The 60948-nt window shown below is 39.9% G+C and overlaps 3 protein-coding genes across 3 annotated transcripts; 1 reads left to right on the top strand and 2 right to left on the bottom strand.

Annotated features, from left to right (window-relative positions):
* Positions 1 to 3500: 3500 nt before the first annotated feature.
* On the bottom strand, positions 3501 to 20915 carry LOC139442705 (neuroglobin-like). Its single transcript, XM_071223586.1, has 3 exons — positions 20746 to 20915; positions 8492 to 8723; positions 3501 to 3702 (listed from the first exon to the last, which is right to left on the bottom strand). The coding sequence occupies exons 1-3, from the start codon at positions 20913 to 20915 to the stop codon at positions 3526 to 3528; spliced, it is 579 nt and encodes a 192-aa protein (XP_071079687.1). The 3' UTR covers positions 3501 to 3525.
* Positions 20916 to 22800: 1885 nt separating this feature from the next.
* Positions 22801 to 24432, top strand: LOC139443667 (sialidase-like). Its single transcript, XM_071224610.1, has 2 exons — positions 22801 to 23366; positions 23664 to 24432. Exons 1-2 carry the CDS (start codon positions 22801 to 22803, stop codon positions 24430 to 24432), a joined length of 1335 nt encoding a protein of 444 aa, XP_071080711.1.
* Positions 24433 to 29055: 4623 nt separating this feature from the next.
* On the bottom strand, positions 29056 to 34921 carry LOC139444097 (papilin-like). Its single transcript, XM_071225003.1, has 7 exons — positions 34808 to 34921; positions 34062 to 34158; positions 31828 to 31913; positions 31481 to 31574; positions 30599 to 30823; positions 29620 to 29775; positions 29056 to 29345 (listed from the first exon to the last, which is right to left on the bottom strand). The coding sequence occupies exons 2-7, from the start codon at positions 34144 to 34146 to the stop codon at positions 29173 to 29175; spliced, it is 819 nt and encodes a 272-aa protein (XP_071081104.1). The 5' UTR covers positions 34147 to 34158; positions 34808 to 34921; the 3' UTR covers positions 29056 to 29172.
* Positions 34922 to 60948: the final 26027 nt, after the last annotated feature.

The following is a 60948-nucleotide window of genomic DNA, read 5'->3' as shown; positions in this document are numbered from 1 at the left end:
GGTTGTTGTAAGTTCGTGTTTGATCGACATATAAACTGTTGGGAATATGAAGTGTATGCTTGAAAAACGGGATTTGACCATAAAGTTACAAACTTTACCCGAACGTTACTAAGATGAAAACAGTCGCCGAGACACTGCCAACCTAAGGCTCAAGACCCAACGATGACGCCCGTATAAATGAAATCATTTGAAATTTTTAACCACCATCAAACAGGCTGTATACTTTCTTTTGCCCGGCACTTTAGTTTGAAGTCATAACTACATATACAGACTTGCATCCTCGTCATCACTTTTCCTTAAACATTTGTTTGTACTTTGCGTCACATACTGTACTTGCTTTGTATCCATAGCTGGACTTCAAGATGAAATAGTTCGCGATATGAGATATGATACGCAGTACTGTTAATGTAACCTTGTCGTAAGAGGTGACTAACGGGATCGGGTAGTCAGACTCGCTGATTTGGTTGATGCATGTCATCGTATCCCAATTGCGTGGATCGATGATCATGATGTCAATGACTGGATGGTCTGGAAGTGCCGTCATATAGCTGGAATATTGCTGAGTGCGGCGTTAAACAACAAACAAGCAAGCAAGCAGATCTTTGACGTATCATGTTAAATGATTGACCTGAGGTATATTCTATACCATGTCCCTCTATGTCAACGGGACATTAACGGCAATGCTTGGTATAACGAAGTTATGTTTTATGCATTAATTGGTTAAAGACATAAATGACTACATGGTAACATAACCACGGAGAAGGGTAATAATAACACAGAGCATGGATAACATTATGTTTGTTTGTTTATGTTTTGTCATAGTTTGTTTAATTTACAGAGAAACCATGCCTGCTTCCCCTGGACTTTGGTATTTGCAGAGCCATCCTACGCAACTACTTCTACAACCCTCCATCCGGGCAGTGCGAGGAGTTCTACTACGGAGGATGCGGAGGGAACGAGAACAACTGGAAGTCACTTGAAGAATGCCAGCAAAGATGCATGTCTGCGTGAAGACCACGTTGATCAGAAGAACGTTCTTGCCTGCGTCATGTGGCATCGTGATCATGTCTCTAGTCCTGGGTTGAACAGATATTGGTGCCAAAGGAACCAGGTGTTCTGAAATAAGACTATTGTCTGTCAGTTTAAAGCTTGTACGTATATTTCATGTTTCTTGTTTTACGCCGTAGTATTCCATCTATGTGACGGCGGTCTGTAAATAATCGAGTCTGGACCAGTCAAATCAATGATTGATATCATGAGCATTGATCCACGCAATTGGGATACGATGACATGAATCAAACAGGTCAGCGAGCCTCTTACGACAAGCATGGGTTGCTAAGATGAGATTATGTGTGTTTCTGCTTGTGCAAGTCCGGTCTAATGCCGTTTGTAGAGAGCTAATCCACTGAGATGCCATGCCGAAGTTACACATGGATACTTCAGTGACTGGCCCACACAGACACAATATACTGACTCAGAGCAGACCAGTCCTTGTTTTATCCACTTAATGCCTAGCGCCAGGTCGGGAAACAACAAGTACCATATTTTAACGTCTTTTGTTATGACACGGCCGGGAAACAAACAACCGACCTTCCACTCTCACTCCTAGCAAACGGTCTATCCACTTGACCACGGAGGCGCTGTACATCATACAGTATAACATGAGGTTTGGAGACTTTATAGATTCAAATCAAAACGTTGACCTGCACAGACATGATGTCTACCCCAGGATGCGATAAGTTATATATCATGCGATGTGGTGCAACAAGGCATCGGTGGGTCAATATTAGTTCTAATAATTCTTAGTTACATCCATGCATATATACGCTAAACCCTATATCACACCATCTCCTTAATTTGCCATTGTAGGGCCTTGACCTAAACGTAATGTGTTTTTTGGAGTTATAGTATACTGTTAGTTGTAAATAAAAAAAAGGTATAATCTGCTTTTTGACTTAGATGACGGTGTGAATAAAAGCGAGAAAAGCCTTTCCATAACCCTAAGAAGTCAATTGTACGATTCCGACTGTATATCATGACATACAAAAGCATAAGAGGAATTGCGAAATGAAGTTGACAGTTAGCCTCATCATGTAAGAACAATAGGGGGAAGACCATGGTATGTTTCCGTCGAGGCTTCAGCAGGAAAACACAATTAACAGTAAAGTTGATCGTGTGGAAAGGAAGGAGTTTTAAAAATAACAAGTTACTTCCTACAAAAACACGAAAAGGCACTAGATAGGATATGTTTTGTGCATGTGAACTGTTACATTATGAAATATGTGGTATATAATACGTAGTAAAAACATTAAAAAAAATATACATTATGGATATTTGTTCCGCCCATTTATTTTCAGGAACGCATCGGAAAATCTTCATATACATATAGTTGTTCTTGATTTAAATATTGACTGCGTAAAATACAAGGGTTCTTTACCATTTGTGATTCTTTATTAAAATGTAATTTGTAACATGTTACGTTGGCCCTTATCAAGTATGTATATGTTTGCATGTGTTTGTGAAGGGTGCAGTCGCTGGGGCAGGATACGCTCGCCTTGTCACGTACACCTGGTATCATCGCTATTTGATGGTGATTCAGATCCTGGTGATACTGTCGGAATCGTACAGTGGTCTCACAACAATAAGGTTTTAGGGTTCCCGTACTCTGCTTGTCCACTGATGGATGGAGGAGGGTGGTCATGACACCTCATTATCTGTCATTAAGAAAAGGGCATGTAAATGCAGCAACGCATGGGAGAGACTGTGTAATGAGTATTTTAGGATTCTTTTGAAAGCAATTTCTGAAGCATAATATCGACAGTCAATAAGAGGGACGAGTGTAAAGGTATTGTCTTTGTTATTATGTCTTACAGGGTAATGTATTCTCTGTGTCACCAGAATATATGATGGATGCATAGGGCTATTAGTTTAACAGTCCGAACGATGGTCCCGTTCTCAGGCGTGAGCCAGCATCAAGACTCGATACAGAAAATATAACCAGGTGCAACGTTCCTACATCCTTGATATTCATATATTACTTAACAAGATGAATTGGCACGCTTTGGTATGTTTAGTAGCCCTGCACATAATTGAGGAATATCTGCCTCTTAATTGAATCAAACTCGATCTATTTTATAAAAACTTAAGCTGGATACAGTCTGAACGATGGTCCCGTTCTCAGGCGTGAGCCAGCATCAAGACTCGATACAGAAAATATAACCAGGTGCAACGTTCCTACATCCTTGATATTCATATATTACTTAACAAGATGAATTGGCACGCTTTGGTATGTTTAGTAGCCCTGCACATAATTGAGGAATATCTGCCTCTTAATTGAATCAAACTCGATCTATTTTATAAAAACTTAAGCTGGATATAATCAACATTATAAAGCAACAGACCAAGAGTATTGGGTAAAAAAGGGAGTTGATAAGCTTTTAGTATAGGGTGTTGGCTGATAGTGTCAGTTTACAGCGATGTTCTGAGATGAACTTGGAGACGCTGCGTACATCAGGAGCAGCGGTGTCAGTCACTCAGTTTTCTGTCCCTTCTTGACACATCTCTCATCTCCGCTTCATTCATCCCAATCTTCATCACATTGACCATGTAGTGAAAGAAGAAATGCCAGGCCTTCCGTGCTTCTCTCGAGTAAGTATCTCTTAACGTTGCTGTAAAACTCCCATCGAGCGCAGGCCACAATTTCTGGAAAAATCAAAAACAATTATGTTGCAATAAAACTTCTAAAAAAAACCACTTTTGCTCTTACAGAGCATATTGGTCTTGTCGAGGTCCGGCGTTTTAGTGGTTCCAATGAGAATTTAGCCTTGAATTCGTCACGTTGTTCAATTTACTTAGTGTGCTCCTTTGGGAAGAATACATTGTACATCTCTGCTACCGTGGAGGCAGTGATTGGATTTAGCATTGTGGTACGATGCGGAGAAGGCATTATGGCCGTACATGTCAGATTCGTGTTACTGTTGGAGTTTTATTGACCTCAACTAGTGATAGACAAAGTAGCACGGCCGTAGCTTACTATTTGATTGTGCTTCTGTTAATGGTTTTCAACTAGAAAACATGTTAATGTTTTATTAAGGCGAAATGAAGAGATCTATTTTTATTATAGATATACTTCCGTGTGAAAGACTGAGATTTCTGAAGTTGTTAAAAGTGATAGTTTCACTGCAGTGAACATAAGACTTGATATTTTACAGCAGTGAACATAACACTTGATATTTCACTGCATTGATCGAAACATTTGGACGGAACTATTGTCATAGTTAAATAGATCTAGAATTGCGGGATTTACCACCGTAAATGTCTAGCTCCTTCACAAACTGTTCACTTCCTTTTCACATTAGTTCCACATTGACAAGGCAAACTAATGAGAGATTGTTGAAGTCGCTGCCGTTTGTTATTCTGTTGAAAATGTTTCGTTATAAACTGTTAGTTAAGGAGATATTTCACTCGACACAGGAAATATCCTCTATATATGATTTTATCAAATGATAGGCACAGACTTAACAGAAAAAAGTCAATCTCTTAGACATTATCTGTTTTTTACATCTGTTGAATAACTATAATCAGAAACAGTTATCTTGCAAATATACACTGATGTCCATTGTAAATAACCTTAGAATTGTGCATGCTATGTCATGATTTTCATGCATTAATGATATGTATGAATATTTGCCATGTTTCGCCAAACTGTGCCATACAACTGTCCTATTTGTGTACCCTGTCCGGACAGAGCGTTTCTGCACAATAACATTCTTGGAACTTACAAGACTTACAAACAAAATTGTGTGGGTGAAGTTGGTCAGATGTCTGTTTCTATGAATATCTAAGCAATTATGCACACATAATATCTACGAATAAATAATCATCAATAGTATACTTAAACGTTCTGCAGTGTCATGTCAGCTCATGAGATCAACCCATGACGTCCATGGATTCATGATATTTACACGCTCATTACTTAGCTGTCCCTTTATGTCGAGAATATTCCCAAAGCTCCAGCCTTTGGTGTGTACATTTTACAACTTTTGAGTTACAATGAAGTATGATTTTTCACAAAGATTTCAAAGAGCATCATCACACGAGACGGACATCGGATGCATCAGTGATTAAAATGATGTCCGATGAATGTTTCTATTTTGAACTTGATGTATTATGTTGCCGTGTTTCTTCAGTAAACTTGCCTTTGCATGTGTTTGTGACGGCTTCTACCGGTAGGGCAGGATACGCCCACCTTTAGCGAATACCTGGCATCATCACTATTTGTTTGTTATATATAAATATATGCGTATGATATAGTCAGAATCAATAATGGACTCTTATGAATATGGAACTGATTTTGTCGCTACGTTCAGGTGAACAAGATTAACAACACAGATGATATATTTTCTGCAAAATTAAATAGTTACATTATCGCATCAAAGATTTAATAACATCTGCAAAACAGCAACTTCTTCTGGGGAAACAAAATGGCGACGCTTTTAACTTATAATCCCCATAGCCTCCGTGAACATTAATACTGCCCATGGGGCGAAATTCCACCATTCATAGAGATATTGAGAAATTAAAGATAACGCTCATTTCTCCTTCGGTGTTCTCTGATATATTTCAAAAAGTAATAAAAATGTTCTACCATTATAGCCTGTAAGAACACACACGTACACACGAAATAATTATCACTCTTCCAAGGTTCCACCACGGTAACAATCATCATCATCATCATTATTATTATTATTATTATTATTATTATTATTATTATTATTATGTCCTTTCTTGTTATATTTTAAGTTTAAAATTTTAGCTGTTTCGTACGCGGCCCTCAGTGGGTGTACATGTACAATAGATATAATCTTATCCTATCTCACCTCATATTATGTAAATGTGATGCTAGAAGACCTCCAGTCTCCCGGTGGGATGTTCTGTATGAAGTAATTGGTAAGGATGGTTATATAATGAACGATGCTTGGATTGTTATTGGTAAAGGCGTAATCCAAGTACTCACGTTGTTATGCATAGACCCAGTGTTAATAACGACTTGGTTCTATGGATCAGTCGGTTCTTAACGATGTTACGGACCATGCAATTTCGAATTCAAAGAACTTAAGTCGATGGCTGCAGTTTTCATTGCAGACAAGAAGTCGCTCGTGAGGTTCAATATTTGAGTCATGAATCTGATGTCTTTATGACGATGTTCGTGAGTCCGTGGATGTTTCCGCATCGGGTTTTTTCTCAGTTGTATATTGTAGGAATTATAGCTACGATGTAAGATTAAGAAAGAACAATGAATAAAAAAACGCGATAACTATGTGCTTGATAGTTCTGTGTGATTTCGCCACTGTTCAATCGACGTTGCATTCAACCTCATTTTTACGACATCAATACTAAGCAAGGTGTTGAGTCGCCTTAATGGCAGCCACTCATAATTTGATAAACTTCAAGTTCAAAGCCGTACCGAAACCGGCGAATGACGTCGCTACCGCGTTGGGAAAAAGCTCATGTTTGATGTCCGCCCTTCGCGTTGCAATCAATGGGTTATTTATGGGCTTGTGCAAATCCTAACTGTTTAAGGACACCGTCAGCTATATTCATTACAATTCTCTTTGTCAGTCCTAAGTTACGACCTCAAAGTAAATTATCAGAAACGTTGAAATACATTTATAGGTGAAAAACGTGCTCAGGTGGTGAGTAGTCGGGTTTCAAGAGACGGCGACATTATTCTGACGACTACCAGCGTTCCTTCTGCCATCAACCTTAATCGAGTATCTACCACTGAATATTGGCATCCTTCATCTAATGGTCTACCTTGTTATATCCGTCGCCATGCTTCAGTTTAATGGAGGTAGTATGGCATTACCATTATCTACTGTAGATCTTTATTACGAGATTACCGTTCTCAATTCTATGCTCCAAGAGCCGTGACGGATATACTTAACCGTAAGTACCCCGTGAAATATTTATTGAAGTGTATATACGGATTTGCAGGAATCGCTCATATTTAGAGAAAACAATTTATTTAGAAGAAGTTCAATTGGTAAATATTACACCCTTTCGTATATCGTTCTTTCGCCGTTTGTGTTAAACTTTCTGATACGTATTTTTCGCCATGTCTGATACCGTTATTAGGCCATTTCTGACAACGATATTACGCCAATTCTGACATCGTTATAACGCCATGTCTGATTTCTTTATTACGCCACTTCTGATAACTTTGTTTTGATGTTATTACAGTAAGTCTGATAACTGTATTACGACTTTACTGAAACATAAAACGGATTACGGAATATATCATAGAAATAGATGAGGGCGTTGATCGTCGCGCACAACATCATTCACTGTATTTTCTGGACCAGACTCGATTACTTACAGGCCACCACTATATAGCTGGACTACTGTTGAGTGCGGCCTGAAGCTACAAACAAACAAAGTAATGTTGACTAAAATTCATAAACATTTACGCTTAATCCAATATGTGTTAAGTGCTTGAAAACGTTATGCTAAAAAAGATAGAGTGGTGCCTCAGGCCACTCCATTTACCGCTAACCTACATTTCTTTCATAAATTGGGATACTTGTCGGAATTCATTTACCTTTTTTGAACTCGCTCGCATAATGTTTTATATTGAACTTTCTATTTCATACGACATACCCAGGTTGTGAATTACTAACAAATCGGCATCTGGCATATGAGTCAGTCATTATGGAGGTATTCAAGCAAGCACTGTTTCCTGGCCGCTTCACATCAGACCTATGCGTGAACTCTCTGCCTGGCGCTTCTGCAACCAATTACATACATCCGCATCGCAGTCAGTCATTGCTTGCCGTTGTGGCCTCTGTATTTTTATCACAATATGAGTTAATAGAACGGCAAAGAAATATCGATTTCAGTTTTGTTTTTTCGAAATGAAGGAATCTGCGTTCACATGTCTGGAAAACCTGGACTCCATGCTTCTTGCCGCGTTATTCTTTCTGGAGAGAAGCTGCCAGACCAGCACGAAGACCTGTATTTTGTTACCTCATGTCATCGCTGACAAGAACGAAGTTCAGGGACATTATATTGGCATATCTTTTATCAGCAAACTTCCGCACATTATGAGGATATAATATTATATTTCTTTGCTATAATGCGTTGTCTGTATGTCGGAGTCGTTATATTTGACTTGATCTCACATCATCGTATCATTTGTGCATTATCATAGCTCCTTACCCATTTACGCATCTGGCCCAAAACACGTAATGTCTGCATTCGATGTATTTTAGCGCAGTGAAGTGAGAAAAGAATATTTGGCATGTTACAAAACAAACAAACAAATGAATCCTAATCCATTCCTACTTTACCACATTTGGCTGGTACAAATTCGTTAAACCTTTGACTGAGGGTCATCAGGTTTTCACTGCTAAACAAATAGCATCATATTGAATATAATGTTCTAACACACAAAACACGTATGAGTTTGGAAGATCTGTTGTTGCTATCATACCTTCAACACGCGCTCGGGAACCCGAGACTCGTAATGACGTTTACCGACCATTTTCAGAAAGTGGTCCAGTTTCCCAACGTCGTCGAGGCATTCGACAGCAAAGCCGATGCCGTCCATCACAAGCAGTGCATGACGTCGGAGATGTTCTTCGTCTACAGTGAAGCGTTCGACGTTGTCATAGCAAACGATCTTTGGAAACAGCTTCCTCAGCTCTCTTTCTGACTCCAATAGCCTTGTGATAAGAAATAAACACATCAGTTAAATGTCATTTCGTCGGTGAGAGGATCGGATGAAGACTCGATGACATTTCATATTTTATTATAGCTGGTCAATCAGGCCATCATGTGCTTCAATAACTACGTTTTACTCTGCTTTCGTGACTCGCCTCTTGTTTCTTCCACATGAACTTGTATCTTTCAAGAACACGTATTGTTATAATGTCGGAACAAATATTTTTACAAATTAAAGACAGGTTGGGTTAGAAGAAGAATCTGAGCAACAATCCTAGTAATTCAAAGTGGATGTTTCCAAGATGAGACCTGGGTTTGTGTTGATCATATCATGGTTAAATTTCCAATGAGTGGGATAGGATTTGATTGTCACCACTTCAGAATCGTGAAAGGTAATTCTGTTGCATCTGGAGTGGGTAAACAATCCTAAACAACACCATTCCAATCCCTCATGATATCATCACATGGGAAGGGACTCATCCCAAGTGATACACCTTCATCCTTGGTTCATGGTTAAAGTTTCCAGTTAACAGCCTTGATTCAATAAACGTGATATCAAACGTAAATGATAAGACTGTGCGAACACTCGTCGGACAAAGATAAGACGAGAAGAATGATGAACCTAAATCAATTACACAAGCACATGATCAGGATCAAAGTGCCCGAAGACGGAATGGGAAGCCAAGAGTCAATCGCCTCCCAATTATGTACTGAACTATCATTATCTACAAATAGCTTTCAACGCCGGGTATGTCTATCCACGAGAAATGAAATGAGCATTCCTTGGATTGATAATGATACATAAATCCAGCTGATTGACAGGATGGGCAGTAAAGGATGGAAATAGCCCGGTACACATGATTGAGTGACATGAGTTGCAGCATTTTTGTAACTAACAATGATTGAAGTGGAATATTAATAATACACTCATCTTTGAAGGAATTGCTGATACGTTCCAGACTGCCTCTCTGGTCTCAATCTGCACTGCATGGAATTAGCTTTTGTCTTTGCCGAAGTGGCTAATAAACCGGAAATAGTACAGTTGCTGCTTGTTTCTATGGTAACGAACGACAACAAAATCGTAACGTATATGAGAATGGACACATGTGCCATAATCCAAATATCAAAAGAAGCAGGATATCAACCGAAAATATGTATTTTATAGCATGCGATAAATAATATGGCGGTTTCATATCTCGGAATTTTAATGTCAAGATGTGTTCTCTTATTCAGGCCTTCTCCTCCAATTTTTGTCATGAAATGTTTAGAATGCATCATCACCCAAAAGGATTACGACACGAGTTTCATTAGCATCTCGACATATCTTTTATTTAATCAGAGAAGAAATACTTGTAACAATATTGGAAATGTATAAAAGTTGTATCCTAAAACCACGACGATTATGAGGTCAACTGTTACAATTTGGGTGTACGTGACTGGCCAGTGATGTCGTGGGATAGTTATTGGAAATAATATTTTCTAATTAAACATTCATTCACTTCTTGCAAACAGTGGTCGAGTGACTGCAAACAGTGGTGTGACTCTCCTTCTCCCCCGAGGACTGCCAGTGGTGAGAAGGCCATAAATGGCTCATCGACAGGGAACCGCTTTCTATTAAACCACTCCCGGAGCTCCTGCCTCATGTCACAGCACCAAACACGCGCCTTAACTTTCTCACATTGCCGCTCTCATATCTCCACCATCTACTATATTTATACAGGGTAAACATCTTTCCGTGTGATACGAAGGCGAGGGGTTGTTAGTTTATTGACATCCTTTCATAAGTTATTTTCACGTTCTGGTGACAAGATAACACCTATTGACAGTGATGGTTACCCAGGCACAGTGGGGATGGCGAGAAATTATATAAGTAAATATACACTCAGCTCTGCTCAGCGCCACTATCGTTATCTATGACAATGTAAATAACAGGCACGGTACTCTGGATGTGAATGTAGTGCAGTCTGCAGTGCCTTAACTGCCTCGTACTTCCCAACCAGGCAGTAGGGTAAACATAAGGAACTATTGCAGATGGAAGTCTTGAGTTAAATTTGAATCTAGCCTTGTATGTGTAATATATCAAATTCACGCGTCATTGCAGGCAGGTCTTGTTAAGTAAATACGTACTACTACGCCAATACTGGACACAGTTAGTGGACCGACCATTTAGTAGTGGTGGGGATGGGGGTTAGGGTTGGTTGGGGTGTGGTTGTAAGTAGTGGTCAGGGTGACGGGGTAGTGCTGGGATATGTTTGAAAAAGATAATTTGTTCCTCAAAAACGTGGATAATCGTTCCCCCTTTTTACCACAAAAATATGATTATAGGCTAGGCATACATCATATCCTGAAAGATCATATGTGTGTAAAAAAATGGTCTCTTCCTTAACAGAAACAAATTGTGTTTTGAAGCAGTGACAAAAATATACATTATCATGACTCTGTTGTTAAACATGAGACTATTAAGAGTACATAGAATAGAAACTCGGTGTCTGCTTCGTGCTCAAACCTTGGGACATTGAGATAGATTCTTCGTATCGATGCGTATGGATGAGATTCTGTGTTGTTTCACGGCATGTGGAACCCTGCCACTTCCATAAGTTATAATTGGTAAAGCTTTAGGAGTCTCCTGAAATCAGAAATGGGATATAATGGGTCCTGCGTGTGTGTGGAACATTTATTCGGCCAGATTCCATATATCCTGGATCCATTTCCACAAAGCGATATCGTTAGTTTGTGTTGAAGTATTGGAGTAGCGCTAAGATTGCTTTGTGTACGTGGACCTAGTTCAGTAAAACAACGTGTGATACTGCTGTTTATTTCTGTGAGTCAGTGAGTGAGGTGGTTTAACGCCGCTTCGAACATATGATGTCATTTATATCACATGCCAGCGCAATGGACGACGCATATCCTAGATGTTTACTGGCTACCAATGACCACGGTGCAGACATACCAACAGTAATTCGGGAGAACCTTGAATTCGAACACACATTAATAGGATTTGGCAACGTCCAAGGGACGCAACACTGCACCACGACATGTGGCGTCTTGGACAACTCAACAACCTTGCTTCCATTACGTCCAATAGAATCAATAATGTTCATTAAATATATCCGAATACACTGAAGACTAACAAATCCTTCCCTACCCACTGTCCTACCCTACTGTCCTTCTACTGTCCTACCTGCTGTCCTAACACTGTCCCACTTACAGTTGAACCACTGTCCTACCACTGCCCTACCTACTGTCCTACCACTGTCCTACCTACTGTCCTACCATCTATCCTAACACTGTCCTACCCTACTGTCCTACCCTACTGTCCTACCCACTGTCCTACCTACTGTCGTACCATCTATCCTAACACTGTCCTACCCTACTGTCCTTCTACTGTCCTACCTGCTGTCCTAACACTGTCCCACTTACAGTTGAACCACTGTCCTACCACTGCCCTACCTACTGTCCTACCACTGTCCTACCTACTGTCCTACCATCTATCCTAACACTGTCCTACCCTACTGTCCTACCCTACTGTCCTACCCACTGTCCTACCTACTGTCCTACCATCTATCCTAACACTGTCCTACCCTACTGTCCTTCTGCTGTCCTACCTGCTGCGTACCATCTATCCTAACACTGTCCTACCCTACTGTCCTTCTACTGTCCTACCTGCTGTCCTAACACTGTCCCACTTACAGTTGAACCACTGTCCTACAACTGCCCTACCTACTGTCAAACCACTGTCCTACCTACTGTCCTACCACTGTCCTACCACTGTCCCACTTTCAGTCCAACCACTGTCCTACCTACTGTCCTACCACTGTCTTACCTACTGTCCCACCACTGTCCCACCACTGTCCTACCTACTGTCCTGCCTACTGTCCTACCACTGTCCCACCACTGTCCTACCTACTGTCCTACCTACTGTCCTACCTACTGTCCTACCTACTGTCCCACCACTGTCCCACCACTGTCCTACCTACTGTCCTACCACTGTCCTACCCACTGCCTTACCTATTGTTCTACCAACCACCCTCCAATGCTGTCTCGTAGACTTCCCAGGTTCAAATTCATTATCAGTCCCCATAACTCTAGTAAATGTACTTTAGGCTTCAAGATAACAAAAACCCGAAACTAATGAATATTCATCATTCAAGCGAAACCGTGGGCCCACTGGGACTGAACACACGATTGCCTCAACGTCATAAATCCCTAAATGAGCTTACGTTTTAACGTCAAAGCAGAACTGCTATTTCAAATTGTATCTTTTCCATGTTGAACAGAATCCTACCATGACTTAAGTCGCAAGAATCCAATACCACACACAATCACCTTGCTGACAGTGAACAGGCCACCATTTCCGCCCTCCGTAGAGCCATCGTTTGTCAAGGTATGCGTTATTTTGCAATGGACACGGCAATGCTTCGGTCTTTCAATTGGTAGTTTATTCAAAGAATCACTGGCTCTGGACGTTTCTGTGACTCGTCTGCAAGATGTTCATCTGGCTTTAATGAAGCGCAGACACTCTGCTAAGCACTAAATTACGTGCACACATGCATGCTGAAAAACTGGCTCTACTAATAAAGATGTAAAGCATCTGGTTGCGGTTGTGGCTGCAGTAGTTGTAACTGTGTTTGTGCTGGTATTTCTGTAATTAAGGCCGAAGTTAGGGATCTGTTATGGCTGGTGTTAAAGTTATGTGTGAAACTGACACGGCTGTAATTGTGGTTGTAGTTGTGAGTGAGTATAGTTTTACGCCGCTTTTAGCAATATTCCAGCAATATCACGGCGGGAGACACCAGAAATAAGCTTCAATCATTGTACCCATGTCGGGAATCGAACCCGGGTCTTCGGCGTGACGATCGAACGCTTTAACCACGAGGCTACCCGACCGACCCGGTTGTAGTTGTGACACTGCATACGACAACAACCGCAATTGTACATATACATATACATATACATATACATATACATATACATATACATAGATATGTGACATTTGACATTTGACACGCCAAAACAAGAAGCCCCAATCGTCTATAATACACAATCTAAACATGCCAAAATACAAGTTAAAACAAAATTAAACTTGCCAAACTTCTTAAAAATACAACACAAGGAACTAAATCGATTTATCCGATTAGTTTAGATTATTGATATCGATTCCACGGGACCATAATGCGATATATCGAATTAATTGATTTCGTGCTATGATGTTTACCTATAAGCCTTCTTCATGTGTTCGCATTGATTTCAACGTATTATATTTTTAAATCTACAATGGAGATCTCCAATCACTCGAAATGAATTTAAATAATGAATTTTAGAACGTTTCTGTAAAACAAAATAAGAAATTGAGACGAATAACATTGTGTTAATATCCATCTATAGGTACCACGCGGTACCTATTTATGAGATCTGATCAAGTATACCCACACTGTTTGTTCGTATCCTGGTACCAAGAATAGCCTTAACATATGACATTACACCGAAGAATACGCTGACTGCAGAGTAAAGAAAAGGGCAGCTGACAGCGTATAAATCTTCGCCAATATTCAATAAATATAACCTCTTTTGATGAAGGGCTTTTATTTCTAGCTGAAATGAGTGCTTAATAGACGAAATCTAATAACGGCTTCTGCGTATCGTCATTCAAGAATGGTTCGCATATCATATACAGCGCTATAGCAATGTCTTATTTATATCATATGATCCTCTTCATTAGAAATAAGACACATAGCATTCTCCTCATTAAGGTGAAAAGCCATATAGATCGGATATTTAGAGATTGGGAGATTCACGTGTCACTCGCGAGTGATTGTCAGCCGGAAATGCATATGTCACGGACCAAAAAATGTCCTTTTTAAAGACATGATCCGTTGATGGTGGCATTGAATACGCGGAAATGTGAATTGCGCCGCCTGGAGACTATAGAACCACATGGCTTTTAATCAAATGAAACCTGTGAATGACAGCCATGTTCATACACTATATTCCTGGTGCTGATCCAACCGACGGATGTTAATAAAATCAATCTTTTGTTCTGTTCGTGAGTTATTTTTTTTCAAAATGTCATCTAGATTACGATTGTAACATTTCTTTGAAACTACTCGATGAATCCCTTGGGTATGATTATGAATGATGGGGGAAAAAACTTGATATTCACATCATTTCTTTGACAATATACAAAATTGGTATTTCAATCTGATCTATACATGTTGGACCAGGTATTGTTTTACAAAATCGTTGCATCGGCTTGGAGATTGAGTTTGCAACCATCTGGAAGCGTTACAAGCTTGGTGAGCGTCTGAGTAGGCTAGAAGATCCTGTTGCTCTTCTCGACAAAGATATCAGGGTTCGATTCCAATCGTGGCTACTGAGTGACAAGCATTTATATAGTCTTGGTGTTCCCTGACGCGATATTCCTCGGATATTGCGAAAAAAGGTATTAAAGCCATAACACTCGATTGTGATGTGGCAGATTTTTAAGGATATGATTTCATTTGGTTTAATAGTTAGGATAAAACAACTGTCAGCATTCCTTTTCCCAAAGTTTTCATGAAACACATGATCATTTCTTCGACTTTAAAAAAAATCATCCAGGGTTTAAAATTCCCTGCATAGCCTATGCTTGATTCGTTGAAGTTTTAAATATATAAATATGTCAGCAAGATCGTGAGTGAGTGAAGGGAATTTTGCCCTGAAGCTTATTCACAGATTTCTGAAGGAGTTACAGTAACGATTAAGAAAAAATCACATTAATACATTTCAAGTTGCAATATATATTTATTAAAACAAAAATACAAAACGAGACTAATCAACAAATCAACTACTCATTTCATTTTCGATATTTAAAAATATCTTGACAGATATCCCTACATGAACGTTTCGTCTGAACACTTTTTCTTAAAAGTCATCAACTATCAAACATATTTGAATCCTACCCACCTATATGTTCAATTTCAGAAAACATTCAAGAATCAGGGGAGTAATTTGATCTGCATCTTTGAACTTGCAGTTCTACTTCTCATGTTTCAAAACAACTGATACAATATGCCCTTCAGCATCATTAGCAGTTGAACGAAATTGACGTAGAAATCATGTTTTAGTTTTTGCACCCCTTTCCGTTTTCTTCAAATTTCCTTTGAATACGATTAAACCTCAACTTTCAACACGAAGGCTTTCAAATGAAAGAGCAATTCAATATAAAACTAACTTTGGGATTTTCCAAAATAAAAATACCTCATTTGTGCCCAAATCGGCACGTTATGCCTGGCCATATCAACGTGACGTTGATGGTTTAGGAAGCCTGGCAAGTGGTAAAGTCATCTATTATTTCATGTGGAAAGCAATACGCAGAAGAACCAATCAATATGTAAATGAGGCATTCTCACTCTGCTGTTGTAACTAACAGTATATAGCAATATTCATATCAATCATCACTATTCACTTTGGTCATTGTTCCTTAGCATTACTTGTCAATTGTGTGCAGTGTTGGCGTTGTATGCATGGTAACGTGTTTAGTGTCCGCTCGATGGCAGCCTCTGGAATTGCATTATATCATGCATATATTCATCGCTGCACGATCAAGGGTCTGCAATACACATGCAGATGCATCCTATTGCAGAAAAGCATTTATAACAACTCACTGACCGTAATTCGACATTCAACTGTGAAAATGACGTTACGTCAACGTACGGAATTTTCCGTAAGATGACCTCCAATCGATGCGTCTTGTAATAATATGACTCGTAATATGTTTTGAATTCAAATTGTTTAAAACAAAATGATATAATAGTATTCTCTTTGCAGCTGTTGTATGTGCGTGAAGCAAAACGGTTTAATCAACGATATTTTACAAACGCTTTGTTGACGCCCTTATGGATATTTACAACCATGTATGACTGTTATACTTGCTTGGAGTCACCCCAATGTTTGGCAAAAAAAGGTCTTTGTTAGTACATGATGTCGTCACTCCCACAACGTAAACGCTTGACAAACTGTCTTTATGGGACTGTATCGAAACAAACAAAGGGAAAGGTCATCACTGCAAGATATTTTCTACACTGCAATATACAAGGCATTTTAAAGACATATTGTTGCCAGTTAGTTTGATCAAAGGCTAACCAGCTTCCATGGAGCCGAAGTAAACAGAGCTATCGACACATGTCTATTCAAATGTCAATCAGTTGTGGTTGCCTCTTCGCAATACGATGTATTGTGCCTTCAGAAATTCCCAGTGTCATATGAGTGATCGATGTCAAAATCAATATCCTCAAAAAGCTTTCCTTTGTCATCGGAAAATGATTAGAGTTTGATTCGCCCAAGAAGGCAATCGAACGTGTTGGTAAATCCAATCAATATGGCGGTACCATCAGCGCAGATGACTTGGTGTTTCTTTGATACTGAAGCGTCAAACAAGAGAAATACATTCCAGTGTTGTATATGTCACCATGTGTCAGAAGCGGTAGGTGTCCTTGGCAACACGCCCACCATACATCACGCATTCTTACGTTATTGCTAGGTTCAACTCGTAATTAATTGCATTGACATTGATTAGTAGTTGTCCATGTCTATATCTGCATATTATCCCGAAGGTGGTTTTATTACCACCAATAAAAAATTCTGAATCGGCGTTTCTGATCTTATGACAATCAATTGTATACATTAATGTCTATTGGCTTGATTTAACATCAGACTAGGCTATGAAGTGAAAAAGACATAATATGTATTTCTGATTGTTAGAAATCACGCGTCTACTCTCATGTTTCAATTATAAACTTGAAAAACCTAATATCACATACATGTTCATCTACACACACATGCTTCGGGATATAAAACACTGCCTGTGCACTAGGTGATAAAAATACACCAGCACAAGATAAAAAAAGTACCTAAGCCCCTGATAAAAATAATACACAAGCACCAGGTTTTCGCACAGAAAATATCACATTACTAAATACAAAGTATAGGAAAGCGTCGATGGCCGTTCGTTATAGTTGAGTGCAAATACGACTTTAAAGTGTTTCTACCCTTAAAACACAACCGTAATGAAATCCCATAAGATTGCCAAAAATAACAGGCGTGATTGGGAGTATATTTGGAAGGAGGCGAATGTGGATTTATAATTTACCGTTATCGATTACAGTTAGCATCACAGACCCTGTACTCAGCAAGACGTGAGCTTTGCCATGTTAGGTTCTAATGTCTCATTGTGTCCTGTATCCTGTTCTTTATTCTTTCCTGTGGAAAATAAGCCAACTTGAGCCAGAGGAATATATTTTCTTTAATTTATGTAAATTGAACCCACTTTTCTAAAGCTGCAATTGTATGGTGGTCAGATGTGTTCTGTTTGCGCTTTTTCAGTTTCCCACCGTTTTCGACTGACTGATTGCAACACAACACCTCATGTACATTCAAAAAGATTCAAAAATACTTCCTGGGAAGAATCCTTCAAGCAGCCATGAAGCTAAAATTCAAGCTCATGGTCATTCTTTGCACATCGTCGAGTGTTTCCGATCATGGTATAGGAACATGCTGGTCTGCACCAGTTGGGGACAGGTCTGGATCGTCTCCTTCGATCGCAGACTGTTTACGACAGGTTGACGATTTTCCAAGAACCAGGTATTACGAGAGTCGTAGCGTTGATATCTCTTGGTGGCACGGCCCCGATCTTGGGGAAATATCAGTTTTGACAAGTATTGCCAAAGTGCGGACTCAGTCATCGGTGATCAGGGAAATGATAATTAACACGTGGATGATATCAGGTACAGTTAATTAAAGTAGTACATGACCTTTTAGTCTAACATTTGAGTACACAAAATCGGGCGGATATATAATTTGACATATTTCAACCAGTGCCTGATTTTCTCGCAGAAGCTACAGCACAAGGTATGTCAGTGAGTCGCCTGACCGCTGAAGGAAGCATGACACGTTTAATATGACACTGGGTATTTCACTGAGACTGTAGACCTGACTGTAGACCTGACCTCATAGAGGAAGCTTGACACGTATTATATGACACTGGGTATTTCATGGAGACACCAGGCCTGACCTCTGAAGGAAGCATGACACGTTTAATATGACACTGGGTATTTCACTGAGACTGTAGACCTGACTGTAGTCCTGACCTCTGAAAGGAAGCTTGACACGTATTATGTGACACTGGGTATTTCATGGAGACACTAGACCTGACTGTAGACCTCACCTATTAAAGGAAGCTTCGCACGTATTATATGACACTGGGTATTTCATGGAGACACTAGGCCTGACCTCTGAAGGAAGCTTGACACGTTTAATATGACACTTGGTATTTCACTGAGACTGTAGACCTGACTGTAGACCTGACTGTACACCTGACCTCTTAAAGGGAGCTTGACACGTATTATGTGACACTGGGTATTTCATGGAGACACTAGACCTGACTGTAGACCTCACCTATTAAAGGAAGCTTGGCACGTATTATATGACACTGGGTATTTCATGGAGACACTAGGCCTGACCTCTGAAGGAAGCTTGACACGTTTAATATGACACTTGGTATTTCACTGAGACTGTAGACCTGACCTCATAGAGGAAGCTTGACACGTATTACATGACACTGGGTATTTCACTGAGACTGTAGACCTGACCTTTTAAAGTAAGCTTGACATGTGTTGTATGACACTGGGCATTTCACTGAGACTGTAGATCTGACCTCCGAAGGAAACTTGACACGTGTAATATGACACTGGGTATTAAACTGGACACTTAACCGGACCTCTAAAAGAAGCTTTACACGTGTGACATGACACTGGCTATATCATAGAAACACTAAACCGGATCTCTAAAAGAGGTTTGACACGTGTAACATGACACTGGCTATATCCTAGAGACACTACACCAGACCTCTTAAAGGAAGCTTGACACGTATTATATGACACTGGGTATTTCATGGAGACACTAGGCCTGAGTGTAGACCTGACCTCTTAAAGGAAGCTTGACACGTATTATATGACACTGGGTATTTCACTGAGACTGTAGACCTGACTGTAGACCTGACCTCTTTAAGGAAGCTTGACACGTATTATATTACACTGGGTATTTCATGGAGACACTAGACCTGACTGTAGACCTGACCTCTTAAAGGGAGCTTGACACGTATTATATGACACTGAGTATTTCATGGAGACACTAGGCCTGACTGTAGACCTGACCTCTTAAAGGAAGCTTGACACTTATTATATGACACTGGGTATTTCATGGAGACACTAGACCTGACTGTAGACCTGACCTCTTAAAGGGAGCTTGACACGTATTATATGACACTGGGTATTTCACTGAGACTGTAGACCTGACCTTTTAAAGTAAGCTTGACATGTGTTGTATGACACTGGGCATTTCACTGAGACTGTAGATCTGACCTCCGAAGGAAACTTGACACGTGTAATATGACACTGGGTATTAAACTGGACACTTAACCGGACCTCTAAAAGAAGCTTTACACGTGTGACATGACACTGGCTATATCATAGAAACACTAAACCGGATCTCTAAAAGAGGTTTGACACGTGTAACATGACACTGGCTATATCCTAGAGACACTACACCAGACCTCTAAAAGAAGCTTGACACACACGTGTAACATGACACTGGGTATATCATAGAGACACTACACCAGACTTCTAAAAGAAGCTTGACACGTGTAACATGACACTGGCTATATCATAGAGACACTTAACCAGACCTCTAAAAGAAGCCTGACACGTGTAATATGACACTGGCTACGTCATAGAGACACTAAACCGGACCTCTAAAAGAAGCTTGACACGTGTAACATGACACTGGCTATATCATAGACAGACTAGACCGACTGTCCAAAGTCATCCCACGAACTCCATCACACATTTTCACCCTCCCCATCACACAACAAACGCCTCATACGAAAATGCTGAAATAGAAACATCCTCATAACAGCGGAAAATACAGTGTCACGTTTTAAAATTACATAAGCGATGACTTATTTACAGAAAAACATAACACAATACTTACAATTTATATATACCGATTCCAAAGACTTCTCTCTGTTTCATTACTTCATTCCATGAGCATGCAATGGTTTCAACCTGGCGAGACGTGAAGTTGGTTGAGAATTTCCTGGTAAAGCTGTAAGATACCGTGCACCCCATACTGAAGTTAGCCTGTGTTTCACATACTTTCATTCTTTGCAGTGTCTCATTCACTTGGTTGATTGTTGTGTTACCAAAACGTTTTGTAGTTGCAATGACCTTGTCAAAGAGGCATAACGTGCCCATTAAGCTATTACGGGACTGACAATTACTCCCCAACCAAGATGAAGGTGAGAGGGTTGATGCGACAATTAAACCCATGTCCACTCGGGCGTCGGATAACCACGTGCATTTAGCATTGCGTTAACCCTTTACATGACGTATATTTCATATGTTAGTCCAAAAAAGGCTAAATGCAACTATTGGCGACCATTGTATGCGACATCTTCGTGCTAATATAGGAAATGCGATGATGCTTTTGTCAGGTTTTATATTAGTCAAATTAACTAGAGGAACCGTTGGTATGTGGGTAGCGTTAGTCTGTAAGAACCATTAGTCTGCAGGAACCGTTATATGACCGTTCTCCTGGAATTGCTCAGTTGCCGAAGCCGCTGTAATCCGCAGTTCAGAGTAACCTCCTTTGGAGGAGAAACGCAGGGTCATGTATCTTAAGACGTTTATCCACATTGATGCCTTGGCCTAAGGTGTCGATTTTGCTATGTAGAATGCATTGCTACTCTTTGGGGAGCCCGGATTCGCCGAGTCTGGTCTCGAATCCCAGATTTGGGTTGATTATAATCCTTGGTTTATCAGCACCATGAACATTCTTTAGTTTTCACCACATAAATGCCGACGACCTGCATTACCTTTGGTTTTTTGTACACACTAACTTGATACGTATATTATTTACTTGAAAACTCGATATGACCAAAACAGTACGAAGATTAACACGTTACTAGGCTTAAAAACCTAAGACCAAAGCACAACTATGATACCCGTATTTCATACATCACCATCGAATAACCCTTCCTTGTTTGTTTCATCGTTAGCCACTATCAAGCATGGGTGTATACTTTCTTTTGTCCGGCAGTTAATACTTGTACGTATATAAGAACATTCTCTCACATTTCGTCAATGTATGACTCCCCTCCCCAACCCCCAACCCCTTCCCAAGTATATGAATCAATACCAAAATACCACTCTCACCAACCACCAGCGACTGTGAAACCTCCTTGACTATTTAACCAATGTCCAGACTGACAATTAGGACATTCAACCATTCGATGCACTTATATTTGCAATTAACAACTGATTGTACCAATAAACTGCAATATCTACAATAAAATTATGCATAATTTAGCGTTCAACACAACCCGTCATGTGTCTGAACGTTGCTTGACTCTCGCTATGAGACAATGTCCATTTACGTGTGTGTCACATCGTGTCACATACTAGTATGTCAGTCGTAAAATGCTTTTTCCAATCAAGTCATACGCAAACAATAACATTTCAATTCTGAACAAACAACTCAAAACCTTTTGAAAGAAGCAGTGGACTACTTCCACTGCGAAACAAAAATCAGTAATGATGCAAGCAAGTGTCGTTTTACAAGAATATCGTCGATCTGTTTTTACTCAGCTTGTAGAAAATAGCCTGTTTTGACCTTTTTCTGTCTTTTCTGTTTGTCCTGAATGTGACACCGCCAACCTGTTTCTCTTCAATTCCATCAACTACTAGTTAATGCGGCCGCCTGAACAGTTGGCACAGTAAATCAAAACAAAATCAATATGAACGCGAACTTGTAGGAGGAAGAGAAAATACCAGTTATCCTCTATACTCCTCCATGTCTTGCCTTCATGCTTGACACCATTTTTAAAGTGGTATCTTCCGTAAGCCGCGTAGCCATGTGGATTGTGCGTTCGAGCACCCGGCAACGAACCTGCGTATAGATAAACTATATCGTGTGTTCTTCGACAAAATGGCATATGAATAGGCAAAGAAATCAAGTTTATCCTTCATAGTAATGTAGTAATCTGACATGCGAAGCTGTACTTTGTCAGAGACTCAGTCCTACAACCACCCTCACGACACCCCTTCCCCACCCTCCCCATCCTTTCTTTCTCTCACAGAAACATCCAGGAGTCAGTCCTACAACCACTCTCACGACACCCCTTCCCCACCCTCCCCGTCCTTTCTTTCTCTCACAGAAACCGACACCAATCAGTCCAACAACCACTCTCACGACACCCCTTCCCCACCCTCCCCGTCCTTTCTTTCTCTCACAGAAACCGACACCAATCAGTCCAACAACCACTCTCACGACACCCCTTCCCCACCTTCCCCGTCCTTTCTTTCTCTCACAGAAACATCTAGCACTCAGTCCACCAACCATCCTCGCTACACAACTCCCCCACTTTCCCCGTCCTTTCTTTCTCTCACAGAAACCGACACCAATCAGTCCAACAACCACTCTCACGACACCCCTTCCCCACCTTCCCCGTCCTTTCTTTCTCTCACAGAAACATCTAGCACTCAGTTCAACAACCATCCTCGCTACACAACTCCCCCACCCTTTCTTTCTCTCACAGAAACCGACACCAATCAGTACAACAACCACCCTCACGACACCCCTTCCCCATCTTCCCCGTCCTTTCATTCTCTCACAGAAACCGACACCAATCAGTCCAAAAACCACCCTAACGACACCCCTTCCCCATCTTCCCCGTCCTTTCATTCTCTCACAGAAACCGACACCAATTAGTCCAACAACAAACACTCACGACACCCCTCCCCCACCCTCCCCGTCCTTTCTTTCTCTCACAGAAACATCCAGCACTCAGTCCACCAACCATCCTCGCTACACAACTCCCCCTCTCACCCCGTCCTTTCTTTCTTTCACAGAAACATCCAGCACTCAGTCCAACAACCATCCTCGCTACACAACTCCCCCTCTCGCCCCGTCCTTCTTTCTCTCACAGAAACATCCAGCACTCAGTCCAACAACCATCCTCGCTACACAACTCCCCCTCTCGCCCCGTCCTTCTTTCTCTCACAGAAACATCCAGCACTCAGTCCAACAACCATCCTCGCCACACAACTCCCCCTTTCGCCCCGTGCTTCTTTCTCTCACAGAAACATCCAGCACTCAGTCCAACAACCATCCTCGCTACACAACTCCCCCTCTCGCCCCGTCCTTCTTTCTCTCACAGAAACATCCAGCACTCAGTCCAACAACCATCCTCGCTACACAACTCCCCCTCTTGCCCCGTCCTTCTTTCTCTCACAGAAACATCCAGCACTCAGTCCAACAACCATCCTCGCTACACAACTCCCCCTCTCGCCCCGTCCTTCTTTCTTTCACAGAAACATCCAGCACTCAGTCCAACAACCATCCTCGCTACACAACTCCCCCTCTCGCCCCGTGCTTCTTTCTCTCACAGAAACATCCAGCACTCAGTCCAACAACCATCCTCGCTACACAACTCCCCCTCTCGCCCCGTCCTTCTTTCTCTCACAGAAACCTCAACCCACTAAGTCCAACAACGACCCTCACTACATCCCTTCCGCACCCTCCTCTCTCTTTCTCTTACTCAGAAACCGCCAACACTCAGTCCAACATCCACGACCGCCCCAACCCTGGTCGAACCATCCATTCTTTCTATTTTATTAATCTCCACTAACCCAACAACCATTCTCACTACACTCTTTCCTCATCCTCCTTCTGCTATAACACAGAAACCTCCACCCACGCAGTCCAACATTCACTAGCACCCTACCCTCTCCAACCCCTCCCCTCTTTCTATTACTTTTCAGGGGCGGTGGGGTAGCCTAGTGGTTAAAGCGTTCGCTTGTCAGGCCGAAGACCCGGGTTCGATTCCCGGCATGGGTACAATGTGTGAAACCCATTTCTGGTGTCCCCCGCCGTGATATTGCTGGAATATTGCTAAAAGCGGCGTAAAACCATACTCACTCACTCACTATTACTTTTCAATCTCAATCAACTCCAATCAACATTCTCATTAAATCTCCCCCATCTCTCTCTCTCTCTCTCTCTCTCTCTCTCTCTCTCTCTCTCTCTCCCTCTCTCAACTCTTTCGTATAACGCTCCACCCCAACGCTATACAAATCGCTTCACAAATTCAAAACATACAAGATCCGTCTACGAGTTTAAAGTTCTAAAAGCGAAGCATTGTGTCGAGATGATTTAATGGAAGAGTTAACACGTGAGTGCAACCTCCACTCTGTCATCAAGGGTTAATGTCCCCACGATATGAAGGTCTCTGGTGTATTATAGCAATCGAAACAGATGCTCGACATGGCTCGTAGCGGTTCGACCATACAAGGTTAATGTGGTCTGGTTTTAATTACCATATTTGTCGTTACTGCCACTTAATCCCGAATAAGCCAGCTGCGATTATCTCTGGTTCATTTCCCTTGTAATATTGATGGCTGTGCCAGGGGTTATGGAAATACTAATCGCGGAAGGCACTTTAGCATTAATGGCAAAATCAGCCGCTAAAGGACTAGTTAATCAAGATGTTGGTGTCTACTCAGATGCTAGCTGTAACACGGTTTAAGTGCCTATCTTGCATACAACCGAGAAAATCCGTTTGCTCCTCTATGTCTCATAGCACAGCTGATTGTGCATGTTCGGCGGGGCTTGCAGTCGAACAACTCTGCAACGTGTTAGGTAGAACGATGACTGAGCATGTGCAATACTTGACATGATACCAATTCCCCAGAACAATGCTACTGTGATGGCTGGGACATACCATAACACCAGTCGGGGCATTCACGCACATGCATCATTGAGAAAAAATATCTGGTGAATATTACGAACACATTTAGTAACAGCCGCCTGAAGGTTAGTAAACAACGAATTTACTATCGTGCACGGTAGATTGCACGAAGGTGCTGACGATCAGTAAATATCACTTATTAAAATGAGTACAATTCACTACTTTAATCAAAGTGTAAAAACAAAGTGTAAACACATACAAGGCGAAGTTAGGACTGTGTTTCAATCCTAAGCCGTATGCACATTTGGTGTGTTGTATCTGAACACTTTTAGGGTCTAAACACATGAAATGAGCTATCACATCATAACCTTAACACCACCTTAACACAACATCCCCATAATCGAAACATGTTTAGAATGTAAACACCTTTAAACATGTTTAGAATTTAAACACCCCTGAACATGTTTAGAATTTAAACACCCCATACCATGTTTAGAAGTGGAATACTACAGTAACTATATTTAATAAAGTGCATATCATCAGGCTATAAGTCAAATATGGATGAGATGTATCATATACATATATATATATATATTATATATATATATATATATATATATATATATATATATATATATATATATATATATATATATATATATATATATATACAGTGAAATTAGATGTGCAGATTCACAGGCACGTCCATATTTAACACGTACAATGTTAACATAAGAGCATGTACAAATAGAGCATGCTAATTATGGTGACTAGGAAAACTGAAATTTATGACGACAGCAGTCTCCATAGCACGGGTGGCAGAGTGAAAGACTACTAATCAAAGGAATGCAGGTTTAAAATGTTTTGTCTTCATCAATGTGTTGTTGTTGTATGCTTAATAGCATTTCGCTCCTACGGGAAGCAGACAATGAAAGTATATCTGATTACTGCTTAACCTGTTTCAGTTAGTGACAATAAACACACTGACTTATTAGTAACGTTTAATAACATGTTAGTGTCTGAGTGGACAGAGAAACTGACTAAGTTAGGAAACTATTTCTGTCAGTGATGTTACAACGTGTCAGGTTTGATGTCGGGTTAATCACCCACAGCCGTGTTATAACGTGTTATGATGATTGATGTTGGGGCAATCTCGTACATGGATGTTACCAGGTGTAAGTTGTTTGATGTCGGGGCAATCTCGTACATGGATGTTATGAGGAGTAAGTTGTTTGATGTCGGGGCAATCTCGTACATGGATGTTACCAGGTGTAAGTTGTTTGATGTCGGGGCAATCACACACATGGATGTCACAACGTGTTGGATGGTTTGATGTCGGGGCAATCACACACATGGATGTCACAACGTGTTGGGTGGTTTGATGTCGGGGCAATCACACACATGGATGTTACAACGTGTTGGGTGGTTTGATGTCGGGGCAATCACACACATGGATGTTATGAGGAGTAAGTTGTTTGATGTCGGGGCAATCTCGTACATGGATGTTATGAGGAGTAAGTTGTTTGATGTCGGGGCAATCTCGTACATGGATGTTACAACGTGTTGGATGGTTTGATGTCGGGGCAATCTCATACATGGATGTTACCAGGTGTTAGTTGTTTGATGTCGGGGCAATCTCGTATATGGATGTTACCAGGTGTAAGTTGTTTGATGTCGGGGCAATCTCGTACATGGATGTTACAACGTGTTGGATGGTTTGATGTCGGGGCAATCTCGTACATGGATGTTACCAGGTGTAAGTTGTTTGATGTCGGGGCAATCTCGTACATGGATGTTACCAGGTGTAAGTTGTTTGATGTCGGGGCAATCTCGTACATGGATGTTACAACGTGTTGGATGGTTTGATGTCGGGGCAATCTCGTACATGGATGTTACCAGGTGTAAGTTGTTTGATGTCGGGGCAATCTCGTACATGGATGTTACCAGGTGTAAGTTGTTTGATGTCGGGGCAATCACACACATGGATGTTACAACGTGTTGGGTGGTTTGATGTCGGGGCAATCACACACATGGATGTTACAACGTGTTGGGTGGTTTGATGTCGGGGCAATCACACACATGGATGTCACATCGTGTTTGGTGGTTTGATGTCGGGGCAATCACACACATGGATGTCACAACGTGTTGGATGGTTTGATGTCGGGGCAATCACACACATGGATGTCACAACGTGTTTGGTGGTTTGATGTCGGGGCAATCACACACATGGATGTTACAACGTGTTGGATGGTTTGATGTCGGGGCAATCACACACATGGATGTTACAACGTGTTTGGTGGTTTGATGTCGGGGCAATCACACACATGGATGTCACAAAGTGTTTGGTGGTTTGATGTCGGGGCAATCACACACATGGATGTCACAACGTGTTTAGGTGGTTTGATGTCGGGGCAATCACACACATGGATGTTACAACGTGTTTGGTGGTTTGATGTCGGGGCAATCACACACAAGGATGTCACAACGTGTTTAGGTGGTTTGATGTCGGGGCAATCACACACATGGATGTTACAACGTGTTGGGTGGTTTGATGTCGGGGCAATCACACACATGGATGTTACAACATGTCAGGTGATTTGATGTCAGGCAATCACATACATGGATGTTACAACGTGTTGGATGGTTTGATGTCGTGGCTAGCAAGCATATGATGCACAGCGTTAGGTTGTTTGAGGTCACAGGATTCATTTTCATCAAAATCAATGCATCAGTACACCAGAATCATGAAAAAGTCGAAATTGATGAGTTCCCCATTATGTTTACGACAATCATCCCATGTCGCCCAGTTATCGAAGGCGCAGCAATTCGATATGCAGCGTTGCGTACCTCAGGCGTGCCAGACATTTATAATCCTATGTTCGAATCCCGGCTCGCCCTGTTTATGTTTCTTGGTTCGTCAGCACCATACCCGTTCTCGTGGGTTTCACAACAATTTATTTCTGTACAACATTTTGATATAAACAGTTGGTATACATCCCATTTGACATATTCCATTCAGTCAAATATAACGCTCACACTCAGACATTGGACGGCCAGCATCAATGTATAAACATATTAAACAATATTGTGTTAGCCATTAATGGTATTTACTTCAAAGTAGACTGGATGTAATGAACAATTTGCAGCAGTTTGATCTGGATGTTGTTAAACTACGTTGATGGACAAAAATATTCTCAAAGTTTTCGAAACATGATACATGATATTTTAAAAAAAATGATTTTTAAAACAACCCTTCTCGCACATTCATACAGTAGCACCGGTATAAAAGTTAACATTCTACACTAAACATTATGTACATAATTCAAAAACCCAAAACCTTTAAAAGGTTTCAAAACAAAATGAAAAATTGTAGAAGTTGACTAAACTGAACTGGAACAGACAGTTATTTTGAAAACTTTACACGATTCGAAGCGTCCATAATGTTTTTAAGCACTTTTGTTCTTCGTCGAATTCTGTGTGTACATTGATAACTATTGGCTTGTCGTAAAATGATACGTACAAGATGTCCTTAAGCTTTAAGCTGACAGACAATAGTCTTATTTCAGAACACCTGGTTCCTTTGGCACCAATATCTGTTCAACCCAGGACTAGAGACATGATCACGATGCCATATGACGCAGGCAAGAACGTTCTTCTGATCAACGTGGTCTTCACGCAGACATGCATCTTTGTTGGCATTCTTCAAGTGACTTCCAGTTGTTCTCGTTCCCTCCGCATCCTCCATAGTAGAACTCCTCGCACTGCCCGGATGTAGTGTTGTAGAAGTAGTTGCGTAGGATGGCTCTGCAGATACCAGAGTCCAGGGGAAGCAGGCATGGATTCTCTGATAAATAAATGAATAGATAAATAATAAAAAAAAAAAAATGATAATAACAAAAATAAAAATAAATAAATAAATAAATAAATAAATAAATAAATAAATAAATAAATAAATAAATAAATAAATTTTGCTGAGTGCGGCATTAAACACAAACACACTACCGTGGTCATATCGTAACATTGTCTATAGTTTGAGTGAATTAAGATTCGCAGTATATAACATCTAGAAGATCGTGTCATGCAATAAAACTGATGCAACACATTCTATAAATACTAACCACATTCTTGTTGACATCCCTCCATCGTGTCGAAGTTGTTCTCGCTCGGGTCGCATCCTCCATAAAAGAAGCCCTGGCACTTGGAGGAGGTGACATTGTAGAAGTACTTCTGGAAGCCCGCCCTGCATGGACCAGTCCTCATTGCCTCCCGGCACCCTGCAACCAAATAGCATACACTGTGTGATCAAGTACGTTTATGGTAAGTGAGTGAGTTGGGTTTAACGCCGTTTTTAACAGCATTCCAGTTATACCACGGCGTGTCAGCTTAATGTGGGAGGAAAGCCCGAAGAGTTGCAGATCCAAGACGTTTACCATTTAGGTGAAACCCACGAGCACGGATATGGTGCTGACAAACCTAGAAACATAATCGGGGTGAACCGGGATTCGAACCCACAATCATAGGTTTCTGGGGGGATTCGCAACTCTGCACAGCGAATCGAGGCGCCTTAAACGACTGGGCCACCCGTACCCCCAGTACGTTTATGTCTTAATACTCCGTCTTCTTAAGATGGAAGTTTTACGCTCGTTTCCAGTAGAGTCGATTTAGCACTTTTGTTATTCAAACAATTCTCCAGCTTGTATAATATTTCCGAAAAAAACGGTTACTGTGTCAAGATATAATCAAAGTTCATCGATATCAATTCTAACTTCGTGTTGAGCATATTCCAAGATATAAGAGTGCTGCACGTTTACGACATCGCCCCCCCCCCCCGCCCCTAGATAACTTCAGATATTTTCAACTGAATATTAAACACATAATAAAATCGACTAAGATGTATATTGTCATGTGCTCTTCAGTGTATATATTAACTCCGTGGGATGTTTATATTGAGAAACAACTTGTATGTTAGTTCAAATCGCATTATCATTATTGCTAGCGTTACTATTTCACCCACATCAACGCAATGACTCTTGAAAAGGCACGCGAATAGCAAATGCGTTAAATAGTTAATTAGTAGTGTAAATAGACAAAACTCACGTGGCCTCAGGTTGACAATTTCCTTCTTGCAGCATGTGCCGGTCACCTCCTGTGGGGTTATTAGGCAGGAGTCGCCGAAGTCGCAAGCGGCATCTGACGTGCAGGAACGCCCGTTGTTGCAGATATCGCGGCTCCTTTGGAAGATGGTTGCTGGCGGGGTGGTTGTAGTTGTTGTAGACGTGGTCGTAGGTTTTCTAGTTGTTGTTGCTTCGATTTTCGTTTGAACTATAAGTTATATATTATTTATCATTATTATTTACAAATGCTAGGTAAAGCATACTTATTATTTCCTCTATATTGGTTTCAGAAAATGTTAACAGCCACTGTTTCGATCTGAAAGTGGGATATAGGTTTGTTAATTTGCTGTTTGAGGCTGCATTCAGCAAAAAATAAGTTATATAACGTGCGTAATCGAGTTTGGACCTGGTAAAACAATGGTTGATATCTTGAGCAACGCCCCACGTCGTCTGGGTACGATGACACGCAATAAACAAGTCACCAAGCCTTATCACCCGACCCATTTCGATGCATCTATATGTGGGGGTGTTTTTGCGTACAATGATCATTTGTGTGACGATGTGCGGTATGTCTTCAGCGCTTCACTCACTGAGTGCAGTGAGTGCAGAGTTATGTGCCTTGGGTACGCCAGGAACCTATGATAGTGAGTTCGAAACCCGGTTCGGCCAACATTATGTTTCTAGGTGTGTCAGCACCCTTTCCGTCCTCGTGGGTTTCAGCAAAGTAGCAAACGTCTGAGACACGCATCACTTCGGGCTTTCCTTCTGCCATAAGCTGACACACCGTACAACTGGAAAGCAGTTCAAAGAGGCGTTCAACTCAACTCACTCACTCACTCACTTACTTCTCTCATCCTTCACTCACCATCAGTGTTGTCAACACATGTTGCTACTGATCTAGCGAACCAGCCTCGCGACTTGACCGTCTTGCACACTTGACCATATCCACATCTGACCTTCTGAAAAAAGAACCAAATTGTGGAAATGAAATACGACATTTGTTCGGTATGAGATCCCTGAATTGAAACCTCTGTCATAAAAAGTGAAATAACCCAAGCCAAATAAACTTGATTTGTGTGTTTATTAACAAAAGTTACTTCTTAAATATGTGACAGGTTGCCTTGACGTTCTAGGCACAGTTACGTTAATCTACAGAGTTGCGTCCCTCAGGCGTGTGCCAGGATCAGCACACTACAATGTGAGATAGCTTACCGAGCATGCATCTGAACAGGAACACATATCACACCAAATTTTCTGTTTTAAACATATCTCGTCGCCGCATCGGAAGTTCTTGCAAACTGGAAGAGAAAAACAACAGTTAAATATTGACAGCATGATGTCCAGGGTGTGGTGTGGTGGGGGTGAAGTGGTGAGGAGTGTGTGTGTGTGAAAGTGGGGGGGTGGGGGGTGGGGGAGGGATGGGCAATAACATAGGTCTTACAACTTGGCGGAACCCTCGAACACGGGTACTGAATCATTGTCAAGACGAATCTAAGATTCAAACCCGGGGTCAGCGGATCCTGGCAGGTCAAATGACCTTCAGCCACAGGGCCACTTGTATGTCACACGTTCAACCATGAGTGGTCGTACCATATGTTCACAGCATTAAAGTTCGTTAAAATACCTTCCGTCGACAGTTAGCATTCCAGTACAGACAAAGAACAACGTTCTTGTGTTTTACGTCTTGACATGTCTATTTCTCTTCTTTATCACTTCTCGTAAACATAAAACATTAACGCCAGAGAATAATCAATCTTGATTATCTCCAGAAACAGATTCCATTGGGTGGAGAAAATAGCTGTGAATACCATGCGAACGGATGATTGAAAAATCAGTGATGACACCAGGTGTTCGCGAAAAGGTGAACATGCCCTGCCAAACCGGTAGCACCTGTCACTCACATAATTTGCATTCAAAACTAAGCGTTTGTTCATTTATTTTACACTATTTCTTCCCTGTTTCCAACAGAAGTTTGTATTCTGCGGAGGAATGACGCCATGTACTTTCCGAAGTCTACCTTCAACAATGTCTATATAACTAAGTTTAAAATTACTGCCACGGTTTGAAAGTAAATTACATATGAGTAGGGACATCCCCAACAATAGGAAAAGGAAGATTCGTGGACAATCCAGGCCGAAGAGATCAACAAACGAAGAACACACACATTAACAAAACAGCCATGTTTAACACATCATTGCCATTTGAGACACGCAACCATCAAATACTCCATGATGTTAACTGACGCATCTGCGACTTAACTAACTAGCGCTGTGAGTACAGATCGCTGTGTACACATCCTTATTAACGCTGTTTGCCGTGTACTCGCTCGCCAGGGTACACCTGGGTTGCCTGGTCTTCAGGTGAGACGAGACGTAGAGAGTTTATATGAACAAGGGAGGGAAAATAGCACCTCCCTGCAGCATACCTATTGGGAAAGTCTATGATCGCCTTCATGGAACTCTGTTGCATCAGACACGCCGAAAGGGGAATAGTAGAATGTTCTTGTATTATTTTAGTATCGATGGTCTGGAGAACGGCAAAGAATGTGGGGTTCCAGGAGAACGTAATGCTCCAAACCTTCACATTTTTCTCCTTGACATTCGTATCGTTTTAAATCACACATATGTGGAACGTTCTTCTCAACATGCTGTAACGATCTCATCTCTCATTCGGATCTCATTACTGTCGTAGCTTATATATTATCCGTAACTAACTTTATTAAATGTCTTTGGAAGTTGCACATTAGCCATACTAATTATACAAACTTTCTCTAAAGATTTATTGTATACGCTTCATTGCTACTTGAAATGATAACCTTACATCTGAATGTAGTTATAATAATTAAATGTGTACCTTTAATTACACAGCTCACAGTTGACATCTTCTAATGACCAGTGTGGTGTTACTTACACCCTTACATCCGAACAAATTATTTTAACGTTGTACTAACAAGTTCTCAGAATTACACAGCGCACAGCTGGTTTATTGTAATAAACAGTTTTTGTGACTTTGATCCTAATTTCACTTGGGAATACCGATGTACGGTCATGAGTCGAACATGATAATACCGCCTGTACCATGATTCGAGATTATGAATGGCCATTAATATTTAGAAAGGACATCTGAAAGAAACTGACATATCTTACTTTTACAAGAGTACACAAGTTGATTAAGATTCAAATGATGTGATGCCCGGTACAAGAATAGGTTCAGGTAATACCATTCATTAAGTGAATCCACCTGTATTCATATCTATATTCTACTGAAAAGAAGTTAAAGGACACCCGATTACGTCATATTTATTCAATCTGTCAAAGCATGACATGACAGATCCCCTATAGTAATATGAAGGAGTAGGGTGTTCTGTAACTTCTTTTCAGAAGTACATATTACATATATTTATGTGCGGCGTAATTCATTTTTAATCTCCATTAAGAAAATCTTACCTAAGTCTTTGAAATATTCGAACGGCTCTGCTGCAACTGATAGAGTGACGAGGCACATAAGGCAGAATACTACGGTTGAAGGCATCTTGTTACAAACCTGAAAAAGGTAAAATGGTGGTTCTGAATCTGATCTGAGAGTTACATATTTTTTCGACACAGTGTTACGCCGAAATTGGTGGGATGCTTGAAACAAAACATGATACTTGAGGAGGAACATCCTCACATCTGAACCAAAATATATACTGAAACAATATAATAACGCAATGCCGATTACGAACAACTTTAGAGAAATAATAATGATTTCAGTCTTTTCTTGATGTGTTCGGGTCACATGACACAATTAATAACCAGATATACAACAACGAAATGACTATTTTTTAAGCTTTTATACATACGCAAGTACCTTTAGTAATTGTATCTTTTTATCAAAATGAATCACTATTAATGTCTACTTTCACGACAGTAAGTCAGTTATTAATACCGTATTAATACAGAGAAAACCTGAAAAGTCTCATAGTTTCAGTATATATCCAGTTGAAATATTGTACAAGTTTTGTCAGTACAATGTAATGTTACATTTAGCCCAGTTCTGTCAGGTACTGTCTAATACGAACATGGCAATGTGGTTAAATGACATGGCGATATTCAAGAAACATCATTCCGATGACATTCTTTAAAACATACATGAAATATAAGAAAATATAAGAAAATTACTAAAGTGTTATGATTCAATAAACAGAACTCACCTTTGAAATATAGCTATACTCCAATACAAAACACTCCGTGGAGGTAAGCGCACAGTCGACGTTCCGGTGGGTCTTTCTTAGTGTCGTTGCAAGCACTCAAAGTATCTGGTTCATCTCTCCGCGCAATACGTCTTTTATAGGAGAGGGAAACAATAGACAAGCAAACAAACCAACCTAAATGTGTTCAAACAGGCGGTACACACAGACAGCTTCTACCCATCCAATTAAAATTTAGAAGTAGGAATACGCTGTCGCATTAGCTATATTGACGTTGTCGGATGCTATTTCGGTACTGCTGACGTTAGAAGTGTGGTCCAATGATACTCTTTGTAAACGTATCTAGATTTGAACATGTCGCATGGTGGTGAATTAAGAGTCACTGTCTCGTGAATCAGAGTATATGAAATTGTCTATAGGATTGGTATCTTCTGATTGTACTGGGTCGGAAATGAACAATGTCGGAGTAATAAAAATACTTTAAAAAAGTTTTCTGAGGGATGAGTGTTGTATTTTATTTCAATCGAAAATACGCCTACATTCAGTATACATTGCTTTGTGATGGGTTGGATAATTAAATGAGGTCGACGAATGTGGGAGTCGCCTTTCCATTACAAAGTGATAGATCAACTCATATTCATAAATCGTAAATGTTGTTTTATATATTATGTAGATACTTGAGTTTTGGGCGAAAATGGTACATTAACTTTAATTATGAAAACATTAATAATTTATAAACTAAACAAACAATGCAATGGATAACAACATATGGTGGTGTATCCTCAAGTTGCTGGGGCTATGGGGGGGGTTGAGGGGGGGCTCGATTGTTGTGATTATGGAATGGGTTTTACCGCTTTTAATTAAATATACAAAAGCATTGGGGGGGGGGGGGGGGGGGGGGGGGGGTGCCAAAATATAGATAAAACTCAAACGTGATCTGAGGGTCCATACTAAACTCTTTCCAAGCCTCAGAAGAGAGAAGCAATATCCTATTATTTAAATATAATTTCCATATTCATAAGAAAAGAGAGTCGATTGTACGTTTCCGATCATATCATGAGCATGTGTGTATGAATCATTATCAGAAAGTGATGAGACCAGGTGTTCGCGAAAAGGTGCCCCATCTTTGGCACCCGTCTCCAGCACAGCCAAAAGCATGTCAGTTGTTCATCTAAAAAAACCACGATAACATATGGTACAAGTCAAAATAGGGAATTGTATCCGACATTGTTTTTGTCACCGGACATTTGGAAATGTCCTCCACGTGTCTACCATAAAACTGTTTGAAAGCTTTACTAATGCCTTGAATGTTGTAACCTTGATCAAACAGCTTCTGAGCATGAGTTGCAGGAAGCTCTTTGAAATCTTGGTAGAAAGAGTATGTTCGAGTGTAACTCAAAAGGTGTGAAATGTAGATACCAGGGCCTGGAACTTCAGGAATTTGCTCGACATGAAGGGAAAGTTGACTTTTGTTAGGTTAAAGTCATCCCTCTTGTCATACAGGCCTGTGGAGAGTGTTTGTCATTCTGAATCTTTATGCTCAAAACATCTAAATATGAAAAATACGAAGTGGTCTCACTGGTCTCTCTTATTCCTAGTTCTGGTGGGTAAATCAGTGGAAGGGAATTGACTATTTGAACGATATCAGATCATCGAAATCCTGAAATTTAAGTTAAACTTCTTGGCCAAATTACCTTGTTATAACTTTGCTAATCCGAGCAGACATTCTGATACATATGCATAAACAAGTGTTACATATTTGATATTGTTACATTTGTCCAGTTTGTAATGACGTACGAAAGATAGTATGTTTTACTAATTTACAAATATTTAGGAACTATGATAATGATTATTCATGATTCATGCGAATAAATAAATTCACTGGGCACATTAGAAATGGTCTGATTATTACTTTATGCAAAGACCGATTTATTTCAGGAATGTATATTGGCCTATGACCATATTGAATGCAGAGTTTGGTCAACTGGTCGATTGATTGATTGATTGGTCAATTGATTGATTGATTGATAATACATACCAAAAAATCCTTGAAAACAATTAATACATTAAAAAGTCATTTAATTGTTCTTTTGTAAGATAAAGCTGAAGAACAATTTATCAATCAGTTGCTCTCCTGCAATGGGAACGTGGTCACGTCTTATGTTATGGTTGTTCTGAAGGCAGATGGACAGACAGAAACATCCACGACAATATCTTCATTTGTGTAACTGTAAAGTCAGTTCTGGGAATGACAGGTCCATCAAGACACGGAAGCATTGGCTTTAATAAATCAGCTTGTAATGAGTCCAGGTGAACAGGACAGACAACTAAATTAAGTACAGTTTGAACAACTCGCTATGCACTTTCCCCAACATGCCCTACCGTTTAGAACCAATCATGGACTCGTCATCTTAATACTTCTGTACAAACGACTGACGGGTCTGGATTTTTAATTTGTTTGTTGTTTAACACTACACTCAGCGATATTCAAGATCTATGACGAGGGTCTGTAGATAATCGAGTCTGGACTAGACAATCTAATGAGTGACATCGTGAGCATCGATCTACGCAATTGAGATACGTTGACATGCATCAACTATGTCAGCAAGCGTGACCATCCGATCCCGTTAGTCAGCTCTTACAAGTTTAAGCATAGTCGCCTCTTAGGACAAGCACAGGTTGCTGAAGCCATTTGGTAACCCGTATCTTCAACGGTCTGGAGTTTTGAGCCTATGTTAAAATTATATTATTACTAAAAGGTATTGTAGGTGTTAGCGAAGTGAAAGTGGTAATACGCTTTTGTGAAACTGTTTGTCTTATATATGTTCTTCTCAAGTTCGTCGTCTACCGATTTTGCCGTTCAGTTTACAAGCAGATGTTTTCCCGCTGTGTAGGACTTTTAGAGAAGCAGATGCTCGCTAAAGCGTATTGATTTGGGGTTTTGCACTAATCAGCACTCAACCAACACCACATTCTAAAACACCTGTCTCATTTCAATGTACAGCACAGAATATAATTACACAGACCTTCTGTTAAACATAGGATAATAAGTGTCTTCCAACACGAGCATTTTAAATGTATTTAGCTTAATTAACTACAGCGCTAGGATCTTGCAATGATAAAAGGAGGTTGAATTTGTGATAGTTTGGATGGAGAACCTGGTTTTGATATAAGTTTGTCTTATATCATCAAACACGGGGTAGATAAATATATAGTGGTATTCCGTTTCAACACAGTTTAAGCTGCATAACGTACATTTACGTAGAGTTCGTGGAATATTTGCATGCTGCTCATGTTCGATTTCTCGATCATGACAGCTTATTAGAAATCTGGAAAGATCAGTTTTTAGTTTAACTGACAGCATGAGTTTCATATAGGTTTCACAATTTATAAAAGTATTGAATTTTGCATAATGCATTTTGAGGAGGAAAGTTGTTCACTCTGGCATGTGTACTGAAAGTTTGGACACATTTTTAGAAAATATTGTTTTGTTTCCACACGTTTGGAAAAACACTCTTCGCCAAATCCTAGTCTACACATACAATTCCTAAGCTTTGTAACCCAATTTATCTCACTTGTTCATCATAGATATACATCATATAATAACATTTCCTAGATATGCGACATTCAGACATTGTGATATTATTTTGCCAATATTTATTGAATCAGTGATGACACCAGAAGTTCGCCAACAGTAACGTCTGAATAACACGTACACGTACACACTGAAGATGATGATATACACAGTCACTCTCGAGTGTGTATGACGTAAGTTGAACTTGGTTTGGCAACATGTATTGCTTTGTTTTCTGAACGTTTGTCCAGGTGATTCCAAACACATTTATTTGACTAAAGTTACATCACACTAACTCGATTATATCAGCGGCAATATGATTTCATGTCTCCAACTACTGATAACTCGACACTTCCATGACTTCAGCTAACGAGGTTTCACATTATAACACGTCAAAGCCGGAGAATAATTAATCTCGAATATCCACCGAAACACATTATATAAAGCTCAAAAGTAAAAATGGAGATGAAATTTATAGGAATGGATGGCACCAGGTGTTCGCAAAAAAGGATAAGCACGGGAGCACCCACTCACACAATTTACATAGAAAGTAAGTGTGTATTTGTTGCCTGGCGACGAACAGTACTCCTGCCATAGGCGCTCCTCCCAGAAAGAATCTATTCATTGAAGAACAGGTGAGGTGAGGTGAAATGGGGTTTAACGTCGCGTCCAAGATTATTGCACTTATATAGCGACGTGCATGTACGTGTGTGTTTGTGTGGCTGCTTGTACTAGTCCGGACTGATGCCGATTTATAGCGCTAGCTCACTGAGATACCATGCCGCAGTTTAACATGAATACCCCACTCAGACACAGTATACTGACTCCGAACCGACCAGTCCTTGTTTTAGCCCCTTAATTCCGAGCGCCAGACAAGTATCATCTTTTAACGTCTTTTGGTATAACGCGGCCGGGGATCGAACCCCAGACCTTCCGTTCTCCGGGCGGACGCTCTATCACTAGACCACGGAGGCGGTCATTGAAGAACAGGTTGACTTTAATCCTGGAATCTAAGTATTCCGGAACCTCGATGATCGAATCACGATCAATAATACAAAAACCTTAAACAGGATGATTGATTGTTGAAACCTTCAATTTCCAATACGGACTCTTAATAAACCGGGAACTAACTTCCCGTTTGTACAAGGATTTTATTTCTGAAAAGCACAATTTACAGATGATTCTGAAATAATTGTTTGCTCTAATATGGAAACCCAGGACCGGCTATACGTAACAAACCATTTACGACGCAATTTGAAAACTTCTTTCATTAAAGGATCAAAGGCAAAACGAATGAATGTCAATCAGTACTTAGATTGTGACTTAGTGTATAATTAACATTTCAAATGACTCCTAAAGCTGCACGGCATAATGGCAGGCTACAATGACAATTAGAGAAGGCTGTGTAGAAGTTTGTGACTCAGGTAATAAAAGCACCAGCTATTCCATACCTCTCCCATCTTCTCGTCTCTTCTTGTCGAGGTTTTGACCTTTCGACGTGGTCACGAACCGATCTTATCAATTTTGTTTGCAGGAACGAAAGCATCCATTCTATGGTTATGAAAAAGGTAGCGTTACCAGGAAAAGGTCATCTGTACTCCCTGAGCCATCCTTAGCATGCGAAACAATCAACGCTGCACAAAAAATACCATTATATGTATTGACTTAGAGTATGTAGCTCTTCCATGTCTTCACTTCCTCGGATAATCAAGGTATAAACTGTGGTCGTGCCGAATGAATTCATATGGTTATGACTATACGTTGAGTTAACATTCCCCAAATGCAAACAATCGCATAGTATGTATAGAAACCTTGGTTATAAAAGATATATTAGTATTTCGTCTTTTATGGTAAAGGTAAAAAAAAATCAAATTAACATCAAAAGAATGTACAGTAAACTACGGTTATAACGAACTCAAAGGGACTACTAATTTTAGTTCGTTATAACCGTAGTTCGTTATAAGCATATATACAGCATACCTACAGCAAATAGTCGGGACAAAAAAGTAAGTTCGTTATATCCGTCTTCTCGTTATAAGCATGTTCGTTATAAACGTAGTTTACAGTATACTACATATGCAAGAAACGAAACAAAGAATATGAATTTCTTTAGCTTTTATTCACTCGAGGCAAAACAATTAAATTTGGATTTAATCATATAAAGTTATTGCAACTCGTAGTTCTGGAAAAGGATAAGCTCTTTCGTGAACACTGACACCTTGGCATGCATTATTTGATTGTGATTCATACGCACATGCTCATGATATAGTCGGAATCGTATAATAGACTCAAGAGATTTCTTTTGATCATGGACAAGGTTTGTCGCTTATATTAACCGAGCATAAAGCATTTCCTGTTCCTGAAGCTATTTACGTCATTTGTACATTGCATGTACAATGATGCACATTTCATTCCTCCGGGCGTCTGAAGCTGTATAGACATAACCATAATCATGTCTATTTCCGTCTGTTTCATGCACAACGATCAACTATACAAAATGTCACTGGACAAACCAAATGGGTGTAACGTTTTGGGTTTATTTGCTGTACAAATATTCCTCGTGTGCATAACAGACTATATCCTATCATCTTTTGAATGCAACCAGTGCTTATACTCTATCCGAAAGTAGGACTTCTTTTGACAGTGTGGTTTCAAACCGTTATTACACAAAATACCTCCGTCATATCATCGGAGCGCCATAAAGTCCACATTCTTCACATGGTGGGCTGGTATTGATGCGAGCTTTGTGCTGTAACAATGAACACTGGATAGCGATCTTCCCAAAACTGCTTGGAATTAGGGTAACGTTGATGTGAAGCAAATTTAGATAATGTGTTTATACATAAGTATAGATTCTTGGTTTTGGAAAGTTGTGAGGGAAACAGTACTCTAGCTTCGTGAATATGTTACATTTATATAGTCTATATTTGCTTGTAACCAGAGATTATTTTCAAAAGTATCGAAAAAGCCATGAATACAATCAACTGACTTATGGCACTCGCCATCAACGCCTATGTGTACATGTCCGCGGTAAAACATGTACCTCATGTATCATCTGACTACACTCTTTCACAGAGACATGTGCTGTGGCTGACATATTTCTGTTACAATCTCTGTTATTTCAGTGTAGCAGAAATGAATGGTTACATTTAAAATGGTCATGTGCATAGTAGATAATGTAGTAAAGAAAAGTGGAAAGAAAAACAAATTGGAAAAATCTTGATGATTCATGCTAACCCATTGCAACCTGTATATATTTTCCTACCCTAGTGAAGCCATAAGACACAAACAATAAGCCATAAGCCATAAGCCATAAGTGAAGCAAGCCAGATTTTCCACAGGTTGATGTTCTGATGTTCTCCCATCTCATCTCACCGGGGCTCCTTTTCAATTTAAATGTAGTTCCTTGTTTCTATCCAAATTAACTATTTTCAGAGACGAAGGGTTAGTCTTGTGTATCAATATTTAAAATACTTTCCCTTGCAATCCAACAGTATCCAATTACCTGCGTAGTCCAGCTAAATCACTAGACGCTTCCCTTTCAAAAACAACGTCGTCACATATATGACGTCATCAAGTTTGCGAGCGCACCTTCGAATCTCCAGACATGACGTAATGATAGAACAACGTTGTATAGTGAACTACTCAAATAGATTCCATTGGGCGTAAAAGGCAAAATAGTGGCAAGACAGTGGCGGTGTATGAATGGATCACTGAAAATCAGTTGTGACACAAGGTGCTCTCAAAGAGTGAGTTAGTGAGTTGGGTTTAACGCCGTTTTTAACAGTATTCCAGTTATATCACGGCATGTCAGCTTAATGTGGGAGGAAAGCTTGAAGTGATGTAGGTCATAGACGTTTACCACTTCGTTTACCACTTCGGTTTACCACTATGGTTCTGACAAACCTAGAAACATAATCGGGGCGAACCGGGATTCGAACCCACAATCATAGGTGTGTGGCGTGCCCAAGGGACGCAACTCTGCACAGCGAATTGCGGCGCCTTAGACGACTGGGCCCCCCGTGCCCCCCTGCTCTCAAAGAGAGCAAGCATAAAAACGTATACAGTAAGAATAGGAAGGTGTCAGAATCAGGACACTTAATTTATCAATGGTACGTAAGTTCAAGACAATGCAATCACGGTGGCCCCGTCGTATATGGTGCTGCAATTCGTTGAGCAGAGCCGCATTCCTTAATGCAACAGTTGACTTGCCTTTGCATGTGTTTGTGGCGGATGCCGTCGGTGAGGCAGAATACACTCACCTTTTCGCGAAGACCTAGTATCATCACTATTTGATAGCGATTCATAAACACATGCTCACAATACAGTCGGAATCGTACAATCGACCCTGCTTTCAGCAGAGATTTGTGGATATATGTAGAACGGGTTTTGTCGTTATTAGATATAATTAAGCTTGCCTGAATCCTAGGTTCGAATCCCTGTTCACCCTGATTGTAATTCTTGGTTTGTCAGCACCACAAGGATGGGCTTCACCAAAATAGCACTCGTCTATAACTGAGTCACGTTGTGCCGTTACTCCACATTAACTGGCTCGCCGTGATATAACAGAAATTCTACTCAAAGCAGCGATAGTTACTCTGAACCAACTGACTCACTCATTACTACAGAGCGTATCCATAAAATCCCTCTCCTCGTTTCTTCGCCGAGAGTATGGTTCGAGCTTATGGGAAGATGCAGGTCGATAAATTAATTGATTTGTTTGTATCAGTCGGCATTTAAGCTCCCCAGAATCTCCAGAATATCGTCTATATCTACAGATACAGACATCCGCATCTTTACTCATTGCTGTGAAACCCAATGATTATAGGTAATGTAATCATTATTGTGTGCACTGTTGTCGTTCACATATAAAATCATCCTGGCAATCGATAATTTCTAATTTGTTAGACACTGATAAAGGAACGATATCATGTTCAGCTCCAGTGTAGCAATTAGGAAGCGAGATTGGTAAAACTACTAGCAATGTTCCACACTTGATATGGCACTACAATGGACGGTGTGTTGAACATGAAGACATATTTTCAAACGAACAGAATTTATAGGGTAGATTAAAGACAGTTGGCCAGTGTACATGTGGGGTGTGTATAATTAATACCACATGTTAATATTGGTCGCCTGGCTTGCATGCTCAGTGTCGATGTGATTTATTCCAGTGTCTGGTTTACTAAATCAGACTCGAGAGCGCCATGGTGGCACTGGAAAAATGTGCCAGCATTGCATATAAATCGGATTCTATTAACTCCTTGAAGAACATGCCGAGCTCGGAGTAACACACTAGTCCCGATTGCTCTAAATATTTTTATATTAAAGATATCTCCCAGTTTATCTCAGTTTGGTTACAATACTTAACAGTCTATACCAATGTAGCGAATGTTTAACACATGCACAGCGACATCGCGATCATGTTGGTCAACAGCTGTCGTTCAGTGGGAGATCATCAGTGAGTGAGTTTGATTTAAAGCCGTTTTAAAGTAGAGCATTTTAGTTATATCATGGTGTGGCAGTTCAATCTCAATTCCCAATATTGCACATGTCTTCTGCTTTGTATTTAAGAAATAAACGGCGAGTGGGAGTTATTTATCGTACAATAAAACACTGCAGCGACAATACACTATGAAGGGCGCTCCATATCCAGGGTGAAAACAATGATCTTCACACAACTGCTGGTCTTGATGTAACGTGAGATGAGAGAGGCACAATACTCACTCACTCATTTAACTGCTTCGTCTACGATAACCTTATTAATAGTATGTCATGTTTGTTGTGTAATGCCACACAATATTCCAGCCATTTGACGGCGGTCTGTAACTTATCTAATCTGGACCACGCAATCTAGAGATTGATATTATGAGCAACGATCAACGCCGTCGGGATAGGATGACACACAATCAACAGATCTGACTGAGCCTGACCACCCGATCCACCACGTAGACAAACATAGGTTGCTGGGTATCTTTTCTAACCAATCCCTAGGGAGTTTAGTATGTGGGAGATACGGATACAAACCCCAGTGTATGTTGATTTCCTGCTAGGGTCCTTTCTCCGTGTGTTCAAATCCCAGTTTATCCATATCATGATCTTTATTTAAGTACTTACATTGTAACTTTCGTGGCGTTCACTCATTCCATTAGAATAGCTTTAGCTGTGAAATGTCGAGTTTAAAACACTTACTATATCATCTTTTATTGTTTACATCAAAATGAGTGAATATCTTGTTGTTTTCCTTAAGTAAATGCAAACTATATGCAAAATGTATTTAAAATCTCGGTGTTCCTGCTAAAGGTTGTAGATTATGGAATCAGCTGTTGTATGATGCTGTTCGTAGCAGATAATGCAACTGTGAAAAAGTCGCTGGAGAATGTTAGCTTTTAATTAAATCAAATGCGTCCCACACAAACACGTTTATACCACAAAGTCTACGTGGCTTCGCGACTATCCTACAGAAATGCCCTAACGAACGTATTTCGAATTCTCCATAAACACCGTCCTTAGGTGGTAGTCGCCGAATGCTGTCGAAAGCTGCACCTTAAGCTCAAAGCAGTAAGGTTGAAAAAATATATTGCTAACAGGAGAGTCGATTGGGTATTTACACATGTGAATATGTGCTCATTTGAGCAGCTATACTTAAGACAAGCTACCCTTTGAGGTCCGCTGTACGCTGTTATCGGAGCTTATAAACACAGCAAGCGACTGATCATTTGCAGAGTCTTCTCCGTTTTTTCTTAAGTTCACAACTTAAGGGTTTCAGTCTAACATTTAATTACGTGCATGTACAATCCGCGTTTCTCCATCCTCATCAACAATATTAAAAAGAATAGATTGTTTGACGTGTTTAATAATCAAATTATTTATTGATAACGGAGAAACTGTTTATGATATAACTATGATATGCTAACTATTTCCTAATGATGTTTAAAGAGCATCACTTCAAAGCCCGGATAGACCAGTGTTGATTGGTGTGAGGTGATTTAATCTGGGATTGCACTGTGAGTGGTTGTTCATCTTCGTTCATGTTGAATTAAGAACTGCCAGAACTGCTGCATCATTGCGCAGAAAAGATATTGCACAATCTACGTTAATTTACATCGGGTATACTTTTTGTCACTGTTGCGTCAAATTTGGAAATGTCCCACGCATGTCTACCATAAAGCCTTTTTGAAAGCTGCACTGAGGCTTTGAATGTTGTAACCTTCATCAAACATCTAAGCAATGTTACATGACGCTTTTAGAAATCTTGGTAGGAAGAACATGATCGATTGTACCTCAAAAATTGTGCAATATAGACACGGAATGCTGGAGATGCAGGAATACTGTAAATCTTGATATTAACGCGAGCTTGAATTAAATGCGAAAAATGCGAGTGGTCTTTGCTCGCATTATTAAACATCGCATTTATATCAACAATAAGACATTTTAGATCGCAGAAATACCAACTTAGACATACGCTGAAAACAAACAACTATGTATTCGACATCACTGTTTATTGAGCAGCACTTGTTACAAGTATATTAACAATGTCATTCAAACACTAATTACATCCTGTGAATTGTCACTGCTGGGGTCAAGACAAGCGTTCTACTCACTCATGTCATCACTGATCACACCTGCAAGTCCAGACAGACGCCACCCAACACGGTGTCTTTGCTCTTTGCGACTGCATCAAAGGCCGACACGAGCCAGCGCGCACGTATTGTTTTAGCTGAAGCACTACGCTCTACTCAGCGCTAATAAGCGGTGCTATTTGGTGTGTGATTGGATTAAGGTGAGGATTCTCCAGTAAACCTGACCTAAACACCGTTTAGATATATATCCACTTATACTTGAGAGGAGGGGGATCGTACCGACCTCAAACGACTTCGTCGCCAATACCGCAGCCCTCCTTGCCAAGAGTCTCTACCAGAATCCCGACCCCCAGGAATAGAAATTGACCTAAGAGACTACTACAAGGATACCGCCGCTAGACTTCTAGCCACACACGCTCGCCAGCCGACGCCGTGCCTTCCCACGCCTGACCGCCCCCCCCTCCCCTTGCCCCCCCCACCCACCCATGCCCAAATTTTTCCATATTATTGAATATTCTTATATCACCCACTCCCACCCAGCCAAACCCCTACCCCCTAAGCTTTATTAGATTAGTACTGTAAAGTTTATATTTTTGGGGGTTGCACTTTATTTATTCATTACACTTTTTTTACCCAAATAGTATAAGTGCTTCCCCGTGTGCGAGATACGCTTTAGTCGGAAATCGCACGTTAAATCTCCTATGTGATTGATTGATTGATTGAGGAGGGGGTGTCGCATCTTTGGCTAGGGGCCTGCGGTCGCATTTTTTGGAGACGCATTGATTTCACGTTTTACAGTATTGACTATTGAAGTCATCCCTCTTGACATACATACAGTCTTGTGGAAAGTGGTTTGTCACTCTGAATCTTTATGCATAGATCAAAATATGAAACACATGAGGCGGTATCACTGGTCTGCTGTATTTCTAGTTCAGGTGGGTAAATCAGTGATAGGGTATTGGCTATTTGATGGTTATATCAGGTCATCGATATACCTGAAGCCTAATTAAACTTCTTGGATAAATTACTCTGTTTTGACTTTGCCAACCTGAGCTGAAGTTCCAGTTCATATGCGTAAAGAAACAGATCGGCAAGAAGGGGAGCGCAAGTGGTGCATGCGGGGATGCCTACTTCTTGTCTAAATGTCTTACCCCCTATACTTACATTGGTATTATCAATGAGGAATCCCAGTATTTCGTCTATTATTCAGAGTAACGTCTTTTAAGTCTTTTATTCACCTGTTTGTTAACAAGACTCCTTACAGTTCACAAAATTCTAATGAATTTCTCGTCTTACTCAGAGCTGCCATCACAGGTACGTGAAGGGTGACATTTCGAAGCCAAGATAATGCTTCGTACTACATCTTATTATCGATGGTGAGCCGATACAACGAAAAAACTTAGCTCAGAAACCTGTCAAACTGGTTGTCGTCCTTCAAGACTTATTTATTTGACTTTGGGAGTCGTAGACATGCTTCTTGGCCTAGCTAAACTGTAAAGTGAATGTCACGCGAGACAGTTTCTATCAATTCGATTGGTTCTGCGGGATGGTTTCCAGAAAACCCTTTACCACCGTAACAGTCTCACAATGACTCATACGTGTGTTTTAGAATGATCATGTAAGAGCTAATTTGTTTTAGATCCAGTTCTTTTCCCGTGACATTGACACAAGTAGCAACATCCGCAAAGTATTGCCATTTTAAATTTACAGACCGTGATATTTTACTATTTGACTATGCCAACAACGATCCCTCAATATCAATGTGGTTTTAATTACCCATGACCCAGAATGCTCCTTCTGATTTACCTTTATGCCTTTAGGGTAATTAAGCATGGCCTAGATTGTAGGTAGATTTGATGAGGGTCAGTACCGAGATTGGGCCGGTATACCCAGCTCACGATGTGTCAATATGTACGACCATAGACGTAGGCGAACGTGGAAAAAATCGCATCCGCGTTCAAATTAAATGGGTCATTAGTACGCGTGGGTTTGTTAATGCTGCACACACAGTGTTCGTAATGTCCAAATACATTCCCCCACAATGGGCCAACGACGGAGTGACATTTCAAAAAGTTTTATTTTTCAATACACTAAAGAGAATCGATACTAAACCACTGTTAATGAATCGATTTTACATAATTAACATATAAGAATGACTTTATGGATGTCAACTTCTTTATCATGAGGAACACAACGTTTCGGAGTAGATGCTTACTCCTTCATCAGGTGAATGAATGCCATGAGACAGAGAGCATATATATGTACATGTAAGGACAACAAATTAATAAGATAACAAAAGGTGGAAACTAGCAAAGGGTACAAGCTAACAAAGGAAGCCAACAGATGATTGGCGATGATAAGGTGATTATCATAGACCAAGAGCACGAGACAATTTATTTTACAAAGAAAGGAATATGAATTGCAGCATGGTGTAAATGTTTTCTCGTGTGTGTACTATCACAATAAAGTCAATACATTGTGACATTAAACAATCTTGTATTAATGATTGGTGATTCCGTCAGTCTACATGTGTTATCTTATATATGTATTTTATGAAGACAAACATTTCTTGTATTGAAAACATAAATATTGTTATTTTAACTAAAATAAAATATTATATTTTTTTCATGTAAATTATGAAAATGACTTTATTGCAGAACATAATCTTCCTCATTATTACAGTGGTTTTCAGAGTAAGATCATTAAAATCAATACGGAAATTAATTATGCACGTTACATTTGTCTTTTCTTACGCAATGTTATCTCATCTAATGAACGTGAACTATTGTCATGACATTTTCGCTTATACTTATGTCACTCATCACTTAATGAGGTCACTCGCTGAGATACAAGACAAGAAAAGTCGAATATCCTTCACATATAGACTCACTGGTGTCTTACAGAAGCACATCGTCAACTCCAAGGGCCATCTAGTATATCGAGTTTTCATTACTGTTTACATTGTATCTGAAAGCATGATATAATAGAAATCAGAGCCAGAAATATCAGGTTACGTCGAATTAAGCCTTCAATATCAATATCGAATTAACTGAGATCGAACAAAGATTTACTAGTTCGTTATGCTCAAATGTTATATGAGCATGAATAAATAATTTACAAATTGTATTATTATTGCAATCGTTGACACATCATTTAACTTGATATTAATTGTGAATTCTTAATGGGCACGTTTTCATTAACACCTTGTAAAAGATCATCACTATTATGACAAGAATGATGCGTATGTACCATTTGCTGCCTCCATCGTAGCCTGGTAGGAAGTTGGTTGGTTGGTTGGTTGTTTAACGCCGCACTAAGCAATATTCCAGCTATATAACGGCGGTCTGTAAATAATCGAGTCTGGGCCAGACAATCCAGTGATTAATATCATGAGCATCGATCCACGCATTTGGGATTGATGACATGCATCAACCAAGTCAGCGAGCCTGACCACCCGATCCCGTTAGTCACCTTTTACGACAAGCATAGTCACCTTTTACGGAAAGCATGGGCTGCTGAAGACCTATTCTACCCCGGATCTTCACGGGTCTGGTAGGAAGTAGAAACATAGAGTAAACGGTTTCCATATTCATAAGAAATATGAATTCTTATGCTAAAAGCAGTTTCGAATGTACGATTCCGACTGTACCATAAGCACATGTTTAATATCGCTGTACAATCGTGACGATACCAGGTTATCCTTCCCAGCCGTCACAAACACATGCAAAGGCAAGTGAAGTGCGTCGATATGGTACAAGTCAAAACTAGGAATTGCATTGGGCATCAGCTTGGTCACTGATGCGTCGGATTTGGAAACGTCCACAACATGTCTAAAATGACTACCATAAAACGTTTGGGATATTGTAACCCTTATCAAACAACTCCTGAGTAAGATCGACTTGTTTGAACTTTTTGTAGAAAGACTATGCTTAGCTGTACCTTAGAAGTTGCGAAATGCAGACACCAAAGGCTGCAGCTGCAGGACCAGACACCTGGCACCATCTACCCATCCCCATCACATCAGTACAGGACGTGTAGATATGGTGAAGCGTTAATATCGACTGTAGGCTAAACAAATAGGAGCGCCTGATATAAGGTATGTTATGTTTCCTATATATAGTATATATACGAAAGAGTGTCAGCATATATCATTCACGGGAATGAGAACACGATAAAAGACTACTCTAGTCACTACACACTCATCTACAAAGGGATAGAATGCACTTTATCACGTCTTGTCACAATAAACACAAATCAGCAGTCCATTCATCATTTTACCTGACGTAATGAAAACATAGAGGCACCAGACATCTATCTGTGTACGTTACTGAGTATGTACTCTCTCCACTGACCAGAACAAGGTGCAATACTACATTAACTCGATACAGCGTGAAGAACGATGAAACTTGTCCCGGAAGATACTGCGGAATGACGATATTCCACTTGTTTCGAAGTACAATAAACTACGTTTATAACGAACACGCTTATAACGAACTGACGGATTTAACGAAATGTTTTTTATCCCGTACATTTGCTGTATATATGCTTATGACGAAATACGGTTATAATGAACTAAAATTAGTGGTCCCTTTGAGTTCGTTATAACCGTAGTTTACTGTATGCATAACCCGAATGAATAACTTCGATGAATTGTATTGCTCCAGAGGACGTCGATGTAATTAGGTTTCATTATTCAAAACGTTTTCGTTATAATATTTAATTTGAATTAATATTTTCGTCTTTCAATTATCTCATCAAATCGGAACATACAGGGGTACTAAGATTATGTGATGTTGTCTTAGTCTTTCCGTCCAATGTCAGTATTCAGTGTTAACCTATTTCACCATTTGACAAACATAAGGCTGTGGCGATCATGAAATATTCAGTGTCAGTACCCTGCTTACCGTGTTACAAACAAGCTGATGCACATAACTTTCCATTTCCTATTTTGTTCAGCATCTGTACCATCCATCAAGTCGTCTCCAGTGTGCCCTTGACGACATGGTCGCTTTGCTGCAGTCAGATGTGCATCTTGGAACACATTTACTAATGGAAGGCCACTCTTTGCCAACGGGGCATGTCTCGTATCATGCAACTGCCCACGTAGGGAACCTCAGATGCATTTGTGATTGTATTTACATGAGTAGCAGACATCTTTCATTGCAGTCATGCACACTAAAGCAGAGCGTATTGTTCCTGATATTCACCAGACATGTTGGCATCAGAGAATACATAGCACTAACGTTATTAGTCAAAACCACCCGTGAGGACACAGGTTAGAACAGCATCAGCACCGGGCTGCCGGTCGTATGAGGTGAATAAATTGGATGAGGAGCTCGAGAATAGGTACTGTGGATGTCGTGTGTTTATGGCTTAACGCCGCACTCACCAATATTCCAGCCATGTGACGGCGGTCTGTAAATAATCGAGTCTGGACCAGTGATTGACATCATGAGCATCGAACCACGCAATTGGGATACGATGACATGCATCAACCAAGTCAGCGAGCCTGACCACCCGATCCCGTTAGTCGCCTTTTGAGGCAAGCATGGGTTTCTGAAGACCTGTTTTACCCCGGATCTTCACAGGTCTTGACGATAGCGTGAACTAAGTTCGTGTTATTAAGTATCACTGGTTTAACTGGTCCATACACGATTATTTGGGGCGTGATTTATGTCGAATATTGCTGAATGTACTCACTCGAAACCACTTGGTCATTGATCATGGATGTATGATTAATAAACGCGACAAAAACTATTTTCATAATCATAAGAAAGTTCTACTAAAACTATAGCCCATTCGACAATTCCGACTATATCATAAGCATGCGTTTATGAATCACTTTCAAATAGTGATAATACCAGGTGTTCGCGAAAAGGCGAGCGCAACCTGCCCTACCAGTGGGTTTATTTCACAACGTGCATAAAGATAAAAGTTACTTGATTTCTTCATCTTTAATGTCGACACTATTTTTGCAATGGTCATAACATGTTTCCCCCGGTGGGGATTCGGGTAAGAAATTAGATCCCTAGCAATATGTGATTATCGTGGCTAAATGGATCGTGTGGTTAGCCTCGGTGACTTTGTTGATTGGGTGTCCACGTACCCCGACGACATGGATCGTCGCTCATTATATCAATCACTGGTTTGTCCGGTCTAGACTATTACGACCGGCGTTAAACAACCAACAGCGGTCGGGTGGCTTAGTGTCTAAGGCGTTCGCTCGTCACGTCGAAGACTCGGGTTCGATACCCGACATTGGTACAATGTGTAAACCAATTTGTGGCGTCCCCCGCCGTGATATTTGCTGGACTATTGCTAAAAGCGGCGTAAAACCATACTCACTCTGTCACTGTTATCACAGGTAATTTGAGTCTTCGCGTTAATTAGCCCTAATGTCACAGATGCCTAACAGCCTGAAATTTCGCCCGGTTTGCCTTTCCCCTTTATGCGAAATTCCGTATGGTGTTAAAGTATAGGTGTTAAACCAAACATCCATTAAAGTTGCTATTGAGCTAAGAAATTACCAATTTGTTGCAATAGCCAAGCTGTTTACCGGCACGGGAAGCTGTGAAGTAAGTAATGAGAAATAAAACAGAAACTTGCAAAATGTTTTTTAAATTTGGAATAAAACATACTTAGTAAACTGTACCTTAATTTTTTTTTCAAACAGATCACCAATGTTGTAACACCACGGTGCCGCGAATGCCTGTACAGGAGACGTATCTAATATGCTACCCCCGAAAAAAGTTAAGGATGACCAGAGTCTTTCAAATTACTGTAGTTAATCTGAACTATGGTAATATGAAAGAATCGGGCGACCCTTAACGTTTTTGAGTAGTATATACCACTTGCGTCCCATTATTTGTTCCTGGAATATAAAGAATCGGTGGCGTCGCTAATATGCTGTTTATATCTGCATATATCGTTTCTTCAGAGAAAATGGCATTTGTAATTTCAGATAACTTCATTTAGACAACTCATAAATGCACTTGATTCACGATACACGTCAATCGCAGCGAAGAAACAAGCAATTACAAATTGCCCTGAAAAGAATGAATGGACTAATTTCCGTCATAAAATCTAGCTTCCGGCAAACCTTTATACTCACAATCAGTATAATATCCTTACGCCGAGAAAATGGGAAGATCATTTATCATACAAGGAATGTCATTGGGTGTTATTGATACGATAACCCAATCCGAAAAAACATGATATCATGATTCCAAACATTTGCAAACGAGGTCACAGCATGAACTACTTTTCATAATCTCCATACATCGATCGATGCGTTGCCTGTTTGTTTATAAATTATCGCCTAACGTTAAAACAAAATTTAAATAGAGGTTTCCCATGGTATCGGTGTAAATAAATACAGATGCAATGTATTTAGGACTATACTCAGGCATTGTCTTCCTAGACGGTCTCAAAAATTACAAATATATGATATTGACGATATGAAAGCACACTCGGCTATATAATCTCTATACAGTTAACTACGTTTATAACAAACACGCTTATAACGAAGTGACGGATATAACGAACTGTTGGTTTTGGTCCCGGTCATTTGCGATGACCTTTAGTGGAAACGCTTTTAACGAACTACGGATATGACGAACAAACATTATTGGTCCCTTTGAGTTCTTCATAACCGTTGTTTATAAAGTCATATGAACTATGAACCGAAGAATAGAAAGTAGTAATGTTAAAATACGGAACTAACATCTGTGTAAGGAAATAACCCGGCGTTAACTTATCTGACCTGCTCATTTCCTCCTATACCTTCTCGTTCTGTCTTCAATACAAGATCAGATTCTGTGTACGCGAATGTGCGTGCAAACAGTTTTTCTCTGTCATTAAGGGTGTTTTAAAGGTTCGTGACATTTGTTTTCCGAAACTATTTTTAAATATTGCGAACCACAAATACACAGAAATCACTTAATACAAGTTACAGAGATCTATCAAAGTGTTAATGTCAATAGGTGTTCGGAAATGGACGAGGAAATCCTTTCCATGTAGTGCACTTGGTCTCCATGCAGTCTAGTACATTTACAGTTTACATAGATGCCACCATTACCAACCTTCTGAACAATAAACCTATACGTTGCACTCTAAACGATCAGTTCAAAGCATTTCGTTGTTAGTTTATCCTATAAGCAGCATATGTGCACTCAGCTCCTCTTTTCTATGGAATCATATAACAATTGAATTACCATTGAGTCGATATCCCATTCTATTTGTATTAATTTCGTGAAAAATATTATTATTCTCAAGGCGCGTGTAAAAATAAACCATTCGGATGTGGTTTACTTTTTTCAAATATATCACTTTACTATGAAATATGTCTATATTTGAACATACTGCCTTCTCTCTATATCTCAATTACTTCGGCTTTCCATGTCAACATGACCTTGGCCAACACAATGCAAATGTCAGAAGATGAGTGGGATGGAAGCAATAAAGAAGGCCTCTCAAGTTCACTCCTCGACAACTCCCATTAAGTACACTGCCGGGCAAAGTAAAGTAACCAGTATCGTACTGATGGAGCAGCGTGTTAATGACTTAATTAGTATTCTTGTACCTTATCGTACCTGGTCTACATCAGAGATGAAACGCTTCTCTTTACTGTTACAGTCGTATGCCAGAACACTGTATCTATTAGAACTCTCTTCTTACCAGTACACTGATCAGTTAGAAACTGAGACTATGCTTCTGTAAATGGGTGAACGCGTAGAAATGCAGACAAACACCATATACTCTACATGAATGATTATTTTTCCGATGCACTAGATATATAGTTCGTGAGGTCAGTGGTACTCTCGTGTCAGTGAAGTTAACCTTGATGCCCTATCCTGATCTAATTTAAACCCAGCATCAATATTGGTGATGTGGATCCATCACGTGTTTGTTTGTTGTCTTACGCCACAGTCTTCAATATTCCAGCTATGCCACGGCTGCCTGTAAATGATAGAGCCTGGGTCATACAAACACGTAGTTTATGATATACATGTAGTTGGAGCCGCACGATGGACTCTCCGTTGAGCACATATATCTCATGACTATGGAAATGGTTTTGTGGCTTTTATTTTCATTGATATCATCAGCATTGTCTTATACCGCCAGGGTACGATGACACGCTGTCACCGAGCTTGACATCTCATAATTACGACAATCAATACAGTACTGGGGACCTATTCTAGCCCACGTCCCACGGGGCCCTATTACATGTATGCCATGTCACCACAATTGATCATACATGATTATTGGTTTTATGGTAAACTTTTGGAGGATATTTCCAAATCTGACGCATCAGTGACAAACATGATGTCCAATTCAATTCCTATTTTGACGTGTACCATATGTTCCGTATTTCTTCAGGTGAACAGTTGATTTGCCTTTGCATGTGTTTGTGACGAGTACCACCGATGGGGCAGGATACGCTTACCTTTTCCCGGACACCTGGTATTCCCACTATTTGGTAGCGATTCATAAACACATGGTCATGACATAGTCGGAATCATACAATCGACTCTGCTTTATGCAGATAATTCTATTGGAAAAGGAAAGGGCCTGGGCTTTGTCGCATTATTTATTAATAACCCGTGTGTTCACGACTATAGTTTCATTGCATAGAGATGTGACAGCATCATGGCAACAGTTTTCTTGCTTTTCTATGTGTACCGTACACACCCGTGGTAAACGCTCTTCATCGACTTGTTCACAGTGGATGGCTTTCCCAATGAGATGAACAATGAACTATCAAATAACTGAGTTCAAGGTTTAAAAACATCAACCTAACATTTGCCTTATTTGTCATGATAATCATGAAAAACAGGTTCAAGAATGTTTACTTATCATGATATTTACGTTCATTTTTCTTTAAGAAACCACCCCAATTAAGTAATTTTCTCTTTAAGAAGAATAAAACAGCGTTACAAGTATATATGATTTTTTTCCCACCGAAATAATAAATACTTTGATTTCATGTATGTTGTCAAATATCAAATATTTATTCATGACTCTCCTTAAATGTTTTACATGTTAATTCCATTCTCAAGACGTCATTGCAGGCTAATTGTTTGCAATTAAATACGCCCGTGAACCATACATACAATTGTGTACTAAACTCACAACATGCGTATAATAGAGATGTCTCCGCGAGCTCCCACTGTGTAGTCCAACTCAACTCTCCAGTCGAAATGTCAAGTGTAAAGTAAATGCCACACATGAGACAATGTTTAGTTTGAGGTGAAAAGGTGGTTTCAATTATGCAAGATGATAGTGTTGTTTTTGTGGAAAAAAACGAATGGTTATGTTTTCCGGATGTTTTTGGTTGCAAAGATTAAGATCCCATAGTCGATATTTCATCCACGTGTTATAATTCATATGGATTCAATTCGGAAACAAAATGAAACGAGAGATATTCCGTTCCGCTCACTAGCATGTGTTCCCGTCGATCGAGGATTAATCTTTATGTTACTTGAGTTTGATGTAGTCAGCTACACGCTGTATACAGACGATCGCCTTTGTCCATATACCTTTTTTTCTAAAGACACCGGACGCTTAAGGCAACTGATTTACTTACTGGTATATCTATTGAACCAGTATCGATTAATATTTCAGTGTACACTGCCGGGGAAAAGGAAGTGCATCCATGTTCGATGGATCTGAAAATGAAAGAAACAAGAAATGATTATTCGATGGTGATGTATTTGATACGGATATCTTCGTTTTGGACTTTAAGTTTGTAGTGTTTCGGCGACTGTTTTCAGCCAAGTAACTGTTTTTATATCATTTGTATTTTTGGGGTCGAATCCAATTTTCAAGTGTATACTTTCTTTAGCTCGGCAGTTTACATGGAGTAATAAATCTTTTGAAGTCCTTATTTTGACAATATCTAAAAAAAAATTAGATACAGAAAGGATATTCGAATCACATCAAGGTTTGTTCGGTTGTTGTTTTTTAAATATATATTTATTTATTTATTTTTTTATATTTATCTAAAACTGTAAAATCAATATTTCGGTTGAGTTTAATATAATGCTATTTCACTAGGGTGTAATAATACTTTTGTCGGAACTACTTTCATTGACACAATGGTATCCGGAATAGCATCTTGATGAACAGTTAAAATACAAAACATCAACGCCAGTAAACAACAAGTCTCGATTATCCGCCGAAGCAGATTCCACTGAGCATAAAAGCCAAATACCCATGAAAATTATGTGAATGGATTACTGAAAATCAGAGATGAAGGTTTGTACGAAAAGGGTAAGCATTGCTCTGCCCTCCAAAATACATAGTAGAACATCTGTCGTTTCTTGTCATATAACATGTTAATCTCATCTCGTGACCATAACAAGTCGACACTCTTGGATATGTCACTCATGCAAATTAGTTTTGTCATGTCACTCGATGGGCAAAGCGTATTGTGTGAGAACAAAAGGCCAAACATCCTCTGTTTATATCATACATGGGAGTACATGACTTGGAGATAGTACAACAAACACAGCGAATAATTCAGCATGTGTGTCATGTTTCTGTAGTGTGTGGTTTAGTAGCGGGTATGCGTATTTAGATATGGATATTGTTACATGTTAGCGTATTTAATTGTTTAACAATGATTGTAACTGTGTTCCATTGTCCCTGTTGAGATTCGGTAGACGTTCACTGCAGTGTGTTTGGACAGTGATTAGTCGTCAGGAATGTAGTATTATTTAATGTAAGTAGTCGTCAAGAAGTCACTATATTTAGATGCTGATGTGATATGTAAACTTCATGCAGAATGTTCCTGTAATGTTCTAGTGCCGCTAGACTGGTGAGGGCACTGTGTAGAAATTTCCAGTAGCTAGTTAGACTGACAGTTTATATAGTGGGACACGAGCGTGTTTACGTATCTCTCACACTTTTCATCACGCAAAGATCAGATTTCGATTGTGGATCATTAATCACCCCTGAAGCCCTGCTTTGGCCCGTCTTGGAAGCTTGGCCATCGTCACCGCTGGGTGAATATACTATTAGCACTGACTTTTTCTATCACCACTGTCTTTTTGTATTTGATACTGACCACTGCCATCATATTATATACTGTCATTGAATATTGTACAACAATCTATTGTGTACTGCCATTGTAATTGCCATGCAGTAATTTTTGTTGATTTGTAAACCTAGTTACATTTGTAATACAATTATGAATTGTATACCATTTGTTGGTTGTTTGATGGTTTCACACTACGTTCTTTTACGTACAAGTTTCTGGGTTAACATATTGTTTCAATTTGCAAATCGACACTTAACAATATTTACTATAGAATACACAACATGTGTACTTGCGGGTAGCGAAATATCAAATAAAAGCGACAAATCACCTTCCAGAATCATAATGAATATCTGCTGTCCATTGTTCGATTCCGACTATATCATAAGCTTTTGTTTATGAATCACTATCGAATAGTGATGATACAGGGTGTTCGGGTAAAGGTCCTGCTCCACCGGAGGTACCCGACACGGGAGCATTCAGTAGCAAGTCACATAGGGAATTGAATCAAACCATATGTTCTCCACATGTCTACCATAATACTCTTGAAAGCTTCACTGTGACCTTGAATGTTGTAAACCTGATCAAACAACGTTTGACGAGAGTAATGACGCGCTTTGAGATCTTCATATAAGGAGCAGGATACGATTAGAAAGCTGTACATGAGATATAGTGGATCATCATGAAATAATACGGGGAAAGACTTGACAAAATATGCCTGCTTAATACAACTTTGAAAATAAACCTGTGTGGCATAACATCCATGTACAATGCCGAATTCGAAGGGAAAAAATCGAACAGAGTATCAGCACCAGAAATAATCATTACTGTTTTTGTCAAGGGCAACAACTATAAAGTTGATAATTTTAATGAATGTGATCGACCTCGTGTTCCATATGGGGGTGGATACTCCAGCAACCTTTCTCCTTTATTACATTTTTGAAGTATTCACAAGTTATTGATGTGACCCTTTTGTAACCGCGGGGGTTTGCATTGCAAGTAGCCTGACTCCTTAGCCGAATATTTCATCTCCATGTGGACCTGAAGTTATATTTACAGTGGATTATAGTTCGCGAGATTCATATTGGCCCTGTGCTCTTCGAGAGACATCACTTTGGCTATGGGTATAAATCGTTCTTCTGTTGACTCTGTCAATAGGCAAGCATTGAGTCCAATCACATATACCTATTCAACATTAGTTAACATCTATACCTCGTCTCCTACTCCTGTTGGTGAGAGTAAAGGTTCACGGCTACCGATCCCAGTTTTGTAAACCATCACGTTCGCAATCCAGTATTTCCGTACGTTAAAGCTTCGGGAAAAACAGACTGATTACATCACAAAAGTCCTTAATCTGGTGATTTATTTTCTCTTTAGCTGCAGTGATCAGTATGCAGTGGGATCATGGGAAGTTTGTAATAGGCTGTATGCGGGGAGCTGCAACAAGGACAACAGGTGTCGAGATTGGGATGCAATCATTGTTTCACCAGGGTAAAACCACAGGGCTTATGTGAATATACAAGTGCCCTCATCCTATAGCGTGCACCGCGTCACCCGTGAGTTTTAGCCTGTGCATTTGCCTGTGCATTCACCTGTTCATTCACCTGTACTACTGCACCAGGATAAACAACACAACCTCATTATACACTGAATAACAACACAAGGCACAGTGAACACAAACTACAGTCAGGTCACTCAGACATATACATGTACGTTAACTCAGTTTAAAATAGCGTACCCTGATAAAATGAATGTTTACATAAATTAATATACATTTTATCGCTGTCATAGTTATTTCATATTTCATAACCGCACAATGAAGCGTTAGACCATACATATTTGTCTTCACATGAATACACATCATGGTCTTCAATAGCTATGATAATTACGCCAGCTCTCTGTGTCATATTTTAGGAGCCTTTGAAAACACTGCAAACATTCGTTCCTCAATAGCATGTGTGAATGTAAATATGATCCTTTAAGTGTGATGTCCTATGAAAGTACATTAAATATTTTCCCGCGTTAACCCTTCCCTGGTGTGCCTTTAAGACACACCCTCATCATGCTGGATTAGTCTAAAGACCGCTCACAGTGCACACCTGTACTTGTTAAATATATCCCAAGGTTGACGTAGAAGACAACAAACAGACACAAGGTAGCACTATGGCTCTTGGCACAATACGTGCAACATCGTCTTGGTGTACAATAATGAACAGATAATCTTTTACAGCTTCAAAGAGAAGTTTTTCGCCTTTGCTTATTTGCACCGAAATGGGAGTACACTGTGCCCGTTTTTACTGCTGCTTTGAAATAGAATGAGATGCTGACGGCATGATGCAATGCCGTGCTAACAGGCAATTGATTTAATAAAGCATGCAGCTCTGACGACCGTGCATAGGGGTTATGTTTGATATTTGATGGAACCTTAACTTCAAATATTTTCTTACTCCTTATTCCCTTAAACCTAACTATATTTTTGGATCAAATATAAAAAGGGGCTGAAGTTGACGAAAACTTGACCCTCGTCCGCCAGTTTTCATATTGAGCCATGACGCAAGATTGATAGATATATCAACAGAATAACTCAGAACATTTTAATTTTTTTCATCGATTACCGTCATGACTTTTTTCAAAATCATATTGAGCTGTTAATGTGCCTAACAATATTGAACTAATGTTAGAAAAGGACGACAATGCATATCAAACAGTCTAAAAGGTTTTTCTTGCTTATCTTCTGTTACTTTTAAAACAGAATCTATGTCAACATGAGCAGTTGATGAGAATTCGTTTGCAACAATTCAGTGATCGTTTCTTCCATGAACAATTTCTACCGCTTCTAGATCGTATCAAACACAACATAAATTTTCAATTTCCTGATAATGGTTTTACATAGCCATGAATGATACAGAGACGCTCTAATACCCATGAGGCATAACTGCATCTTACTGTT

The sequence above is a fragment of the Haliotis cracherodii genome, unplaced genomic scaffold, assembly GCF_022045235.1.
Source record: "Haliotis cracherodii isolate W230 unplaced genomic scaffold, xgHalCrac1.p SCAF_5, whole genome shotgun sequence".
NCBI classification, from domain to species: domain Eukaryota; kingdom Metazoa; phylum Mollusca; class Gastropoda; order Lepetellida; family Haliotidae; genus Haliotis; species Haliotis cracherodii.
Note: the sequence above shows the minus strand (reverse complement) of the source record. Positions and strands in the feature narration are given on the sequence as shown.

Excerpts from the sequence above, each read along its gene's own strand:
- LOC139442705 (XM_071223586.1), bottom strand. The coding sequence starts at position 20,915 with ATGAAAGTATGTGAAACACAGGCTAACTTCAGTATGGGGTGCACGGTA. Across the intron at positions 8,724-20,745 it reads GGAATCGGTATATATAAATT|GCTATTGGAGTCAGAAAGAG; the intron begins GTAAGTATTGTG and ends TCTTATCACAAG. Across the intron at positions 3,703-8,491 it reads TTCCCGAGCGCGTGTTGAAG|AAATTGTGGCCTGCGCTCGA; the intron begins GTATGATAGCAA and ends TGATTTTTCCAG.
- LOC139443667 (XM_071224610.1), top strand. The coding sequence starts at position 22,801 with ATGCGAAGCTGTACTTTGTCAGAGACTCAGTCCTACAACCACCCTCAC. Across the intron at positions 23,367-23,663 it reads ACAGAAACCGACACCAATCA|AAACATCCAGCACTCAGTCC; the intron begins GTACAACAACCA and ends TTTCTTTCACAG.
- LOC139444097 (XM_071225003.1), bottom strand. The coding sequence starts at position 34,146 with ATGCCTTCAACCGTAGTATTCTGCCTTATGTGCCTCGTCACTCTATCA. Across the intron at positions 31,914-34,061 it reads CGAATATTTCAAAGACTTAG|TTTGCAAGAACTTCCGATGC; the intron begins GTAAGATTTTCT and ends TTTCTCTTCCAG. Across the intron at positions 30,824-31,480 it reads ATGTGTTGACAACACTGATG|TTCAAACGAAAATCGAAGCA; the intron begins GTGAGTGAAGGA and ends TATAACTTATAG.